Source organism: Papaver somniferum, chromosome 9, assembly GCF_003573695.1.
Source record: "Papaver somniferum cultivar HN1 chromosome 9, ASM357369v1, whole genome shotgun sequence".
Taxonomy (NCBI): domain Eukaryota; kingdom Viridiplantae; phylum Streptophyta; class Magnoliopsida; order Ranunculales; family Papaveraceae; genus Papaver; species Papaver somniferum.
In genome coordinates this window covers 191,937,853-192,009,941 of record NC_039366.1, presented here as the reverse complement: position 1 = coordinate 192,009,941, position 72,089 = coordinate 191,937,853, and the positions used below count along the sequence as shown (strand labels likewise).

At 36.2% G+C, this 72,089-nt stretch overlaps 2 protein-coding genes, 1 long non-coding RNA gene and 1 pseudogene across 25 annotated transcripts; 1 reads left to right on the top strand and 3 right to left on the bottom strand.

Moving 5' to 3' along the window:
* Positions 1–19,239: 19,239 nt before the first annotated feature.
* LOC113310297 (cinnamoyl-CoA reductase 1-like) lies at positions 19,240–22,539 on the bottom strand. The gene is made up of 4 exons (XM_026558917.1): positions 22,156–22,539; positions 21,875–22,060; positions 21,342–21,694; positions 19,240–19,857 (listed from the first exon to the last, which is right to left on the bottom strand). The coding sequence occupies exons 1-4, from the start codon at positions 22,441–22,443 to the stop codon at positions 19,671–19,673; spliced, it is 1,014 nt and encodes a 337-aa protein (XP_026414702.1). The 5' UTR covers positions 22,444–22,539; the 3' UTR covers positions 19,240–19,670.
* A 4,774-nt stretch (positions 22,540–27,313) lies between these two features.
* On the top strand, positions 27,314–34,650 carry LOC113310567. 20 transcript variants are annotated; one of them, XR_003341221.1, is made up of 15 exons: positions 27,315–27,960; positions 28,082–28,149; positions 28,703–28,764; positions 28,929–29,052; positions 29,886–29,959; positions 30,055–30,234; positions 30,379–30,463; positions 30,885–30,994; positions 31,387–31,432; positions 31,952–32,012; positions 32,108–32,159; positions 32,481–32,663; positions 33,160–33,234; positions 33,779–33,914; positions 34,028–34,650. It is a non-coding gene; the product is annotated as an uncharacterized LOC113310567 (long non-coding RNA). The 20 variants fall into 20 exon arrangements; XR_003341223.1 differs by lacking the exon at positions 31,387–31,432 and having other exon boundaries at positions 27,317–27,960; XR_003341233.1 differs by lacking the exon at positions 32,108–32,159 and having other exon boundaries at positions 27,317–27,960; positions 32,481–32,583.
* Positions 34,651–38,101: 3,451 nt separating this feature from the next.
* On the bottom strand, positions 38,102–46,513 carry LOC113310174 (titin-like). Of its 4 annotated transcripts, none has more exons than XM_026558753.1 (15): positions 46,385–46,513; positions 46,029–46,248; positions 45,210–45,413; positions 44,895–45,076; positions 44,045–44,168; positions 43,516–43,713; positions 43,268–43,318; positions 41,592–43,127; positions 41,389–41,496; positions 40,397–40,482; positions 40,032–40,083; positions 39,860–39,940; positions 39,751–39,785; positions 39,063–39,137; positions 38,102–38,972 (listed from the first exon to the last, which is right to left on the bottom strand). In XM_026558753.1, exons 2-15 carry the CDS (start codon positions 46,134–46,136, stop codon positions 38,570–38,572), a joined length of 3,243 nt encoding a protein of 1,080 aa, XP_026414538.1. In that variant the 5' UTR covers positions 46,137–46,248; positions 46,385–46,513; the 3' UTR covers positions 38,102–38,569. The 4 variants fall into 4 exon arrangements, with proteins under 4 accessions (XP_026414538.1, XP_026414539.1, XP_026414536.1 ...); XM_026558754.1 differs by having other exon boundaries at positions 38,102–38,969; XM_026558751.1 differs by having other exon boundaries at positions 38,102–38,978; positions 46,385–46,512.
* Positions 46,514–47,720: 1,207 nt separating this feature from the next.
* Positions 47,721–64,335, bottom strand: LOC113310173 (annotated as a pseudogene).
* Positions 64,336–72,089: the final 7,754 nt, after the last annotated feature.

Genomic DNA, 72,089 nt, shown 5'->3' with positions numbered 1-72,089 from the left:
GACTGACGAGGGGGGAAATTCTTCTAGGTCATTTATGATTTTTTAGTTTGCCCAAAATAACCTTGCGATTTATTTTTAAGAGCAGTGCATCCGGCTTGGTATCCCCCGGTTCCAAGGTAAAGAACTTGAGTTCCTCTTGCAGTAAAGGACTTAAGGTCCATTGCCTTTGGAATTATTAATTTTTAAATGCTAAGATATTAGTATGGTAGAAAAGGTCAAACCAAGAAGCCAATTATATAGGGATCCATACATTTGGTTTTGAACAAGGTCTGAAAAACAGGTAGCAGCTCGGGTCACGATCACTAGGTGTGACTGTTTTAACGCGTTTTGACGGGTGTGAGCATCTTTCGGACAAAAACACGTTATTTAGAAGAAAAAAACACGTTTTTTATACGTTATTGTAAAATTGGATTTTACGTTTTTCTAAAATTGGATTTTAACGTAAGTATATCAAGGATGAATTATTCTGGTACTTATGCTAAACTGTTTTTTAGATGGAAAAAACGTAAAATCCAATTTAAAAAAAAAACAATTATAATGTGCGTGAAAACGGAAAAACGGTCCTAAAAACTGTCGTTATTTCCTATTTATCGGCATATATAGGCACATGGTTCGAAGACCGGTCACGGTAAGTGGGTGTGACCGTTTTAATGGGTGTGTTTTTGGGGAAAAACGGTGTTTTTCAAAACTTGGTTTTGAAGGCTCCTATCCGAGTTTCCCATTTTGTATGCTGAAATCAGAAATCGTTGGTACGACAGTTATTTCACACGATCGAGGAACTTATGGATTCAACTGTTCTAATCGTAGAGGGACTTATTTTACAACAAAAATACAAAAATACCTTTTGGCAACTAACATAATTGTAATCTAATCCTAATTAAAATTAAAAACTAATCAAAACCTTTTACGCCAATACTTAAGCCATTGGAAGGACTTAGGCCTATTGCGGTTGGAACCGTTTGACGTCGTTTGGTCTACAAGGTAGCTTCTTTTTCTGTCGGTAAGGCCATGTCTTCTTATTTAGGCGATCACCAATTTGGTGTTGAGGGGAAAGCATTCTTCATGCGCTAAATGGTTTGCTGGAATTGAAAGGTCACTCAGATAAGATATCAATGTTACTTATTGACTTCTCGAATGCATTCAACATGGTGAGGAGATCCCATATCATGGGTACTAATAATATAGAAAATCAAGATAAAAATAGATACACAAGTGCGTCTATGACTAAGCAACCATTGTTACTTGCGAACTAAAGCAAGAGTGCAAGCTAAATTTAGGTAAGATTCCATGGTTAAACCCTTTTGATTTTTTCCATACCACTAGACATTTCTTGACGATTTTCCTTTGAAGAGGGAAACCTTGACCCCATTACAGAATTAAACTCCATAGGATTACCTACTGAAATCTTACCAGGACTAGTAAGAGATTTTAAAGAACATTTATTTTTGTTGTTTAACGTCTCATTGTGGGTAGGGAGACTTCACTTTAGACTTTCTGCGCACCCTGGTGTTGGATCCTTGAACCGACTCGGACACTGGCTAATAAAATACGTCTTATGGATATGGAAACAGATCTCTTAGGAACAAAACCATATTGGGGTTTTGCTTACCCGATAAAGTTAAATTTTAGTTGGGGTTAGCCAGCGCAGCAATTAAATTCAAATTTTGTCGTTGCGTAGAGTACAACAGAGACTGTCTTTCCTGCACACCATCAAATGGAGGTGGTTCGGAATTAATGGGAGGGGACGTACAAGTCAGAGGTGAGATGACTGCTAACAACCCTTGATTTATCCTAGAGATACACAAAGCTTCGTCACTATCTACACCGATATTGATTGAAGATGATTACAACTAAAAAACCAGGTTCTGGTGCATCCCCGAAGAGTGTTCTACATGCTTCTCAGCAACTGAATCATATCCATAATCCATTCATCTTTAACAGTCATCTCTAGAAACCAATCACTTGCAGAAATAAGACTTTTCACCTTTAGTCTAATTACTGAGATCACCTCTCCTGATATAGTCTCATGGATAACAGTTAAGAGTCCACTACAAGAAACCCCACCGTTGTTAAATAACATTAAATCCCAACAATTTGTGGTATACCAGATATGGTAATATAACTATTAAAGATTTCTTGAGAAGAAACTAACCTTGTTTCATAGGACCAAGGGGTGAATTTGATATCTACTCCATCTATCGAAATAGAACCAGTAGTAAGTGGCCCAATTTTCTCTTCCATGGAAAAAGCAAACATCATTTCCTAATTATAAGATAACGTCCAAATTATAAATGCTTATTTAATGTTCAAATGATGTTGCATCCACTCCCCAATTTCAAACCAGACAATATTTAAAGCTTCAACTTTGAACTCTAAAGCCAGCTTCCAGTTTCCCAAGTAGTTAGATTTAGGATCACTACTTGCTGACCCTCCACCGTGAGATTGTTCATCCAACAATTAGTTGAGATAAGGTATTTGATGATGTAAATTTGTTTAGGCAGAAGGTTAGAATAAGATACCTCATCTCTGTCGTTAAACTTTCAATGAGTTTCAATATTTTTACATTACTCATGCCGACAATGTTTGTTTCTCTCTATGGGAAAAAAACAATGATGAAGATAACCATTTGACTTAGGAACAAAAAGACCTAAAAACTCCTCCCTGATTCTTGTCCTAGAGAAAGTGAACCATTCATATTTTAGCGAGAAAGTCCGCTCCTTTTTCCTAAATAAATTTCATGGAGCTTTAAGATCATCGACAATCCTCCTTCTTTGGTGAATGAACAGATCCAACGTATTCCTTTGTATGTTTCCCTAATGGTGATGATTTTACCATTCTCCCGAATTTCAAAACCTTTAGCCAGAGTGGGGCATCTCATAGAGTTCTGACCCTCTTAAATAATAGTTTTGTGGCCTCTCCCATTAGTTTTATTGATTACGTTTTCCAATATCTCTTAACTAGGGGTTCTTCTCACATCATATTACGATGCCATGATTGATTATAAATTCATGAAAACAATGTGGATTCGAAGAAAAGAGATTGAAAGATAGTTTCAGTAAGGAGGGAGAATTACATAAAACAATACTACTTATACTATATATCGAGTACACTTAGCTTATACTTATCTTATTTATCTTTTTTGTCAAGAAGAAGCCCATTTTGTACTAACGATCATTCCTTTTTTTCACTTTATTTTTCTAAAGAAAATCGGTGCAAAGATTTGAACTAGTGACCTTAAAATGAGAATTGGTCACTGGCCAAACGAAATTTTACCCGTTTGTTTATGTAAAAATCATCAAATATCCAGTGAATATGAAAGCGTTAGTATGCTGCTTTTAATTCCCCATGGGTTAAATTTGGTTTTCCTAAGTCCTAACTCTCTCATCTCATTAATGACAAAATAATTAAGGGTCAATCTAGGATGACTAGTATGGGATCATGCCAAATATGATTAATGATACCATTTTGATGATCCATTCATCAGGATTCGTTGTCTTACTGTATACTCTTTATGAAAATGATATCACTATAGAGATATATTTCCTGAATATATCCCGAAAATAACAACATAATGAGACCCATTTTACAGTATCTTATAAATTCTTGTGGAGAAACAGCAACCCTAGTTATTTACAGTATCTGATAAATTTTTGTGGCTGAATACAGGTAAGGGGAGAAACAGCAACTGTAGCTAGGAGTCTAGTACATACGCATTGGTCTCTCTCCTCCGATTATGTTGCTCTACAACTCGGTTCTCTCTGATACCTCTCAAGAACCCTCTGATCCTCTCTATCTAGATCCCAATTGATTTTAACTAAAAATCACTATACCTAATCCCCTGGTTATCTTTCTGATCCATTGTTTGTCTCAATTCTATCTTCTCCTGATTTTCTTATATTAGAATCAAAGCTTTTCATCATCATTCATACATAGTTAACCACTACAACATTAAACGATTCGAAATTAAAACAACAATATATAACTAAGATTCACAGATCTTTCTTTTACACTTGACTGTTGAGTCCATATTTCTATTGAGTCTTCACATCTGTAATTTGTTCTTCCCCTTTCCTCTTTCACCTTTCTTTCCCCTCTTCGTTGTCCCATGGAGAATTACGGCCGGCTCAGTCCTATTGGGAGTCCTAGAGGAAACAACATCAACACGACTTGGGGCAACCTTCTCAGCGGTAGAAATCCGAATCTTACTAAGAGAAACTTTTCTAGATGCAGGAGGCGGAGGAAGAGAAGAGGGATTCACTTCTGGGAGAATACTCTAAAAGTATCCATTCTCAACACGATCAAGAACACCAAGATCTCTACCTGGAACTCCAATGGAAGAACTGACAAAGGGGGTGCGATTAGGAATGATTGGCGAAAAGTAGAGGAAAGAAGTCCCACCAACCCAGAAATCCGAATAAACATGCAGAGCATCAACAACAAAATAAACCTGATATCCAGCGGAAACAGTACCAACCAATTTGATCCACTCGCAGAAAAAACGCCTATGAGTAGCAGAAACGCCGGTATAGTAAGTATTATTCTCACCACTCTCCTTGTCACCTTCTGTTGGGGTTCAGATCAATCTACATGCTAATACTGCGGAAACAAAATAGCTAACAAGAAACACTTGATCACTCAGACTGCTCCATGAATCTCACTACGATCTAGGATAAGAAGAAGAGAAAGAGAACCACACAGATGCAAGCCATAAACCAAAAGCAACAAGAAGTAAAGTACTCACAGATTTAACGTGGTTCAACAATATACACAATGTATGTAATATTGTCTACATCAATCAAACGGCTACGATCCCTTTCTTTATTATAGAACCACCAATTTAGAATTACACGAGAATTGAATAATTAATTAATCGACTCACCACAATGTGAACACAATAACTCTCACAAACGTCCTATAAATCCAAACTAATGTCTTCACCCATACGAGATAATGTTTACCACATTATCAATCATAACAAGATGATCTTCTCTGCATACCCTGATATAGATTACCGTGGACGCCTTCAGCACAACACCAATAATCTAATCCAGTACCACCAAGATGATCTTCTCCTCAACAAGATGTCTTAACAAAATTTCCACACGAATACTCCATAACGACATATCTTCCAACGTCGATAAGTATTCCATAAGCACCATAATGATGTACTCCTTCCACCATTAGTGGACTCTCACATAACCACCTCAATAGGTGGGATGAATCCCTCACATCTCTACGAGAATTATCTTGAGAACTCCATGACTAAAATAATTGTCTAGACCTCCTTATATAGGAGTCACAAACTTATCCTACAAGAATAGGGTTTCCTTAACTTAGATATTTAGGTCCTAGAATTTAGAATCAAGTAAATAACTAAATTCACTAACCTCTTGACCGACTAATTAACCTAATTAATCACCGCTTAAGTTTGGTTTATCCCAAAACCAAACTTACCGACCTTATAGCACGAGTTTATATTAAACTCAAACTCTTTAGTGGACCTACCAACAATTCTCCACCTCGGATCATGCATTTATGTATGAGACGATCAACTTGTTTTCCTTCCATCTTCTGAACATCGATTGCACCATCACTGGTTTCCTACATATCCTCAATAGGAATCCAACTGAAAGTAGTTCATCCAAATTATTCCGTAGAACCTCCACAAGAAGAGAGCAAACCAAACTTGATCGTCACCAACTTAAGGATTAACAATTCAACCTATCGATGATTGTACAAATCTCCACCACGGCGTAAAATCTTGACCATCTCACTAACCATCATGTGATCACCTGTTATGTAACATATTGAGAAAATACACCTTATTCTTTTATGTTCACAACTCCACATTGATTGGCATCATTCCAGGTGTATTGTATATAGACCAACTTAATCAGACCATACACGATCACTGTCCATATGATTTTATCGAACTTAGTTACAGTCATTATGTGCCATTGAACCTTTGCCACCTTCGAACTTGTTCAATTCTACAAACACAGCTCTGTCCTGGCCTTCCTTGATCCACCTAAGATAATATTCCGACATTCTGAGCCACTAAATTCAAGTTGTGCACCACATATGTAAGGGTTGACATCCATAACTACTCGAAAACCAAATGAAACTACCACAGTAGCCTCCAAGCGTCCTCTTAAGCACCCTTAGCAGAACTATAATCTTCATCTTCGTCTCTAGACTCCAGCTAACCCAGTTGTTTGTTTTTTTCTTCAAATAACTGATTACACACTTGCTATTTTCCTCGAGCATGTCCTCCAAAGCGAGTTAACGAGAAACTTTGCGTTAGTTTGTAATAAACCAAACTCCTTGTTAGCTTCCAAGAAACTAACCATCTTGTATGTACCAAAGCATATCGAGCATGACTCTAACTGCGCACCAAATACAACCAATCTACGGATCATTGCCACTGCGTGCCAATCTCGAGGTCATCTCTATGAATCTTGCTTTATCGAACCTATCTCCTATTGTATCATGATTCTACGAAAATATTTTCCCAAATGAGTTTTAATCATTCACTAAAGCTCATCGTATCTTGAACCATTGCATACATACCAAAACACATGTCCAGCTTCACAGAGACTTTGACAGCGGACACACTAAACTTCTCACTATTTCAGCAACCTCAACGGACTTTGACAATAATGTCTTTTTTTACGATCTTTAACATAATTGTCAAGATAGTCTTTTATCAATTTTGTAAGCAAGCATGTAGTTTCGACTTCATGACAGCCAAACCACAACACAATCGGACTCGGATAAAATTATGACCATCATCGAAGAATTCACTGTTACCCTTATAACAGTGCATACTGTCATACATTATCTCTTGTGCATATCCCTTTTACAATCTTGCTCCAAAAACGTACACCAACAAATCTGATAATCCGTCCTCACACAAAGACCCAATCACACGCCAGCCACAATATGAAACCTTTGGTAACTTCCTCAAGATCCAAGCAATTCAAGATGTTGTTGTGTTTCTTCTCATGTTATTTAGAGAAAATAACTTGACGGAAAATATATCGTTGTTGAATCAAATTTCTATATAGAAATCTCTACCTTCATCTCTACAGGCTCTGTCACTATTGAAATCAATTTCAATAACTATGGCAGATGAGCAAACCCCCAGATATTATCAATGTTATAATATAGCTCTTTCCAACAGAAAGTCTCACACTGATCTTCAAGAAATCAAATAGCCAATGGATAATAAAGGTTGATGGAAAAACACGCCGAAATTGTAGCCTTCTCAAATTCATGCACCGTGTTTTTCTCCTAAATAGTATGCGCTAGGTCGTGACCACACCATCATACACATTGTAGTATTGTATCTTCATTCTTTAAATTTTTGAAGTGTCCAAGCGATACCTTTTAATTCCTCATAATGGGTCTTCACAAAAGTAGAAACGTGTCCGCAACACAATAGACCGACTTGTTTTTCCAAACGGTCTTGCACTTCAACCAGCTCTGGTCGACTTAAAATGGTGTACAATCAAAAAACTCTTCGACTGAACATCATCGTAAAGAATCAAAATATCACAAACTATATAGCTTCTCCATTGGAAACAACACGAGAGAAACTCCAGAAAACATTGTTCTACCCGACACAATGTCATACTTAACACAGACAAACAAACCCTACAAACTGTGTCGACAAACTGGTTCTTATTCAATAATAAGAATCCATAGCTCCACCATAACCAATATCACATCTCATCCAACGGTCAATGTCTTGCAACTATTTGTAATCACGTGCTTCAAATTCTAAGACTGAAAATCAAACTCTTCACTTCTGGAACATATAAAATTCCTGGTAAACGGTAAATACTTCAAAAACAAACCTACTAAGAGGTTTCCCCAAATCCTTATTGCAACAAACAACTAAGGCAGAACCAGTATGAATTCATCTTCATAATTCTTCAACTACGGGTTAAATATAACTCAGCAACATGATCCAACGAATGACGATTGATAACCAAATTATTGTTTCCCTTGATTAGAAACAATAATGAAACTTTGACATGCTTATATACCATCTCTACTTCCACAAAAACACAAACTAATATTTGTATCCTAACTACAATATTCTTGCCTTCTTTTGTCTTGCCAAGCAAACATGATTAATTGAAAACAATCTACGCAGGTCTTTCAAACAGTTCACAAGAATATTGTACGAAATATGTAGAATAAATAAACTTACTTGAAGCCATGCATAGGGTTTATGCTCCAATAAGTATCAATGCCAAATCTTCAATTTAGAGCACCATAAACATCATGACAATAATTATTGACCATATCGAATGCAGATCACCTGATATAATCCCATTCCTTTAGAAGTACGCTTTACTTTGTTTTGTTCCCAAAACTGATGAAATCAAATCCTTCGTCTTCAAAATTTTCTGCCAATCCATAAAACCTAAAACTTCTCTCTTCAAACCTTCTATCCAGCTTAAAGCTCTGATACCAATTGTTGGGGTTCAGAGCAATCTACATGCTAATACTGCGGAAACAAAATAGCTAACAAGAAACACTTGATCACTTGGACTGCTCCATGAACCTCACCACGATCTATGATAAGATCAAAGAGAACCACACAGATGCAAGCCATAAACAAAAAACAACAATAAGTAAAGTACTCACAGATTTAACGTGGTTCAACAATATACACAATGTGTGTAATATTGCCTACATCCACCAAACGGCTACGACCTATTTCTTTATTATAGAACCACTAATCGAGAATTACACAAGAATTGAATAATCAATTAATCGACTCACCACAATATGAACACAAGAACTCTCACAAACGTCCTCTAAATCCAAAGTAATGTCTTCAACCATACGAGATAATGTCTACCACATTATCAATCATAACGAGACGATCTTCTCTGCACACCTTGACATATATTACCATGGACGCCTTCAACACAACACCAATAATCTAATCCAGCAGCACCAAGATGATCTTCTCCTCAACAAGATATCTTACCAACATTTCCACACGAATACTCCATAACGACATATCTTCCAACATCGATAAGTATTCCATAAGAACCATAATGATGTACTCCTTCCACCATTAGTGGACTCTCACATAACCACCTCAATAGGTGGGATGAATCCCTCACATCTCTATGAGAATTATCTTGAGAACTCTATGACTAAACTAATTGTCTATACCTCCTTATATAAGAGTCACAAACTTATCCTACAATAATAGGGTTTCCTTAACTTAGATATTAAGGTCCTAGAATTTAGGATCAAGTAGATAACTAAATTCACCAACCTCTTGACCGACTAATTAACCTAATTAATCAATGCTTAAGTTTGTTTTATCCCAAAACCAAACTTACCGACCTTATAACACGAGTTTATATTAAACTCAAACTGTTTAGTGGACCTAACAACACCTTCATCATCACCAATTTCAATAGGGGCCAGAGGAGATGGGGGAGGAAGTACATGAACACTGTTAGTACTTTCCTCATCATAACCATTACTAGGATTGGGAACATGAGACATGGTTGCAATAGTATTGAATACTTCCTAATTATCTGATGAAGATACATGTGAATACATTTATAGAGAAATGTTAAACCAATCAAACTTCGATTGTATCATTGTCTTTAATGAATGGAAGTACATTCGATTCACTTTCACATCAGGGATTCATTATCTTTCCAACTTCATGATGAATGGCATTAACATTCACAAGAAGTACACGCTAATGCATAACCAGACCACATTTGTGATGAACATGCTAACTCGGAACATGAATCGGTCAAGAAATAGGATTTTAATCCTGACTGGTTTTGAAATCGGTAACTTGATATTATTAGCAACGACAACATTTCAACGGCTTTCTGATAATGGAAGCCCAACGGTAAAAATCCAAAGGCACATGAATAGGAAAAGATACACAATGCAATCACGTGCAAAGTATTATCAGACCAGGCACTATAACTCAATTACCATGATAATTGAAACAAGAAGGGGCAAAAACGTATGCTACATTGACCTGTTTCCCTTAATGGGACAAAATACTATCCATTCTATCTGGTTCCCAACTTGTATATGTTGCAAAAACATGAGCCCGCCATAGTAATTAAAGCTAGCTTATGTTAACTTTATCATCTCAGTCACTCTAGCAAAAGGTACTAGGAGGAGAATGCAAAATACAATGAAAATGACTCGTTGTAAGAATGAGACCAGTACTCACGGGAAACTACAAAACAAAACTTGTACGTATCCAAAAGGTACTTTTCTGCATTACTTGAAATACAATGATCCAGAGGCGGATACTATCAATTCATAGACTCCTGGAAATAAACTCATTTTGGCTTACAATCACCCCCAAATACATAATGAAATTGTGAATAATACTTGGTATAACAAGCAAAACTCTAGACAGGGGGGGTCAACAAACTGACCATGTCTGGCAGATCACATCAAGAGACATACACAACAACATAATCATGTCTCATCTGAGAGTCCCAACCAACATTGCATACTGGTAAAGCTACCAACATGGCGGCATTACCCAGCAGATGAAATACCTCATCAAGCAACACAACCTTAAAAGGGATATGTGCAAAAGCAAAAAAACAAACCACATTCTGAAATTTCAGTCTACCCACAGAAAAAACAAGCTACAACAACCTCATATTGCATTTTTTGCATGGTTTGAAAAGGAGATGGGGACACGTCATATTCCCCCTGATAATTATTTGCTAAGTATACAATTATCAATCAAACTGACCTATAAGAGTGACAGCACAAGTTTTGAGCAATCACATGCTAATACAACAAAACTATATATAGCTTCCTTTATACCTTATACTATCCAACCAGACCTACCCAAACACAATCAAACTAACCACAAAACCACAAACCAGAATACTCCCCCAGATTACCTACATTTCAATAACAAAACCATTTATATCTTAATGGTGGAAGGAGGAGAAGAGCTGAAAATATCTGAGCTAGATAACCAAATGGAGAAAGGTGCAATAATTGAAGATATGGATGAACCATGTGTTGAGATTTATCCCAGTTCACTTAAGAAACCATAAAAAAAGGATTGGAGGCTAGCTTTATTGGGGAGACTTGCCAACCCCAAAAAACCACTCATAATGGATCCCACAAAACGCATCAAAAGAACCTGGGATCTCTCAAATGGTTTCAACTGGGCAAAGTATCATAAGGGTTTCAACTTCTACATTATCAAAGTTAACTCTGAAGATGACAAGCAACATCTTCTCAACAGAGGTCCCTGGATAGCTCTAAACAGTTTCTTAGTTCTAAAGGCCATACCAAGTAATGGTCCAAATGAAATAAATCTGGGATATTTTAACCATGTCTTGATGAGAATCCACCTGAAGAGAGTACCCACAAGGCTAATTTCTTGGGAATATCTCTATGAAATCTCTAGACCTGTTGGTGTCCTGCAAGACTCAAAAAAACCATATGGAAGAGATGAAGAGGAGAAGAATGTTGATGTCATGGTCCTCATAAATATTAAGGAAAAGATGTCAACAGGTATGTGGGATAAAGTGGGAAACTCAAAAACCAGAATTGAATACTCTTATGATATCACACCAAGGCTGTGCAGAAAATGTAGAATTCCAGATCACATTCTCCTGTCATGTGAGGAGAAAGAAGCCAGAGATAAAGCACTACAAGACCTCAAGGGAAAGGAGAAAATAAACAACACCGAAAAAGAACTGGAATATGGAGATACAAACTCATCTTCATCTGACTTCCATCATGTCTCAATCCAAGTCACTAGAAATGAGATCCCAAGAGCTCTGAAAATAGTGGTATTTAATGGAACACACCTTAATGTTACTAAAGAAAACACAACAATACACAACACGAACAAGGAAGACTGATAGTCTGAAAGATCTGAAATAGGAGGAATGGTACATCTACAAGCTGCTGATATGTCTGATCCCTTCCTAAATCTACCAAACAAAAGACACTATAAAGAAAGTGAAAGAGAAATCATGTTTGAAATGGGAAGCTCCACTGCTAATCCTAATTCCAAAAGCAAAGCTGGAAGAATGGTCATAAAGCCAAAATCAATCAAGAAAGCAGCTAGGAATGTCACCATCTCACCAAAGAGCATCCCTCCATCAATACCACCTGGATTTGAGAAAATAGCACATCAACACTTGGGAAGCAAGCTGAAATCAAATGAAACAACCAATTACCGAAGACCAGTAAACCTGTTCAGAACTTTTGAAGAAAAGGAAGACAGGGTGACAAATCCAAATTGCCTGAAGAAGAAAAGAAGCATTATGGACATTGATACTGCTGCTGAGAGAACAATCTTCACTGAACCAAAGATAGAGAGTCCAAACATCTGGTAAAATAAAATCACATGAGAGGTAACTCTATATCCTATTACTCTGCTCTCCTATTTTTGTAGAAAAATTATGTTTTCTTTTCATACTGCTCTACCTAAAAACTCCAAGTTGAGCAATACAATCCACTACAAAGAAGAAATAGATTATCCAATAATCTCCTACTTCTGGGAATTTGTTATTGTTCTCTCTTGGAACTGTCAAGGATTAGGGAAAAAACTTACCCAAGATTATCTCAAAGATCTTCTTGACTATGAAAACCCTGATGTTCCGTGCCTTATGGAGACCAAACATCAAAACAAGAACATGCATAAAATCCTGAAAAATTTGAATGTCCAAAATTATTGGTTGGTTCCTCCAAGAGGTAGAGTAGGAGTGTGACAGCCCGAATTTTCGGACTTCTAGTGGACACGGATTCGGCCTTGTGGGTCGGGTCCAATCCATCTAGCAAGTCCAAATTTCGAGACCGCCACTCTACTGGGTACAAATTTTTAATTCAAAAATATTTTGATAACTAGAATCCAAACTAAAATGAAGTTTCATTTGATGAAGTTACAAAATTATAAAATAATGACATAATAAAAAGTACATAACTAAAACAAAAGAACACCTCGATTAAATTTAAGAAATAGATTATACGTAATAATTTATTTTACGGCTATTGTCTCTTCACTTTCTGTGAAAAAGGGAGAAAAGGGGGTGAGCAAACCACAACCCAGTAGGAAGTTTCCAAAAATAATAGTGTGCATTGAAAAACAAACAAATGCAATAAATAGAATAATTAAAATCACGCACAAGAATTCGCAACAATACTTAAGCTACTTTAAACCACAAATACTCACATTTTCTTACTCAAAATCTCAACCGTAAATTCAAAACCTTAATATAGTTGTCAAGGTTGTTCCGGATACCACCCAACCGTTCCCTGAACGGCCTCCCGAGAGAATGCCAGCTGTCCTGAAATTTCTGACTGTCCAACAATCCTTTTTTTTTTCTTTCTTTTTTTTTTCTTTCTTTATTTTTTCTTTTTATTCTTTCTCAAAAAAAAATACTTAATCAAAGTAAGATTCAATCACCAATGCATTAACATCACTTTCTCAAACTAAACTCAATTTTATTTACAAATGCGTTTAAATCATACTCGAAATATCAATTCAATAATAACAGTACATTAACGTATTCTCGAATAATCATAAAGTAAATGCAATATATATATACATATATTATTTAAATACAAACCCCAAAATATTTATCTAAAAATCAATATATTGCAAAAATAGGGAAAAACTAAATAAATTGTACCAAAGCAACATAATAATAATATAAAAAAACATCATGATTATTAACATTAAAATCAGAGATCAATCAACATAATTTAGATGATAAAAATAGGTTTTGGTTTTGATATTAGGTAGAAACCCTCTACCTCAAATAGCTTTCCAAAAATCTTGATACAAATACTACACCTTTTTCTAAGAATAATAATCGAATGATTTTATTATGTCTTCTTGTATAATATAAATTAAACCATGATTTTTTTTTTTGATAATCAAATAAGTATTTCATTCCATAAAAGAAACGTTTACATGATGGTTTTCAAGAAAAACAATTACATCAAAAACAACGAAACAATTACAAGTAAGATGCAACATGCAAATAAATCGCGAAGAGAAAGAGCGATCTACAACAACGACAACACCCAATTCTTGTACATAGAGATTGGAGAAGGAATGGTATTCAGAATTATAATTCGACCATTTTGATTTGTTTTTTTCTTTTAATAGAGATGCACCTATGAGAGAGGAGTAATTTGCACAAATATTCTTCATGTGTAGCGAGTAACCCGGAAAATCCAGATCTAATTTTCTGATGAAGAACTCGATCTTGACCGCGTTGAATCGCCGATGTACTTGTATCCAAGTAAAACGAATCACGAAAAAATCTAAAGAAAGAAACACTATGAAAGTGCAAACAAAATCGCCCTAATAGCGAAAATAAAATCGCTCTAATAGCGAAGAAATTTATTATAACCAACTTCTAAATCACAATTAACTACTAAAACAAGAAATCTTTGCTCAAATTTCTTTTGTTGTTTAAGAAGAAAAATGAGAGAGAGAAAGGGAGAAAGAGAAAGATGAAAATGATGGCTAATTTTTTTTTTCGATCTGTGATAAATAAAATTCACTCAAAAGGAAATATAAACAAATAAAACCTATAATGTCAACATTTCTTTTATTTTATTAGACAATATTTCTAATCAAGCCAACCACATGCAAATAAAAATCCATTGATTTTAAATTGTATTCCCTAATTTAAATTTTATTTCCTATAATAAATTGACAACCATGCATGCTATTTATTAATTGAAACTTACTAAAAGAAAATAAAGAATCTTGTTTAATATGTACACTTAAGTGAAATAATTCTTTACATCCTACACAAATAAATTTCTTAAATCATCATTAATAATGTTTCTATTCAAATATACCTTTCATACACCAAAATATAACTTCACATTTAAATATTAAAGAAGATTCCTTTGATTTTGCTGACATTATTTTAGACACTTAAATAAGGAAAATTCATCTAAGTTGCAATATCATATGCATGCAATTAGTACTAATAAATAAATTTTCTAATTTTTTTATAAACTTAAATATAAATCTATATACATCCTTTACTTATCTATTAACTACTACAAGAGATATGCACACCTATATAAGAACCAAATCATTAAATTGGAAAAATAGTTCATAAGTTCCATTTATAATTTTATTATCTATTTAAAAATCATGCCACAATTAGCTAGCTAAAAATAATAAATCGATTTTCTAACTAAAATCTAGTTACATGTAAATACCAATCGTTGCACTGACTATTGTCATATTTAATTACAGTATAGTTAAATAATTAATTAAAATAGAAAATGATTTATATTATCAAGAGGTACTAAGAGCATAACTCTTTATAAATTAAGTTTAAGACTAAAATCCAAATAAATAATATGGATAGGGTTTTAAACGTGAAATCTTATTAAGAAAATTAATTTGGAAGAATAACATGCAAGTAACTGTACATGAACACCATCATAATCTTATTAATGCAGTAATTATTGGTAATATAACTGCTAAAAGCTATCTCATTACTGCATTCTATGGCATCCCCTATTCTAATAAACTTGAGTCATGGAGCCACCTGATTAGCATGGCAAACTACACATGTATTCCATGGCTCATAATAGGAGACTGTAATGTTGTTCTAACTAGTGAAGAGAAAAAAGGATTAAGACCCTTTGATAGAAATGAAGCAAATAATTTCATTGACATTATCTCCAATCTGGGAGTCCAGGATATAGGGTTCACTGGATAACCTTACACCTGGTGCAACCAAAGATTGGATAATAGTAGGGTGGAGGAAAGATTGGACATAGCTTTTTGTAATGATGAATGGATTGACATGTTCCCATAATCCAATCTGTTCCATCTAGTTGCAAGAGGCTCTGACCACTCCCGAATCATCCTAAAAACTAATCCAAAATGGAAAGATTGTGCTTATCCATTTAAATATTTTGGGGGATGGATAGAACATCCATACTGCAAAAGATTATTAATGGAAGCTTGGAATGCTAACCAAACAGGATCTTCCAGCTACTCTATAGCAAAAAATCTAAGAACTGTCAAAAATGTTCTGAAGAAGTGGAACAGGATTTTGTTTGGGAACATCAAGAATAGAATCAATACTATAAAAAAGAACATAGAGGAAAAGTCAATGGACATCAACAGATCCCCACTGGTTATAAAAAACCTTGAGGAATCTCTACAACATTGGAAAGATATAGAGGAGGATTTTTGGAAAACCAAGAGCAGAAACAACAATATCAATCTAGGAGATAAAAACACATCCTATTTCCACAACTGTGCTAGAACCAGATATAGAAGAAATAGAGTTGATACCATAAAAGGGAAAGATGGAATGTGGCTCAATGATAAAGCTTCAATTGCCAATTGTTTCTCTGAACATTTTAAGGAGATTGCTACCACATCCAATCCAACTTTGGATGAAGAAATGATCAATCTCATTCCAAAAGTGGTGAGTGATGAGGAAAACTAAAAACTCCTTGAAATTTCTTTACCTCAGGAAATCAAAAGTGCGTTGTTTGACATGGAAGGAAACAAGGCTCCAGGCCCAAATGGTTTCCTCCAAATTTCTTTCAAGATAACTAGGAAACTGTAGGGCCTGACTTTATAAAAATGGTACAAAAAAATTTCAAGTCAGGATTCGTGCTTAAAGAGATGAATTCAACTCCCTTATACCAAAAACTCAGTTTCCTAGTGCTCCTGTTGACTATAGGCCAATAGCATTATGCAACACTGCCTATAAAATCATTTCCAAGATTATGGATAAGAGAATGAAGCCACTTCTCCACAACATTATCTCCCCTTATCAATCTGCTTTCATACCAGGCAAACAGATAAATGACAATACTATGGTAGCCCATGATATTATTCACAATATGAGAACTATAAGGGATAATCAAGGTTGGATGGATCTAAAAGTAGACATGTCGAAAGCCTTTGACAGAGTGGGATCGAAATTTCTACTGGATGTCCTAAGAAAAATGGGATTCTCACCTAAATGGTGCAATTTAATCCAGCAATGCATATCCACCACCAACCTAGCCATAATGCTGAATGGTGTTCCTTGTGATTTCCTTGAACCTTCTAGAGGCCTTAGACAGGGAGATCCTCTATCTCCCTATCTATTCATTCTATGCATGGAGGTCCTTTCTAGAACCCTCTTAGATGCTGAGCTGAACAAAAAATACATGGCATAAAGATTGTTAAAAAAACACCTTCTGTCAGTCACCTCCTTTTTGCTGATGATTGCATTATCTTCTGCAAAGCTGACGAGGAGGAAGCCACAAACATTCTTAACATCTTTCAAAAGTTCAGCTCTTGCTCTGGGAAAATGATCAATCTTAGAAAGTCTGGATTTTTTCAGCAAAAACACTCCTAAAGAGATTATTCAGGAGATTATAGGAGTCATGCAAATAGCTCATATCCCTTTAACTGGAAAATACCTGGGATCACCCTTGTTCACTAATAAGTCCAAAATAAAAGCTTTCTACCCTGTTGTTGATATTATGAAATCGAGGTTTGTTGGATGGAAAGGGAAAAGCATTAACCTAGCATGGAAAGTTGTCATGATAAAACATGTCACTTCCACAATGGAAAACTATCGGATAAGTACTTTCAAAATGCCAAAAACTATAATAAAGGAAATGAATGGTATCCAGAGAGACTTCTTCTAAGGGGGAAAGAGAAAGGAAAAAGTAAAGGAATTTATCCAAAATCCTGGATAGTATGTAAGGATAAAGAGGAAGGAGGATTATGTCTTGTAAACCTGGAAAAGTTCAATAGTGCTATTATCTCCAACATGAGATGGAGACTTATGAAACAACCTAATACTTTAGGAGCTAAAATAATGCAAGCAAAATACTTCCCTGTGGGAGATATAATGCATATGTCTACCAAACCAAAACCCACAGATTCATGAGTTTGGAAAGGTGTGCTTTCTGGAATAGAAAATATACAAAGAGTAAGCCAATGGAAGGTTGGCAAAGGGAACAATATCCATATTTGGTCTGACAAATGGATATCGAACCATAATTATGGGCTAATTAAACCTCGGAATTTCCTTGAAAACATAGACAGGGTGAGTGATTTAATTGTAAATCAAACACAATGGAATATTGACATCATATCCACCCTGTTCAATAATGAAATTGCTGAAAAAATCAAAAAAAATACCCATCAACAAGTATCAGGAAGATATAGTCTTCTGGCCTCTAACAAAAGATGGGAATTTTACTGAAAAAAGACAGATCTCAACCACAAGAAAGAGGAAAAAACTGGAAAGTATGGAACTTAAACACCACACCCTGTATAAAACTTTTCCTATGGAAGGATGCTCACAACATACTTCCAACTGGAGATAAAATAGGGAAACACCTACATTACATAGATAGTATATGTAAAATCTGTCACTGTCGAAAGGAAACTCTAACACACCTCTTTATGCATTTCCCTCTACCAATGCAGGTTTGGATTAATCTAAACATCCAACCTATTGAAGTGTATGGAAATCATGAAGACTTCCATGTTTGGTTGTCTGACTTACTAACTAAGAGGAAAAAAAACAATACACACAAGGAATAGGCTGAGCTATGTGTAACAGTCCTATGGCATATATGGAAAGAAAGGTGTAATATAAGTTTCAACAAAGCTAGTACACCTGTTACACAAATAGTAAAGTCAATAAATCTGTTCATGAACATAAAAAAGGCTGCTGAGGCAAAGAATAAGAAAATTTTCATGCACATTGACTACACCAAAGAGGATGCTGAATCTCAGATTATAGAATTCAGACCTCAATGCCAGCCTCCAACGATGTTCACCCTAAAAATAAATAGAGGACTGCACTACAATGAAACTCTCCACTATTATGGAATAGGGATAATTCTGCATGACTTCACAGGGACCTGCACAAAAGCTAGAAGCTTTGGGAACCTCTAAGGAAGCACAATAGAGATGGGAGAAAAAGCCGCTCAGGAGACATTCAAAAGGGTTGCGGAGCTCGAAAGCAGGGTGGAGATATAATCAAATTCCTGCATTCTAATAAAGCACACCAGGAAAATACATGCTGAGCAGATTGGAAGAAGATTTCAACCGAAGCAACAGAAGAAGAAATATTTTGAGATAGTCACCTGGAGTACTATAAACTCTAATCAGAATTATCTAGCTTTAAATTTAGCAAAACTATTTTCGGACCGTAATATTCCAAAACACTGGAATCATGAGGAAGTCAACAGTTTATTACAACAACTCAATGGAGTGAACGTAATAACCACTGAAGATGAAACAACCTTTCGTAGGATGTAATTTTGCAGGTCGAGTTTTTGACCGTTTTCTTATAAAAAAAAAGAAGACTCATTTTACATTTACCAATCCTGATGCTGGCACCGCTTATTGACTACCCTTGATTTCCTCTTAGGGATATTTCACGGGATGTATTTTCAGTAAGTGTAGCACCTCTCATACTCTTTATATATTTGTTCTCATAATACTTCAAATATATAATCGATACATTTAAAAAGGATGATTTGGACTATTTTTTCCATAACAATATCTCTCATGTAAATAATAAGCCAGTTAAAATGAAATACGAATTCAGACCCGTTCCTCCGTAACTAGCACAAATGTCACACTATCTAAAAGTTAAAGTTGATCAAGTGTTGATGCGGAGAGTATTGTCTTCAGGATGAGTAGGAAGCGGAAGATGGCCTTTCTCTTGAAGACTTTTCACGGTTTCATATAAGCTCTGTTTCACCGAAATGAATTCAAGCCCTAAATCCTTGAGCTTATTGTTCGAGAATTTGTATGGTTGAACCCTTGGTCTAACTTGATCTGAACACCTAAATACATACAATACATGTTATCAGTATCATACTTCATGTAGGACTAGGAACGAATATAGAAAGGGACAAATGATAGGTAGATAGACAATTTCTTTTTTTGTAGAAACATGTAATATAAATATATGCAAGAGCCGATGCTACATACATGGCTTCGCCTTAGAATGATTTTGGAGAAACATTTTGCAGGGCCGTACCAGCTGCTTAGGAAACATAGGCAATCGCCTAGGCCCCGAATGATAGGCCCCCCAATTTTTAATTTTTTTAGCTATGTATTCAATCATTCGAAAGAAAAGAAAAACTACTGTCAATCCCATAATCATGATCAACAATTGAATATGGGACTAGTTTTAGTGGATTGGAGAAAATAATAGAGCAAGAAAAATTTATACATGGTGTTGTTTTATTTGTTGTTTAATTCGGATTTTAATTTGAATTATGGGATGTATAACATTGCGTCCCATAAATCAAATGTTATTTGCCAGAAGAAACCTAAAGGCCTATCGAAGTGTTGAGTTTCTTGAAATATATGAAGGTTGCTACCCGAATGCAGAAATTATATACAAGATTTTATTAACAATTCCAGCTACAGTTGCTTCTGCAGAAAGAAATTTTTCAAAATTAAAGTTGATCAAGTCTTACTTTCGATGGAAAATGTTACAAGAAAAATTAAATGACCTAGCAATATCATCTATCGAGATCGACATGGTAAATAACATCGATTACGATATGATAATTGATGATGCATCTAGGAGGCCAAGAAGATCAATTTTTCGTAAATTAACTATCCTTGTGTCGTCATTTTTCATTTGAAAATTTTATTACGTACTTATGTTATTGCTTATTTTCTTGAAACATACTTATGTTGTCGACCTTCCTACTTTAAACGATCATGGGGGATTTTTTTATTTTAAGGTCCCTATTTTCGGTTTTCGACTAGAGCCCAGAAAAAAACTTGGTACGGCCCTCGATCTGTTTTGGTGAGATATATGGAGTTTTCCCACTCGATGACTAGAAGAAAGAAAAGAAATTGAAAACTAAGATTCCTCGATCTGTCCAAGAAAGAGAATAAGTGACGCAAAAGAAATCAAAGAAATGATGATGAAAGTAGTTTCACTCAAATCAATCGAGATCAAAGTGGTTGGTTTATGTCATATCCTACCACCAACAACAGTGGGAAGTACATAGTAGGGACAAGATAGTGCCACTCCCACTTCACTGTGCGGCTTATTTCATCTTCATCTCTAGAGGGATAATAATAACAACAAAAGGAAACGTTGACGCTCAAATATTTTTGTTTGGCCTTGGAAACTCATATATAAATAAATAATCCGTGAAATCTCCTAATCATTCGATAAATTTGTTTTCAAACCAGATCTATTTTCTAAAGTGATAATATAATACCTGATAAAGTTTGTTAAAATAAAAAATGGACTCAGTAATTATTAAAATGAAAATAACAGTGTAGAAAGAAATGGACTTACTTGTTTGGGATGGGATATTCAGGGAAGAACTTTAAGAGAATCTCAACAATGTCACCACGGTGAAGTACGCTTTCGGCACACAAATATCTCCCCTCGGCAGATGGAGTTTCGTAAACAAGAATATGAGCTAAGGCCACATCTTTGACATGAACGTAGGCTTGCACAGAGTTTGCGTACGTTTTAGCCGAACCAGTCAAGTATTTGAGTATGTGAACTATGCTTGCATTGACTGTTGGTTGAAGAAGCGGTCCCAACACTAGCACCGGATTTATTACTAATAAATCCACACCTTTCTCTCTTGACACTTCCCATGCTGCTTTTTCTGCCACTGCTTTTCCATAACAATACCAATTCTGCAAAAACGGAATCATTTGTCATCAAAACCTTTAATCTGTTATGTCTAAAATTTTCCTGTGGTGACGAGTTTCAAACTCAAGTTACTGGTATCATCGCCAAAAAAGCTTTACCACTGCACTGCAGACATGTTAGGAGGGGTGAGAAGGAAGATGCAAAAGTTGCAACGACCCGCTAACCTTGGTATTCTTGCAGAAATCAAGATCACTCCAGCATTTCTCATCTACAACAACATCTGGACCTCTATTTGGATCCATATAGACAGCTCCAATGGAAGACGTGAATACAACGCGACGAACACCTGATTCAGCTGCAGCGTTGATCACATTAGTTGTTCCATTTACTGCAGGCTCCACCATTTGTTCCTTATATAAATAAATCAGTTATTAATTAAGTAGGAAAACAAGACTGAAAGGAAAATAGAGCCCCTGCTAGCTATTTTAACGACAAAGAAACTTACTGGATCATCCGTAACAGGAGAAGCAGTATGAAAAACACCTTCACATCCATTAATGGCATCAAGAAGACTACCATAATCAAGAAGATCAGCTTTACACAATATCAACCTATCTTTTGCACCTTCAAGATCTCTTAAATGTGAGTTCTTGGGATCATCTGGGTTCCTAACAGTTCCTCTGACAGTGTAACCTTTCTCTAACAAAGTTTTAACCATCCAAGATGCAATGAAACCTCCGGCACCTGTAACACATACAGGGCCAGAAACTGGGGAGGGTGCATCAATTAGCATATTGTCTGACTGTTTTTTCTCCTGGTTAAATCTTGAATTTTGATTCTTGTACAATAAGGAGGAAACAGAGAATTACCGGTGAATAGAGAATCGGGAATATTATTGGAATTTATAGAGACTTATCACTTCACCTAACACTGGTAAAACAAAAGCTATGGTAATATGTGATAATTCTTTTCTTTTACTGTAATTATAATTATTTTATGGTATTTTATTAAAAGAAAAACAATCAATTAAGAAACGAATGGTGTGTGTGTTTTTCCTTCTGAATTATTGGCCACGAGTCTAGGACCGACCGGTCATAGTCGGTCACTACTGTGAACCAGAAACTTTTTTTTTATTTTTTGACCTGTAAAGAAGAATAGTCCGATGAAAAACTAGTTCTTGAAAGACAATATTAATTATCGGAAGAAAATAAGAAGATTAAAACAAAAATCACAGTATGAATGGAAGAATTTTCCAATTCACCCATCACTGTAGTTGAAACTTCCTTCCACATCATATTAAGAGGTGACAAAATGTTTGATAGTTACCTGATCATGTCCTATCATTTTGGTTACTGATAGCTTGACACAACTGAATTTGAATATGGCAAATACAGAGACTTGAGACTTGGCATTTCTTTCTTTGTAATATACTGATAGTGGACTTGGCATTGCATAGAGACTTGGCATCTGAATATTGAGGAAACTTCAAATGCCAAGTTAAAACAAAAACTAATGACTCTAGAAATGAAATGAGATTCTCTTAGTGAAATCCTAGCCAGCATAATGGGTACAAAATCAGGGCGGTCAAGAACGTAAAAATATAACTGTAAGTCTGTATGCTATTAACAGAACCAAAGAGGTAAAGATCATTACGATTCTCATTTTGTTTTTTGTACTAACTTTGAATCGTACAAGAACAAGTTGTGTGCCGTCTAAAGAGAGTATATTATGTTTAAAACTCAGTTATCATGTCAATTCCATTGCATATTAGTTCAACAGTTTCACCTGGAACTGATGCTGCACATATGGCTCATTATTTCAACTCTTCCGACCCAAACAACTTCAAGGCCCTGCTCTGCATTCCACATCAAACGCTACTTTGAATTTTTTTTTTATCGTAATGGATGTTTCGCTTCGCTTTAGCTACATTATGGCTAAGGCCAAGTACTTGTTGGAGAAATCGAGTTTTTTTAATTTGTCTTAGTTTTTTTAATTTCTGGACATTTTAAAACAAAATTTGAAGTTCATTAAATGATTTTAAAATTAAAATTAAAACATGATTTTAATTTCTTAAACGGTTTGATGTTTAACGGGGAAGTTACCAGAAATAATTTATGTCAAATCCATTTTCACTACCTATAAAAGAAAAAGGATTTCTTCATTTCAAAATGTAAAAGAGCAGGCTACTATCCCTAGATATTTTCCCCTTTTGTCGCTTTGTTGTGGGCTTGTGTGCTTATTTATCCTTCTAATCCTTGTTGAGTTCGTATGTTGGCAAGTGCTATAGTGCTTATAGTACTTGTAACGGGCAGTTTTATCATGGATACGACTTCACCAAAGGGTATTGGCATCACTTATTTTTGAGGCGTAACGGTGAACTATTGTGTTAACGACAACTTACATAACCATAGTGGACATAAGTATGTTGTGGCAACACATATGTGCATAAGTCCCATGCTAGAAATCGGCTAGTAGCCAAGTCCGCGAACTGCCGAAACTCTCAAACCCGAGAATTTCTGCTGAGTTATCAAATTATGTTGCGTGAGCCAAGTCCGCGAACCAGCGAAGCTCTCGAACCCGAGAATTTCTGCTGGAGTTTGAAAACTCTTTCCAGTACTTCAAGTCTGCAAACCTAGTCTGCGAACTTGTATGGGTTATATATCTAAAGATGATTTCAGAACTTAAATCATAAAGACTAAGGAATTCTCTTACAAACCGTGGCTATAAAGTTCATGAACCGATTCATGTGAATCGAATCATCTTTGCTTCAATTGTGTCTTGTGTAGTACATGAGATTTCCTTGCAATTGAACAACTCTTTAACTAGTTCATGTGAGTCATTTGGACTAGTTATGGTGAAGAAGAAAATGGTTGGTATGAAATTCTCAAATGGCTAACCTTTTGGTTGACTATTATTGAACCAACTATGCACACGTTTGGGTACGGTTATCAAACCTAGAAGCGTGCATTTCATTTGTGTATGACAAGCTAAGATTTCGATATAACGGTTGAGATGTATTAGGTTGAATCTAAATCTGGTTTTCATCTAAGTGTGGATAGCGTTTGATTTGTGAGCAAGGCGAAACCCTGATTTGAAAGACTATATAAGGGTACATGTAACAACTCTACAAACTAATCCCCACACGTCCGTGTGATACTAGTTTGTAAGCTAGAGTCGATTCTCCTTTAACCTTTGGTTTTCTTCTTCTAAAACCAGGTTAACGACTTAAAGACTTCATTGGGATTATGAAGCCAGACCGATACTACTTTTATCGTAGTTGTGTGATCTGATCTTGCATCTTCTATCGTGCGAGTACAATCATATTGATTGGCTTGAGATCGTGAGAGTTCTCCGATAGGCAAGATATTAAAGTAATCACAAACATCTTCGTCTCATCGTTTGTGATTCCACGACATCTTGTTTCGCTACCATACGATTAATATTGTTGTGAGGTGATTGATTAATCTAGGCTGTTCTTCGGGAATATAAGACCAGATTATCAATTGGTTTCTGTTCACCTTGATTATATATCAAAAACGAAACAAAAACTTTAGGGTTTTTCTGTGGGAGAAAGATTTATCCTTTGGTAGACTTGTCTGTATGAGACAGATTTGTTTATTGTTAAAGCCTGCGATTTTGGGTCGTAGCAACTCTTAATTGCGGGTGACATCAGCTAAGGGAATCAAATGCGTAGTATCCTGCTGGGATCAGAGGCGTAGGGGTGCAACTGTACCTTGGATCAGTGGGAGACTTATTGGGTTCAACTACGGTCCAGTCCGAAGTTAACTTGGAGTAGGCTAGTGTCTTTAGCGGCTTAATACAGTGTGTATTCAATCTTGATTAGGTCCCGGAGTTTTTATGCATTTGTGCTTTCCTCATTAACAAAATTCTGGTGTCTGTGTTATTTCCTTTCCGCATTATATTTTGTTTAATATAATATAAATAATACAGGTTGTGCGTTTTGATCCTTGGACATTGGTCTTTGTTACCGTCCAAGTTATTCCTTGTGTTTGATTCAGACTCGCTGATTTCTATTAGCTCGAGTAAATCAAAACAAGAGAGAGATATTAACTCATTGAGATACTTTTACCTAGATTGAGTATGATTGTCTAGTTGATTCTCTAGAAAGTGTTCCGGAGTTAGTCTATATAGATTGTTAAGCGAAATATTGGGTGGTGTTGTTAGACCCCCCCCCCCTTTTCCAATTGGTATCAGAGCAGGCAAACACATTTAAGACCTTACAAGTCTGTGTTTGTGGCAATCTGAGTTCGTGGACAGAATCTCATATACGCATACTAAGATGTCTTCTAAATCTGTCAACTTTGCCAAACGTCTTGGAGATACCTCAAAGGATCACTCCTTAGCAGATTCTTCTGAATCCCGAGGTAAGCTTGTTGTCTCATCTTGTTCTGACAACTCTCTCTCTAACGAGACGTTAGGCATTATGGCAAAAGCTGAAATGGAGCTCACCAGAATTGCAAAAAATTCTACTGAGTTTGTTGATCTTCAGAATCATGAACAGCTCATCGATGAATTTGAAAAGTCTATTGATCGTGAACATATACTCTATAACATCATAGAGTCATTCTCCAAGAATATTGAGAAACTTCTTCAAGAAAATAATATACAACGTAAAAAGATTGATGATCTTGAAAAGTTGATCAAAGAAAGCTCAATTAGAGAAAAATGTTTGATCAAGACGCATTCTTCTGATCCTGACAGACTTCGTGTTGAGAAAAATAAACTTGAAGCATCACTTGCTCTAGACCATGGACATTGCAAATCCCTTGAAAAGAAAATCTCTATCATAAAGAAAAGTTCTTGGCATGTTGCTAGATAAAATTTGGTCATCCAATTTTTCTTTCATGGCATCAAATTTCCACAAAAACGCTGGTTCACAACCATACTTTGCAGTACCACCAAGGCACATGCATTCGAGAGAGATAACTTTAATCTTCCATCAAATTGGCTACGATGAAAATACCCTCAATCTATCGCATAAACGAGTTCTTCATCTTCTTGTCACTGCAAAGACCAACACCATCTTTGAGTTCAGGGATTTTCGCAAAATTCCCATTACAATACTCACTACTGATAACACTACGAATATATACGTTCCTAATGCATAATCTTCACATACTTGTGAGACACATGGGATTAAACTTCTGATATTCACCAAAGAAGTCAACATACTCTTGAGTTTTGTCATGCAATCACTTGAAAACCCGGTTTCTAATGATCCTCGCATGTTCGTCTAACACTTCGGGCAAGAATTTTGACACTTTTGTCATAAACTTTCTTGGCATGTTGCTACTTCAAGATTGAAAGTTCATTCCAATTGATCTTTCCACACAAGACCAACTTCTTCTAGTCTCCATACTAGAGAAACCCAAATGCTTCACCACTGAATCGACAAACAAATGACACCAACTTGAGTAAAAGAGAGAAAAGTCAAGAATTGTGTCCCCAACACGGCTCTGATACATGTTGTCACAAGCACATTTAATCCCTAAAATTTTCATGAGACATGACCGGCAATTCTCTGTGGTTCAGTGAATCAACTTCACCCACAAGTACTCATTGCATATTTGCATCAAAGTATGCATCTGCCTTCACTAATAAGGCAATACGCAACAGAAGTCTTTTGTTCTTTCTCTGTAACTTTTCATACCACATAAGCATAAGAGGTTTGCCATGTATCAATTCCAATTGAACAACTCACACAAATCTGCAACATCATAGTTATAAAAAGGTATGGCCTTTGTCTGTGTGATATCTAGGCTATCAGACGGACGTCATTCAACAGGGACCCTATGGTCGGGAAGTTCCCGATGAGTTTTTCAAATGGATGGCTAGGAAACTTCATCTAATATCAAGTTTGTCGAGCTAGAGCCGCGCTGTCCTCAATATACCTATTTTTTCTAACGCTAACATTAATGCATTTACCTTTTTTGACCTAAAATAACAAGGGTGTGTCTCCTTCCTTTCTCCCTCTTTGATTTCTTTCGATTTCATTCTTTCAGGATCTGTTTTTCATTACATCATCAACCAGGAGATGAATTCATGGTTTGTGGTTGTTCATACAAAATACAGTTTCCAAACGTTTGTACTGATAAATCAAACGTTCTTTTTTTCTTATTTATTGTCGTTGTTCCCACTTCCAAAGCCTTTAATAGAGAGAGCAAAAGGAGGTAGAGACAGAATTGCAAGACGACATCGTACTCTTCTCCATCTCCTCAGAATCTATTCATAAATGGGTTTGATTTCTTCGAACATAGCAGGGGTTTTGATTTCCATCTTTTGATTTAAGGTTTAATTTTTTTTGTATATAATGGATGGTTCACTTATGTCTACGCAATGTGAATAAGTTAAAGTATCGATAGTTTTTATTTTCTTGTTGCCCAATTTAAATTCTTATTATTATATTATAGGGTGTTGAAGGAAGAGAAGCATATTGGGTTTGGTGGTCGATCTCACCAGGCAATTTCTACTCAATAAGGTATGAATCCCCTAATTAGCTCCATTCATCTATTTTTTTTTCTGCCTCTCTATGGAACTGTTAACCGTACCATAACAACTCTGAATTGGATTACCTAAAATCCAGTTTGATAAGTATAATCAATTTTGATAAATATTCCCAATTTATATTGCTTCAAACAAATTTATGCCATTCTATGTTAAGATAGGAGGATGTATTTTCTTCGGCTCATGCGAAAAGTATGTGCGTTTCAGTTCCAAATAAATTGGTATGTTGATGGTTGGTTTTTAACTATGCAATGTGAAACTCATGCAGCATATTGGCATGCCAACATATATAGGTTACAGTACGATGCTAGCTCCAGTCTAATTATATTGTAGAATAACGCTTTCGTTGAGGATGCACATTTTGCAGCTATCGGTGACATGGCTAGCATGCTGACTTATAGGCAAATTAGGTGTGAACATATGCTGTCTGGAAGTATTGATTCCTGCCTGATTAAATTACATGTGGTGTGTTGCCAAAGTTCCTAATTCGAACTACAACTTTTGACTCACGATTCTTACTGGAACAGGGATCGAGATGAGGCAGTAGAAGCAATGACGATGGGTGTCAGACCACTAACTTCCGTTGAAGGTAATTTTCCTGCTGCCTCATACTTCTCATACACTTTGTACATTTGTAAGAGAGGTTACCATGACACCGTCGAGCGAAATTCTTCACCTCTGAAACACAGAATATGCGTGAAAGCTTGATCTTACTTAAATATTATACTAACTTTAACCACCACTCATAACCAGATACCTCCAAATGTACATCTATGACACTCTAGCAGCTGCACTACCAGCATCTGGAGAATGAAAACCTTGGTATCATAATTATAAAGTGCGTTGGAGCGGCACTGGTATTCAACAATCATGTAAGGTATGTATTTGATCACGAAATTTCCAGTTTCAAGAACTTTTTAATTTAGCCAGAATGTAGCTTTTGCTTTAAATTTGTAGCATTCAGTTTTTCATTAATAAGGTTAAAGATCTTTTTTAGAAATGTTGATTGTCCTTAATTTCTATTACACTATAGTGGGTTTTAAGTTTTGATTACAATGGGTTGTTTATAATGAATGTATTCTTGGTTATCTGCTTTGTTATCCTCTGTCATACATGGGTAATATTCTGCTTTCAGTATAGGAAAATTTGTTTCACATTGTGTCCATGGGTAATATTTTGCTTTCAGTATAGGTTTATGGATGAGAATGGAGCTTCTGGAGCTCTTCTGTATTCAGTTTGTTGAAAACAGAACATTAGAAATCGGACTAATATTACTCAGTCAGGGAGCGAATGTTTTATGGATATGAAGTGACAATATGATTGTTTAAGATCTAGGATTATATACTTTTGGTTGCACCGTTGATATGATTTGAGATTTGGCTGGCCGTATAACCACCGTGACTGAGAGATCATGTTCTGTTATTTTGAATGCCTAATTTCATAGATTCAATGAGATTGTTAAATTGTTTCCTTTTGGATTCTTTGTATTCTCGGTCAAACCCGGGAAATGACTTTAATGGAATAAAATTTAAATGGTCTGAGGTTTATGGAGGGATAAATTTTTTCTATTGGAGTAATTCTGATGCTATATGAGGGATGAAAAAACCTAAACGAGTTGGTTGATATTGATACCATTTTCAGTTTTATTTGTGTAATTGATATATATTGTTTATTTTTTTGACTTTTATTTCTGATGCCATGTTACAAAAGAAGCTACACTCCAAGCAAGTTAGAGAGAAATCCGGATAAAAACCCTCAAAAGCAAGTTAGAGAGAATCTAGAAGGTAAGTGCATGTTCGCCGCACTCCGTTGTTAATATTAGGTGTATTTTTTTTTCTTTCCAGATGAACTGCTCAGTCTTCACATGCCTGATTCGCAGATATACATGCTCAGGCTTCCGCTTCATAATATATCAATGAGATAGTCAATCAAGTGCTACCCCTGCAAAAAAATGGTAGTGAAGCCCCTCAAAATCACTTTCAAACTGATCTTCAAGACCTAAGGCGAACAACTTTCCTCTCATCACATCAACAGAAAGTGATTTTTCACTGTCGAGGAGGTACAACAACCGTAAATGGGTGCAAAATACTGGGAGGTTTATTCTTGAAAAAATTCCCATTCAACTCACCTGGGTATTTATTCATTTGCATGGTAAATACTTTGGTATTAGTTAAATTGTTCTACATCACTTTTCTTTATGTAGGAGTTGTAGGAAGCAGCTACCTACAATAGCTGTGAGCGCGGATAGATTTATTGGTTTGTTGATCTTTGCATCTCAATATATCCAGGTAACAACATGTAACAGAAATATAGATTCATTTTCTGCCATTAACAAAGCTCTGTTATCCTAAAAACAGGAAACATAACGTTTTTCAAAACGCTTAATGCTTAATGTTCAGATTAAGCTCATTTTTTCATGTTCATCAGTTGAGAAATAAAACTCAATTCTTTCTTCCAAATCCTGTTTAAATATTTGAAGGATAGTTTGTTAGAACATAAATGTTTTAATTTTCAGAGTTCTTATCGTTTGCATAGCAATAAGTAACATCTTAGTCGTGATTTCTAGACCTAGATATCCTAGATATTGCAATTCCTATGGAAATGTTTATTCAAATCCTTAGTACAAGATTCTGAAAGTAAAAAATCTTAATCACAACTGCCAAATTTACTTAACTTAGCTATTTATTTACACGGGTTCATCTTATATAGCTCCCAAGTTGGCCAAGTCCCCCGCTACGGAGGAAGCAGAAGACAACAAGGTTGTCTTTAGACTCTTTACATATTTGGAGGTGTTTGCTTTGGATATTTAGCTTGATGAGGTAACTCTGACTTTTCAATATGTAGAACTTTGTGATGTACGTCTCTTGGTCTTTTCTGCTTGATTTTTCAGTTGTGTGTATATCATTCAGTTATGCAATATAAAGTGTTGCAGTGTTATGATACATGGCTGAAATAGATGTGATGGATTTCATTGCTAGATGCCATAGGCAGTAGATTTTCAGAATTTCTTAAGATTGTAACTCAACAAAATCATGATGGAAAAAAATCGCACAACAAGTTATTAAAGACTATTGTATAATCTGCTGCTCTTATGATTGTTAAGTACAATTGCACGTGTTACTCTTGCAAAAGTCAGATATAATCTTCATATTACACATTCTTTACAATCTATTAAGTGCCTTGATGCATAATTGAACTTCAATCATTACAGGCTGTCCAGTGCTTTCTGAGTATTCCAAGGTGAAATGATCTCTTCAGTAAGTCGAGCATCTTAGGAGCGCTGCATTAACTGTTACTTTATCCTAAGGAATGGTCCATAATTATATATGTATAACGGAAAATGGAGTGAGCAGACACAGGTCATTAGTGTCTTCATTACAAAATGAGCCTTATATTGCTTAACCATTAGGTATAATAATCCTCTTCAGTAAGTTGAGCATCTTAGGAGCGCTGCATTAAAGCGTACAACACCTAGCTAATGTTATTAAAGTAATGTTCTCCGATTGTTACCCTGTAACAAGAATAGAAAATGGGGTGGTGAAATTATACTTGATACTTTTATATGATTTTAGCCAGCACCTGATATGGATACCTTAGGTTAGCCGTAAGTTTTTTTGTACATTTTAAGCAATTTCTGATAACTATAAATGTTCAACATGAGCTATATCAATCTTTTTAACATGTTTACATTGAAGAGGATGGCGGCATAATTTTTGCATATGAAAGGGATGTTATGAGGAACCTTTTGTGACATGTTGTTTATTTGTGTTGGTTAGACTTTATTCGTAAGGTTGCTGCTTGCTTTTACACCAAATCCTTGCAGGACAAGCGCAATGAGTATGTCAGAAATCATTTTTTTTTTAAAACATTTTTTTTGGTTTCTTTCAGTAACCAGGAATTTTTATATTTGCCCTAATGTAATGAATATGTAGGATTAGGGCCAGTGACAAATTCCTAAAAGAGAGAAGGAAGATAATTGATAGGGTTGGTTTCCGACATGTTCCCCTTGATGAATACAAGCAGAACATGCAATCAATAGTCTCCTCTCTATCTATAATTATTTCGTTGTTCTACAATTTTGGTTGATTATTCAGAATATGTACATAATTGATGGTTCTTTCTCACATGGTAGGATTAATAAAACTCTGGCAGACAAGAAAAAAATATACTTTGGATGGATTACACATTAATTGCTACAATATGATGAGTTGATGTTTTTTTACCCATTTTCCATGTTGTGCAGCAGTATGATGCAGTGGCAGACTTATTTCTCAGGTTATAATCACAATCTATTGTTTTTGTCAGATAAGCAAAATGGGAAATTTTTCGTGACAAGGGGGTAATGGGACCATGGATGCCGAGGAAGCGTGATATTGGGGATTCTATTACTTTGACTAATATCCATCAGGTGCTTCACTTTCTTATATTTTGTGTTGTTATTGCACAAAATTTGGGAATCTGTGATTATTTAGGCGGGAGATGAGAACTGTGAGTATTCGTCATCGCTTTTGTTTCTGAGAAGTTTCTAGCCATCTATTTCCATTTAATATTACTTTCTTATATGCAAGTTCCTCTGCATTCCAAGGTAAATTTTGTAAGTAAGAAACCACTAGAATTTCAAAACTTTCAATGTATTAATCCATGTATAGCTTACATGGTGTCTGAAAGTATCACATCTGAAAGTATCACATAACTTCCACATCAACCTGATATGTCAATGAAAATTAATATCCTTTTATTACACAAATCTTGAAGCTTTCCTTTAATCGTGTCTCACATCAATAGCATCCAATTTCATTTACTGAAAAACGAGTTATTCAAACATCTTGCAGTTGGCTTTGCTTCTTTAAAAACAATCTGTTGGTACCATAGATAGTTAAGTTTTATAATAGCTCGGCACTTCAAATTGGGTCTTTAATACCTTGATGTCTTGCCACGACTAGCACATCACCTTAATGACTGTATATTATTCTTCTCTCAACAGCCAAGAAGTATTTGTCCCTTTTGCTCCTCTTCTACATTTCAAAATTGAAGATGAGGTGATATGACACAAATGCAGGTAACTATCCATAAAATCATTTCCTTTTTAATGATGTAATTTCTAATAACCATACATTGCAAGGTGTTCTCTTTTGTAACTTCTCTGCGGTGATTTAATCAAGTTATCTGCGGTATTAGAAACAATAAATGCACATAGTGTTTACGTAATTTATATCTGACTAGATAGTAATGCTCAGTTTGCGCTTTTCTGTGGGTATTTAGGACTTGCTGCTTATGTTTTCAAAATAAATGTCCAACGTTCTAGGCATATATCTGAAATGGTTGGGGTGAATGAAGGAATAATAGTGGCGAATCTTCTTTAGAAATGTATCCCCTTTCAGAAGGTCTTAAGTTGGCATAATGATCATTATGATGTTCATACCCCTTACTGTAGGTTGCACTATTTAGAGGAGTTAAACAATCTGGATGCTCCTTTTCAGAAGAAAAAAATCATTTGGTGGATTGAAATAATACTCACATTATAACATCTATATTTTAATTCGAATCTATAAATTATTATAAAAGCTTAATTTTGGATTTTAAGATTTTATCCATCTTTGTAGGATCTATCAAAGGTGCATTTTAATAATGAGAAACTGGTGTTGCGATAATATGTTGAAGTCTGTTGTCCAGTCTGAAGAGTTCCTTGAGGACTCTAAAAGTTGTCTAAAAAAGTGCATGCTGCATTTCTCAGCTTAGGTTGGTTTCGACTCTTTTCGCGGTTGGTCAAATTTCGTTTTACATTTATTTTTTTTGAATGGATGTTTGAGAAAAAATTTGGGTCCTAATTTTCTTCCTTTTTGGTATGTCAGCTTGATAATAGCTATGATGCCGCATCTCCCTTTTGACTACATAAATCGCCTGAAGAACACAATGGAGATACGTGAAGAGGCTGAGAAATGCATATGAAGCAGGGTTATAGACTTCGATATAGACTTCGATATAGACTTTAAGATTATGGTGTTAGGGTTATATGTGCATATGAAGCATCGTGTTAGGTACACTCTCTTCTGGCTATCCCTTCATGAGCAAACAAGTGAAATTATATTATCCGTCTTAGCTCAAATGGCAGAACACATGGTGTTTACCATGTAGTTGTGGGTTCGACTCCCACAGATGGAAAAGAACAACTATGAAGAAACCTCGCAATACTATTGATGACGATATCAAAGCAAACCATGACGACTTAAACTTCGTCAATTCAAATATGGCGGAGCAGTTGAGTACCCTAAAAATGAGACAGACACGAGTCTACAGACTGTACACGACATGCATAATTCTATCTTATGTGTAAGCAATGGTTATTCTGGCAAGGCTAGCCACTTTCCACTAGGGGAACCTGTTTTGATGGAATGTAATTAAATCCAAATCATCTTCTTTTATTTATTTCTTATGAAGCTTCTAAACAACTACGAGGATTAGTTATCATTTCCAACAGACTCAGAGTCACCAATTTTCTTACAAAAAAAAGGTTTAGGTAATGGTCGATGATTTTTGAAGGATAATCTCAATTTTTATAAAACATTAAACGTTATGTCCAAAAAGCTTATGAAAGGTAAGAGTGTAAATGAAAGACTGCACTTTTTACAAGACTCCTGTAGGTACTTAATCAAGAGCCAATATATTCAGATGACGAAGATGAAAGAATGGACTTCTTGCAGGATCTAGAAAAACCAGAAACCAAGCGATATCGAGAGCTGATTAAAACTTAAAATTTTTAACCCATATGAATTTTAGATTGGAATTTTTTAAACATTAATTCAAAACGAAAAAATTGTTCGGAAGATTATTAAGAAAAGAAACAAAAACATGAGCTGAAAAAGTCTAAAAATTATAAAAATTGAAAAAAGATTGGAATGTGTAACGTTTTTTCAATTTTTGATGTTGTACGATTTTTCAATTTTCCATATCCCATTTGCTATATGGTGGTGTATATGGAAAGGGCGAAATGCAAGAACCTTTGATAACAAAAAGAAAACTTTGGCAAGCCTCATTAGAGATATCAAATTACAAACGTTCTTTTGGGCCGAACCGAACACAAGAATGTTAGGGCTTACGGAAAATATTGTGATTTCTTTATGGGATTCTTTTTACCGGCCTCTGTAGTTTTTGTGTTTTTTTCTTGGGTAGCGAATCCCCTTTCGGTTCACCTTTTTTGTTCGGTTGTACTCATTGGGTTAAGATATCCCCATTAAGCGCCTTTTTTTAATGAAATTTCTATTTGATCGATCAAAAAAAAACGTGAAAAGATCTAGCATCTTATGATCACATGACAGTAAGATGATTAAGGGATATTTAAAGAATGAAGAGCTCATTATAGATGAGACAAATAACCGCACTTCAATAATCAAGAAAATTAACAAAGAAATGATTGATTTTTTTAGAAGATTTGAGTACATGAAATTAATCCATGGATATCTAAAAAAATGGCCATGGAACTCAAACACTATCTATATTTGATATACAAAATCAGCTCACATAGATATTGGCCAGCTCACATAGATATTGGCTTGAGAAAGAAGAAACCATGCAAGAATAGTGTAATTCCCAACGAGAAAAGCTTGAAATTCATGGACGAGTCAAGGCATGTTCAGTCACATCTGACAGTAGTTTTTAATGAAACTATATTAATCTTTTATTTTGCCAATTTATATTCTTGGTTAGGCATGTTATAACCTCAGTTATATTTTTCACTTTATTGTATGGTTCCTTGGATTTTTAGATGTATCCATTCTAATGGCGTTAACAATTGTTTTGGCCAACTTCATTAGCTTTTGCATTATTTTACCTAATTGTTATGTTTTGTAATTTGATTTTTTAATCACATCATGTTGTTTTCCAGTTCAAGAATAGTTTTTTGGATTATTTTTTTTAATGATTCCACTTATTACTTTTAATATTTTCTTCAGAAAAGTTTATTAAAGCAAATGCTAGAATTGTCCATTTTTTCGTTTGAAGTAAATAATTTAACTTTCGTTAAACGATTACATGTATATTCAACCATGCTTGCATGTGCTATTTTTCTAATTTGTTAGATAAAGACGTCCAACATCATCCACATAAATACATTATACTTTAACTGTCATTTTCTTGCACGGTTGATGCTCAGGTCTAAATACCAATTGATAAAATTTAATTACCCACAAATAAATGAGTAAAAAAGGCACCAAAGAATTAATGTTTAAGAAAACCATCATTAGTGATATCTGGGTAAAAATAACTGGATTATATCAATGAGAATTAGTGATATTTGGATAAAAGAAACCAGAATATATCAATGAGAATACCTAAATGGCAGAAGCATTTTAGTGATATTTCAAAGCATTTTCATGGTACATATTGAGCTAAAATTTCGGTGTTTAATAAGACTGCATGAAGTATGACACTAACCAAAGGTTGAGCCGGGGCCGTAAAGCCCCGGTGATACCTAGTAAGAACATAAATATATAACACAATAAACCCATTTTATTGCATTAAGGAAGATTACGTATAACAACCCATCTCATAGATCAAAACATGTCACTCACCCTCTTGGTGAATGTCTAACTCTCTCTACAAAATCAGTGGTTCTTATCCCAAAGGAACAACACCAACATTATTGATTCCTAGACTATTTATACTACAAGGATCATGCAAAAACTTCTGTGCAACCACTTGCACAATCCTTGGACAGCCAAGTGTCCAAGTAGTTTCCATAACCGCCAACTTCAACTACCACCTTTTTGTGTTGTCACACTAATTGGCGCAACACCTGTTCTTGTTGGTTATGAAAACTCTAATATGGTTATAAACACACGTTATAGCCTTTCTACCTTGTACCGCGTCATTGGCATGCTTGTGAATCCCGTAGCCAACTCATAACCGTCACTCGAGCCGTATTGCGCAAATTGTTGCGCTTTACTGAATTCGGCCTTGATCCAATGCTCAACCATCTTAACCCTGCATACTTCTTGCTCTAAGCCAATGCACGGTCAATCATTATGCTTCCAACATCAAGGCCAACACCTTAAGCTCATTCTGGTTATTCATGCGTCATATGCTTCACTTAACCAATTTGCTTAGACAATAACAATGCCACTCTTGCTTTGCTAGCTTGTTTGCACTGTTCAAGCTTTGGTCGGCCTTGAACTAATGTCATAGACCAACTCTTGGCCTATTCTACCTTCTTGCATCACCCTTGAGTTTGGGCCAACTCAATTCCATGAATATGTCTTAATGCCAACATCGCATGTTGCATCTTGTCACTTCGGTCATGTCTTGAGCTTCATTGTGTCGGCCAATAAGCTTCATTACTAAGTCAAATGTCTTTACAGTGTAGCGCCACCCTTTGTGCTTCACTAGCCCTGCAGGGTTTTTCCATTCTTTGCACTTGACAGTCACGCAATCATTGTCGGACACTGACTTGGCCTACAACACTGTAACGCACAATCATTGTGCATCACTTGCCTGGCCTGTCATACTAGGCCTAAACAACACTTCATTCATAGAACAAGTCAACACTATGCCATACTGAACCGGCGTCCTAATGAGCTATGGGTGTCTAGGAGTTCCTTAAACAATGAATTATTAAATCTTCCTCCATAAGAGTTTTTTTAACAGAGTTTGGATCCAATAACATATGGTAACCAATAAAAAATACACAGGAGAATAGGTACAAGTTGTATAAAACATGGAGTGAAAAACAAACAAAATCAAAACTGACCGGAGGTATATACACGACAAACAAGAGTATGCCCTGCTTAATGATTTGAAACGTTATACACAGCCAATAAACAGAACACAATGAAAACGCAGGTTTTGGGCCAAAGTTTGCCAACAGCTTGCAGGAGGATACGTTACCATTTAACACCCAATGAAGCAAGGAGCCTCACACATTTGGAACACAATTGCAACAATAAGAAAGCACTTCGTCTACAAATCAAAAATATGATTTAATAATTTAACACTGTTGAGGTGGGAAAAAAGAAAAAAAGGTCATCTTAAAAGCTAAAAAAGTTTACTAGCATTTTTTATCTATCTACTACTGTTGCCAAAGAGCAAGACTATTTTTCCATTTTAGGAAACAGAACACCATCAGAGAAGCCTCCAAACTACTCACTGCATAGCAACCAACCCCTCCAGACCAGAGTCTAATGATCATGACCAAGGGAATGATAGGGACCCTGATAACATGACCTACCGGGAACAGACAGCCTTGGCATCACCAGCATCCGAAACTACTGCAACAGATGGATGGATGGATACACGCCTAAGACTGGATATAGGAAGATCGGATGTGGTGAGGAGGGAGGGTCTAAGACAAACATTATGGTCAAACAAAGGAATCTCTAATCTGCCCGACCTACATCACCCATCTACTTTCTGGGACGCTTTCGGCCACTCTTTGATCCACTCTTCTGGGCATTGTTTTTCCCCCCGCTTTTGTTCTCACTCTCCTCTGCCTTTCCTTTCTTTCCTGGTGAGGAAACTTCTTGGGCTTTAGATGAAGAATCGGATTTTCTTTTTTTGGCAGCAGAAGTTCCATTGGGACCAACCTTGCTATTGCTATCACCCTTTCCCTTGTTTAATGGTGTTGCATCATCATACTTGGATGAGCCCTTGACCTTGTCGCCTTGTGTTTTGGGAGTTTCTTTCAGCTTACTTTTAGCTTTAGGAGTTGTATCCTTGGATTTATCATCCTTCTCTTCCTTGGCTTCAGTAGATCTCTCATCCTTGGACTTGCTTCTCTTACTGCTACTTCCCTTGGATTTGTTACTACTGTCCCTAACACATAAAAGCAAAAAGAACAAGAGAGCTCTAAGCATCAGTTGTCACCAATCAGCATAAGATGAGGTCACAATGACATACCTTTTAGTTGAAGTGTTTGTCTTTGTTTTCGAGGTTGAGGAATCCAATTCCTTTTTCCCTTTTTTCTTTTGATGCCTGGTAAAGTACCAAATCACAAATTAACAACAGATCTTAAAGCAGACAAAAACGACCTTAGTGCATCACGAGAAAGCCTCCAAATCAAAGTATGGGTATGCATGCGGTCTAAAATTATCTTTGCTTCTTCGGTGTTTGCTAATTCTGCTATTTCTTGCTTATTGGTGGCTTTAAAGTACATATAGGCTACTACATGAGACCTACAGATGAAGTGGCATCCAGGACATACAGAGTAACATGCCACTCTCCCATACAAACATTAAACTAGTGAAGGTCGATCCTGCATCCTACTTCTCTAACAAAAATCTCACACAAGCCTCTTGTGCCCACCCAAGAACAAAAAGGCAAGGGAAAGAGGAAGCTAGAAATCTTCTGAAGTAGTTTTCGTGCATATTTTATCTAAAATGACGCTATAAAAGATCAAAATTGCATTTCAAACCAACTAGCGAATGTGTCATAACAGCCTTTCATGAAAAGATATTTCCATAATCAAAATGATGAATCATGAACATAATGAAGAATCTAGCTTCATATATAAAACCTTAAGACAGTCAACAATTAACTAAGGATTTTCATAAGATAAAAGTTCGATTTCAGATAGTGGCAAACTCACGTTTCAGAAGAATCAGGACTCAAAGCGCTGTATTCCTGTTAGAAATATAGAAATGGGTTAGAAAAACTATAAGATCAACATATAATCATACTATCCGGTGAATACCTACTTCTGGTTCAAACTCTTCAATAGCTTCCCATGTCTCCTTCTTAAGGTCCAACTTCTCTATCTCACCGTCTGTGTATGTAACCTGCATTTATTAAATAATGATGCATGAAGTTCGAACCAAAATTCGACTATAAACACAAAGCAGAATAGCTGCAGATCTACAGAACAATCACCCTGTGCTTTTTTGAAATACGATTGTAAGAGTCAACAGTGCCTTGATAAAACCTGCAGAACATCAAAGAAAAATATTAATGGTAAGCAATGATTCAAAGTTGTGATCACTTGAAAGGAAAATTAATATCTAGTACACAAAGAAAAACCACAAAGCTGTAATAGTTTATCACACTCAAAGATCAGCAAACCAACACCCTAGAAAAAGATCACATGGTTGAGAGCCAGCGGCCATCTGTCAGCAGCATGAACACTACAGATAGCAATCAGAACTAAAGAATGCCCAAAAGGCTTCTGGACTCAAGAATCATCATGCAAATAACTATTAGAACTGGTTCTGAAATTCAGAACCATGATTTTTTCTTACTTCTTGTCATCGGGCCACCAAACCTTGACTTTTTGCCCAATCAGTTCCTTGCCAGCATCAACAACAGACTTTGGTGTTTTCTCGGTCTGACATAACAAGAGGAACAAATCAATAACTGTGGACAGAATATGTAAACCATAATATGAAACACATCCTAGCTTTATTAGAAAATAGCTGGGTGCTTCAAAACCAAAAATAAATGATTTGACTAACTAAAAATTAGATTTATCATCAATACATTGGGTAAAAAGTAAAAAAAAAAAAAAAAAAAAAAGCATGCAACTCCTACAGAAACTTCCAAGAAAGACGAATCGAGGAGTCAAAATCACATCAAGGATATATATTAAAAGGTGACCAGGAAAAAAAACATAATTCGGACGTCAGGAGCAGTGAAAGAGCTTCGCTTATGATGACATTATATGGAAAAATGGAAGAATGAACAACCTTAATCAAATAATGAGTACTACTAAACGTGATCTGATACCATACATGTAAACCAACCAGCACCCACTACAAAAGTGAGTCCACCGGAAAAGTTGATCCATTTATTCATCAAGTGTAAAGCTACAAAAAGAAGAAACTATCTACAGGAAAAGTGAAAAATTATGCACCGGTAGTCACCGCAATATCAGATTTCACAGATGCGAAACCAGATAGAGAAGCTCCACAATATAAAAAGAGGGGGAAAAGAAAAGCATGCACCCAATGCTACCCAGCAAAAAACGCATGAAAACACAGCGAGGTTGAGAGTAGCATTAAATAAAGTAACTGGAACTCAAAAAAAAGACACTAGCTTGTACATAGTAACAAGGACCGCGATGGAAGGATCAAAGTAATAAATGTAATGTGTATGCCACATGATCCATTCTAAACTTAATGTTATACAACCTAAGAACACCAAAATGCAAGAAGGATAACAGATCAGCAGCAGGTAAGTGTAACACAAGAAAGATATTAGCAAGAGCCAAGAAAGTAAGAATCGGTAGACCAACCACGTCACTTCCTGGAGCACGTTTTCTCTTTGATTTTGTACTAGGAGTTACCACCAGATGGCTCTGCTCTTTATCTGATGATTCTGTGGACTTTGGCGAAGAAACCTTCTTTCCATAAAATGATTGTAAGACAAAAGACCATCAGAAATCTACTCAAGTGTCTGCAAATTTAAAAACAAAGTAGAGTCAAAAAGTTCTCATACCTTATCACTTGGTTCTTCGGTCACCTCTTTCGAGTTAACTTTTCCCCTTCCTTTTTTTGTTCTGATGTCCTTATCATGAGAGATTTCATCCTCCTTGGAAGCATCCACTTCAATACATGGTTCTTCAGTAACATCCTTCTTGGTACTACTTGGTTCTCCAGTCACCTCTTTGGAATTAACTTTTCCCCTTCCTCTTTTTGTTCTGATGCTCTTGTCATGAGGGATTTCATCCTCCTTGGAAGCATCGACCTCAATACATGATTCACCAGTAACTTCCTTCTCAGTTTTACTTTTTCCCCTTCCATTTTTTGTTCTAACTTCCTCCTTGATATCGGACAGCTCATCCTCCTTGGAAGACTTATCATCTACTGTCTTGCTGGATAGTCCGACTGGCTTTGCTTCAGAATCACTTTCAAGTCCAGATTTTGTAGCTAAGATATCACCCATAAGACGTGAACTTCTTACTTCACTGGCTCTTGCCTTTCTACGCGATCTGGTATTCTTTTTTTCTCCTGAACTTTTTTTGACCTTAGAATCACTCTGTGAGATCACTTCTGCAGATGGAGGTGCTTCATCTTCTGAAACTGCTTGTTCTTCTTTGGAACCTTTCTCACCCTTATTCTCCTTATCGGAAACTACATCTGCGGATGAAGATGTTTGACCCTCATTCTGGTCCTGTGAGAAACCTCCCTTGTGCGCTGAAGATGAATCAAGTTCGCTATCTCGAGTATTGGTATTCTTCTTTTGTTGCCTAGCACCTTTCTTGGAATGAGTTTCTTCAAGAAGACTCTGACTATGGGATGGTGAAGCAGCATCTACAGTTTCATTTTGCGACACAGTTGGTGACTTCAGTTTTTCATTTTCTGAAGGCCCGGCTGTCTCACCTAAAGAGCACTCTTTCAGAGGTGAACTATTAGCTTCCGCACTGTGACTCTTCTTCTTGTCTTCATGTTCTCCATCTTGTTTGTCACTTAATGTCCGGGAATGGTCAGACACTTCTGCTGAATGTGTAGAAGTATCAAGCTTCTGGTCTTCTGGCTCCATAACAACAGGGTCTAGATTAGTTTCTGAATCAGCTGTCTTTGATGTGTTCACATTAAGTTCATCTTCAGTGGGTCGAATGGTAGCACTAGAAATCACTTCCTTTTGCAAGCCATCTGAACTTATCAGAGTGTCACTTTTCCCAGAAGTACCATTGCTCGTTACCGGCTTTTCTGATTTTCTAGCGATGGATTCCAAAGCTCCTGAAGTCACAACTGGCTTCTTCTCTTCAGCCACTTCTGGCTTCTGCACATCAGCCACTTCTTCATTTTCCTCGGCCACCTCCGGCTTCTCTTCCTCGGCCACCTCCGGCTTCTCTTCCTCGGCCACCTCCGGCTTCTCTTCCTCGGCCACCTCCGGCTTCTCTTCCTCGGCCACCTCCGGCTTCTCTTCCTCAGCCACCTCCGGTTTCTCTTCCTCAGCCGCCTCTGGTTTCTGCTCCTCAGCAACCTCAGGCTTCTGCTCATCCGCCTCAGGCTTGTGCTCATCTACTACCTGATATATCAAATTTAAAAATCTAATGAACCAATGTTGGAGAAGACAGATATCAAAGTAGATCGGAAAAGAAGTTCGATAAATAAGATAGAAGAGGCAGGGAGGGATGAAAGACAAACAGAGTTTTGCAATGAATGTACCTGTGTTGCCTCATGAGAGTCGACCCTTAATTTTGTTTTCTCCTGATCATCCTGGAACATGACAATGATCATAGAACTTGTTAGCATCATTAATTCAAGTCCAGACACCAGTATAGGCCTCAACAATAGTCAACAACTCATTAATTTTATCCAAAACTAATGGAAAGTTTTCCATCTGTATAAAGACAAGAATGGAAATCACCAGCATCAATTAGTTTTAGATTACTAATCAATAGCCAGAGCCTCACCAAATGTTCTTCAAAAGCACACACATCATCATTCTTGATATTCCCACAGGACTCCTGGCATATGGCAGCAACAACTTTACTGTAATCATGCACAGAAGTGCTCAAGGATAATACCGCCTGCATCAAGTAAGGCTTGACTTTGGCAGCACATTTTTCAAGAACTTCCTCCGCCAATCTTTTTGCAATAGGTAAAACATCCTGAGTAATGATAAACAGTGTACAAGTAAAGACGTGAGTTGTAAAAAATGTCAAAATAGAAGAAAGAAAAAACAAAGTGCAAAACAAAGTTATAGAATGAATAGAAGTTCCAACATCCCCAAGGTCGCAGATAATATGAAGAAAAAAACGTTACTGAACAAATCTTTGCATGCATGTACATACGCTATAAATATGCGGAAGGACAAGTAATAACATCTTATAACATATAATAAGACCCATGTTACCAACTATTATCAGTTCAAACTTCAAACTTTGAGATAACCCTGCAGCCAGTAAAAGATAATTTTGATTAAACCGAAGAATGATGTACCTGATTCTCCTTTTTAACGCTAATTAAGAGTGGACAAAGAAGCTCTGTTGATATTTCTTCACTTTCCTCTAAAACTAGAACCATAATTGTCTCCATCGAGGAAAATATAGCGTGCTGGTTATCCCTGGAAATCAATGTAATATCATTAGAAAAAAATGTACACTGAGGTATGCAAACCATGCCAAGGAGCTTTTTCGTTTCAATGTAGTGGGCTGTACACAACTAAGTTGCCAAAGACCAAAGCCCACTAGAACATGTACATAATGCCAGAGAACATGTACTAACCATACCTTTGCAACAGTACACTCATCGTTGAAGCACGTAAACAAATAAACATGGATGTTCATAATTTTCTGCTCCAAGTCCAAAACCATATTTCAAACTACAAAGAAATGTTGTTTCCTAAAGGAAGATACCACCACATGATCAAACATCTACATACAGGCTAGACTTAGCTTCCGTTTTAGATGCCAGCAGGCTCAAGTAAGGACACATGCACCATTCAAAACACTACTAGCACGGGCTTCCTGCAATCTATACCATGTCTCCCTGTTGTGTGCACACAACGACTACTTATCACTAGTTAAAATGTAAAATTATGAAAACCGGGAAAAGCAAAATGAAGTACTCAATATTCCCAGACAATTTAGCATTGACAATACAATAGATTTAGACCATGTTTCTGCATAGGTAGCAAAATATCTAGCAGTGACCAGCCTAGAGAAGGTGCATGCTCAACAACACAAATCAGCAACATATCCAACACAACCAATGATGGCTATCCAACTAGGATCAAGAAAATGACATTGGATGGAAGTCCAAATAGAAAAGAGTTTAGAGACTTCATTACCTAATGGCTTTCAGAAAATGCTGAAACATCTCAATTATCAACCCATCACATTCCAAGTCCAGCATGACTACACAGGATCGAACCTTTGCTACAGTTTCCAGTATCGAAGCTCTCTTATGATATGAGCGGCTAGAGGTATCATAGAGTTTCTCAAATGAACCAACAATCAGTTGAAAAATCTCCTGTGTGTAGAGCAGAAAGACAGAATCAGAAACAGAAACAGGAAAACTGAGGCATAATGGTTTGTCTTCGTTAAAAGCCTTGAAACAGGAAAGTATAATAATTAGCTGAAGAACATAAGCTTGCTTTGTTAACCTTCATCTGATCATCTTCATAAGGAGCGTCTGGTGCTGTGATACGTGTAATCTCACTTATGCAAGATGCCACTGATACTTTCACGTCCACATCAGGGTGCCGCAACAATTCATTCGCAACCAATGCCTTGATTGAGGGAGTCAGAGCACTATGCATCGATTCAGATGGTGATTGCTCCACTTTGGACAAATGAATTTCAACTTTCTAAAAATAGAAAAGAAGACAGGGGAACAAAGAAGAGAAATGCATAAGCCATTGTAACAACCAGCAACAACCAAAACTGTACCCCGAAAACCATAAATCTATGCAGATCGGTCGAGCATCGCAATCAACAGTGAACTTCACAGGGAACAATAAAAACATAAGGATTCCTCGAGAGCAAATGGGGGATTAAAACTTCCAATTACCTTTAATTTATCTAGTTAGCAGTGTTCACATCTTTGATTGACAAATAATTTCTATCAATTAAAAACCTAAGCATCCTATTCCTATCACTATAGCTACGAATCGGACATAGTAGGGTTACAAATCACATCCAGCTTAGATGTTATAAACCCTATTAGTTGAAAACAAAGAGAAACATTATGAGAGATAACATATATAAAACCGATCTACTCTTAAAGTAATCAAATCTCATCTGTTTCTGAAGGTACAATTGATTATTTCTAGAGATGAAATAACATAATTCTTCACAAGGATAAGCACAACACTAGTAAGGAGACCATTAAACAAAAACTCAAAAGCCTTCTGAAATCAACAAAACAAAACAAAACATAAAAATCTGCACAAGCAGTAAGGGTATAACCCAGGAATACTTACATCCAAAATATGTAAAAGTTGATCAACAGATGAAGGTGGTTTGAGAAGTTTTTTCCCATATTCAATTAGCTGACTCTCTAGTAGTTTGTCAGCAGCAGCAGCAGCCATTTTCTCTATCTCTTTAGAGATCCTCAATAATCACTTTCTTCTTGCAAAATTCCACTTAAACTTCACACCATAACAAACCCTAACCCCCAAACAGGAACAAGAGAAATAAACCCTAGAAAACAAAACAAACAACAAAAACAAATATATCAACAAAACAAACTCCAAATCTAGGGTTACTTAAACAAGCAACATAAGCAAAACCTTAAAATAAACAGAAACCAAAATATTTTTTTGATTTTGAAAATTACCTTAGTGTCAAACTGAATTTTTAAGGTTTTTCGCGCTTCTCCTCTATTTTTTTTCTCTTTCTCTCGAGCTCTCTCGCTTTTTGACAAATACTACTCTAAACTCAATTTTGAAGAGAATATAAATAATATAACAATCCCACGGTCGGATTTTCATGGTTTATGGATTTCAGTTGAATACCAATTTTGGAGTCCGAGTGAAATTTACATACGTGACCTCTGTTTATTTGGATTCTTATCTATAAAACTTAATATTTCAACTTTTTATTTGGTTTTCTTTTAAGTGAATTTTTGCTGTAATCCTTTCATTTTTGGTTTGCCATTTTTGAAAAACATTCAGCTTGAATTCTGATTTCATTCTTAATGCCACGGATATTGGTTACAATACAAATCTAAATATTCATCCAAAGAAATAGCTTAACTAGAAATATACCTGAATTAATTAGGATCATGATTTTGATAGAAACGATATGTGTATGTGCTTATTTATCAAGAGATGACACTGATACGAGTAACGGCTATAAAAACCGTCCAACGGCTTTTGGCGCGTATGATTTGTGATACTAGCGCGAATAATAATCGATAACTAGCATTTATTAATATCATTACGCGAAGAAAATCTTAAATTAAGTGACGTAATTATAAAATGACTTTCGGAGATTGAATAATGAAAGTATACAGATCAACGGTTTTTACCAGAATTACGATATCGTTAAATTCACCCAAAGGTTTTACCAGAATTACAATATCGTTAAATACACATGAAAATTAAATACTCTAAAACTAGTAATTAGTGTTTTCAACTATAATCTTGTGTTGGTAGTTGATAGTAATTTATTTTTGTTCATCAGCCTAGCAGAAATGTACTAGGGGTATATGAGTAATTTAGTCACTTAGGCGCATTAATGTTTGAAAAGATTTGTTATTGTCGTGGAATTATCCTTTATATTTAAGAACTTTCTATCTTATAATATGATTTGAACGATTGATGATTCTGTTGTAGGTTCGGTAGGTACATGCATGGACGTGTATGCCAGGAAATTTTAATTCCTTCCGGTTTTGTTTGGACCCCTTTCATCCAAATTAGCAGGTGATGATATCACATTGTTATGGTTTGGGGTGAAAGCCGTTAACGTTTCTAAGATTGTGATTAGCAGATAATTTCTAAATTCTGGGTTATGAAATCTGTACTGACTCATAAGGTGGTGATATCAACAAAATGAGTCCGATGATTAAATGAGAAAAATCAATTTTAAAAGAAAAGTTAAAATATACAGTAAACTTTTTGACTGTTATGAACAGGTAGAGAGAATTACAGATTCAGATTGGTAATGAAGAATTTTAGTTCATCAACAAAATTTCTATTTCTATGAGCAGAAAGCTTCAGTATTCTAGATTCAATAAATCTTAATAATGTTTCTTGGTTTTGATCTTACACATTCCCGTAAAACACCGGAAACACGAAGAAACGCAGACCTAAGGGTTCACATTGATCCCTCGTATATCTGCTTGAACCTACACACATGCTTATATCTAATTGTTCCCACTTACAGCAGCAACAACATTAGCCTCCCCAGTATGAAGGTCCCGTTCTTATTTGAAATTCGAATGAGAAGCAAGACATGACCAGCAACAACGCAGTCACATTGTAGAAGCTTTAGCGAAACTCGAAAACCTGGAGAATTCATCTTGTAACAGAATCTGTGGGTTGCCTTCCTCAACCTATGAAAGAATACATGAAAACAGATAGAAAATATGGTCAGTATCGTTGCAATCATTTCACTGAGAGACCCTTGCATTTTCAAGTTCAAAACAAGTGTAGTCAATAACAAGATTCGAAATAAAAGGGACTTAAAGATGTGTTACAGCTCACCAGGTTCCCTTGGTCAAGAATCAGAATCTTATCCATGTTCATAACGGTGGAAATTCGATGAGCAATCGTAATCACTGTTCTGCCTTTGGTTTCACTGGATATAGCATTTTGTAGTAACTTCGCTGTTTGAGTGTCTACATTGGCTGTGCACTCATCCAAACAGAGTACCTGCCAGATTATTGTCAAATAGCATTTGGAGAGATTAAACTAATGACTTGCATAGTTCCATTCTAAGGATTAAGTTAAAGTATTGCCTGAAGATTTCAACAAAGCACGAGCAAGGCATAAAAGCTGACGTTGCCCAACAGAAAATGAAATTCCATCTTCTTTCACGTGAATGTCCAAGCCTCCTGCAGCTTCAACCTCATCCTTGACATGGCATTTCTCAAGAGCTTCCCAAATTTTTGAGTCGCTTGCCAGCCCGTAAGGATCTATGTTGTCCCTGAGATTGAAATCCTTATTTATCCAAAGAAAAAGAGTAAATCTAACACACGTCAATAGGAAATTCAATTTCTTAGGCGTATCAGTATCACCTGAGCAGTCCTTCAAACAAAAATGGGCTCTGAGGAACAACCGCAAAATGTGACCGAAGATCTCTAACAGCAGTGTCAGCAATATCTACACCATCCACTATAACACACCCTCCACATTGAATTAAGGCGAAAAAGGGCATTTATCACACTCGATTTTCCAGCACCCGTTCTTCCAATTACTCCAACCTGATCACATACCACAGGAGAGTTCACTTATTTGGATGTCTAGTCAACACAACGGCAAGGACACGATATGTAAATGCCAATTTTGAAGACAAATCCATGTCAGGCTTGGATGTGTGCTGACCTGTGTCCCTCCTGCAATAGTAAAGGTAATACCCCGGAGAGCAGGTGGCGAAGATGGCAAATACCGCAAGGTAACATTTTGAAATTCAATCTTTCCTAGGAAGGGCCAATCTTTATGCAGAGGTTTGCATCCCTGAAATTCTTCTTCGGGGACATCCTTATACTAGATATAATAGTATCACCGAAAGTAAGTTGAGAAGCAAATGAATACGCAAAACAAAAAATCATTTCGTTTTTTATTAAAGATAAAAATGAGATGAGCGCTGTTATAAGTATATGTCAACATGTCTGGGACCTCGCACAGAAGTTCCATACCTGCAGCACCCGTTCAACAGAAACCATTTCCTTTTCTGTTTCAGTGAAACTGGATAAGAAACTGCTTAACAGAGATACAATTGGAGCCGTATACGAGAGAGCCAAGCCCACCTGAACCAATTTTTAGAATTCATCAACGGCTACCTAATCAGCTAAAAAACTGAAGATGGAATACAGTACATGTAAGACATGAACGGAAAGGAAGCGGGGATATCTTACTAGTCCAGGTGTACCCAAGCCGATAGGAAAATGGCCACGGCTTCCAAGAACAGCCATCAGCGCCACAAAAGAGATTATAAATGCTGCTAGCAACTACAACATAATACTGTAAGAAACACCACAAGAGAAGGTACTATAGACTACAGATATTCGTATTGATAAAACAAACATGAGTCGAATTGGTCGAAAAAGTGGAACAAACATCTAAACTAGCTAAAAAGAAAACGCAACATACTACCACTGATAGCAGTTACCAAAAGCAGAAGAGTTAATGAGGCATACTTGTAAGCGCAGAGAAAGCCATAAACTTGCGATCAACTCTGAGTACGAGGTTTTCTGATACAATGCAATGTGATCCATGAATCTACCTAAGAAATAATCCTGTCAAGTATCATCAAATGCTGTTACTTTCAGGGTGATGAAAAATCATCTCCATCAAGATAGAATAACATACTAGACTAGTCTACTCATCTAGCAAAGAAGGAAACTTATTATGCTGGCATAATTTTGTTAGAAACATTTTACTGTGGCACGATACCGTTAAGAGACTAGTCCCTGAGAACTTCTGTTACATGTGGAAGGTTGTACCGTTGCAGGCTGCAACAGTTTACTTATATTTACCACATTAACACTAAATGAGCAAATGATCACCGAATTTACTTTCCTTAATAGGATCACTAAATTGTTTATTTTATAATCAACCGAAGTACACAGTATCGATAAATTTTAGTGAACTTGTCCCACCATTCATCACATCACATGATAAACAGACTGTTTATGCTCAAAAATGATAGATAACCTTTAAAAATATACCAAAAAGGCAAAAATCTTCACTAGGAAAGGAGGTTTCTGTGATATACCTGATATGAGACATTCATATTTCAATAGGTTACAACTTACCTGACCAAAGCCTACAGAATTAATAGTTCCACAAATCCCTTTTAGTTGAGAGAAAGTTGAGTATCACTAGGTACATTCATGATTAGTTGATAACTTGAAGAAGGATGTATACTTGTTACAATTCTACATTATCATATCAAAATTAACTTCTTCTTTTTTGATCAAATTAACTTGCTGAACAATTCATTTTACCTACCTCCGCTTTGAATGCTCTAATAGTTGATGACCCATCTAGTGTTTCTGTGAAAGATGTATAAATAGGAGAACGAGAAACACTGTCAAGCCTCCGCAGCTCACGGGATGTTGCTCTATAGTAAAACTGACAGAATTGACAACTACGTGTTAGATTGACGATGGAATTTACACAGCATGCTTAGCTTTATCAAAAGAAATGAAATTCTGCAGCCTCAAATACAAGATAAGCAATCACTGCAAAAGGTACACCAAAACCGCAGAACAAAGGAACGCAAGAGACAGTAGAAGAAAAATAATGAAGAAGAAAGAATAAGACAGAATCCCCAGTAGTGAGATTGCGGGGACAAGTTTTGTGCAAGACAAAAATAGACATAAAATATGAAAGAGGGTACCGAGGCAACTTCAGTCCCGATAACCTGATAACATGTCGCAGGGCATTACAGTACACAATATGTGTGGACGAATATCAAGAGAGAGCAAGTCAAGCACACGGCGCTACCAAATACAATTACGACCAGGGCCGGAGCCAGCCCATTGCAAGGGGTTGCACTTGCACCTCCTGCCCAGCTGGCTCCAAAGCCTATTTTAGGCCCAAGTAGAATTTTTTTTGAACCATTTTTTGGGGACCATGATTTTTTTGGGGGGACCATGGTTCTATTTTGGGTAAAGACATTGGAAGTAATTCTAGGTCACCCCATATCTAGTTATTTCTTTAATACCTAATTTACCCTTCTAATTAATTTTAGGTTATGATTAGTGAAATGATTTAGTTAAAAACAATTAGTGAGATTAAATTAAAAGATGGGTTTATTATTAGTTGACTAGAATTATTGTGAGAGTAGAGTTAGAGAAGATAAAGGAGAAAAACATGAAAAATGAAAAAATTTCCAATTCACCCCCTTTGAGTATTCAAGTGATGAATATGATTCTTCATCTCCATCCTCTCCTACTACTATATTTGCTAATCTTCAAAATGTATGTTGAATTGGTAAAAACTTCCCCAAAACTGTCAATTTTTGAACTGGATTTTGAGGAGTTCGTTTACATTATATGAAGAACAAGTAACCGAACTCATCTGAAGGTGTAGTTCGGTTTTCTTGTGAGGATGAACAAGTAACCGTACTCTCCTGAAGGTGTAGTTCGGTTGCCTTGTGAGATGAACAAGTAACCGAACTAGTTTGAAGGTGTAGTTCGGTTGCTTGATCCAAACACGCAGGTTACCGAACTCCATATTAATGGAAGTTCTGACATGCAGCGTTATGTTCTATTACTTAGAAATTTTACAATTTCTTTGCGATCGAACCGTACTCGTAGGTCATAGTTCGGTGCTTACAGTACTCAAAAGAATGGGAATAAAAACAAGGTTCGGTTACATAAAAAAATTCTTTCTAAATAATTTAACCCTACAGTTCGGTTAGATGGAAATTTTACGATTTCTTTGTGATCGAACCGAACTCGTAGGTCATAGTTCGGTGCTTACAATACTCAAAAGAATGGGAATAACAACAAGGTTCGGTTACATAAAAAAAAAATCTTTCTAAGTAATTTAACCCTACAGTTCGGTTACATAGAATTTTTACAATTTCTTTGCGATCGAACCGAACTCAACCTTTAAAAAAAATCAGAAGTTCTAGGCTTGAGTTCGGTTACTTGTAAAATTGTATAGGTAACCGAACTCTAGAGTTCAGTTACATAATCTTAATCACATATAACCGAACTGTTCTTCGTGTTCTTCAATTCAGTGAGTTCGGTTAGGAACCTAAGGCAAATAGAAAACACGATCTAACCGAACCCAACACTGTAACTACCATTCCAAGCCTATTTTGATGATTTCTATTCAATTGAATCGATGAAAAACAAATTAAAATGAATGGGTTTGTCGAGAAATACCCGTGTATGATTTCTATTCAACTGAATCGATGAAAAACAAATTAAAATGAATAATTCCTATTTTGATGAAGACGAGTTTGAAATGAAGAAGAAGAAGAAGAGAGGAAGAGATGGTTGAGTGGGTGTGGCAGTTTTTTTTTTTTAGATTAGGATTAATCACGGTTAGGGTTAGTATTAGGGTTAATGTTATTAGGTTAAGGGCAAATTAGTAAACTTACTAAGTAGGATTATTGTTAGGACATCCCTTATCATTGTAAGATGGGTGGCCTAATAAGACCATGGTCCCCCAAAAAAACCATGGTCCCCAAAAAAATGCTTCTTTTTTTTTTGTATATGTAAGCCCATTTTTGCTGTTTTGCACCCCCTAAAAAAAAACTTGCTCCTCATAGCAAATTTTTGCACCCCCATCCCATAATTCTTGTCTCCGACCCTGATTACAACCTATTGAAGTAGAACCGTAGCTACACAAATATGAGTTATTGCACGAATACCTGTAACTTGCTGTAAATATACCACAGCGGCAGTAGCAGAAGCAAAAAAATGACCTGCAGAATCCACCAACCGCAGAAATCATATATTATAGCTAGAGAGAGGGAAAATAAGAACTCAACAAAGGGAGCTCCACCATCACTTTATTGTAATTATTTTATTTTTATATAAAGGAATGCATGCCATACTATTGGTCAATAATGTGTAGAAGGAAAAAATATGGCTACCTGTACATATGATAATACTGCTGCGATACCCACGAGGCCAAACAAATTAGCTAAGAGGATGTTAAGAAGGAAGGGAAGGGAGTCATCAATCATGTACAGATCTGATGACAGTCTGCACGAAAATAGAAATCAATCCATAAAACAAGATTGTAGTGGAGTTATTAAGGTTTCTCAAACATATATCAACCCCACCTGTTCAACAACCTTCCAGTTGGTGTCCTATCAAAGAAATTTACAGGTGCGCTGATCAATTTGCTTAGAAGGTCATTGTGCACCTGAACTGCAGCTCTTAGACCTCCAAATGCAAAAGAGAACGCCCTTACCAAGGTTAAGAGAGAATTTAAGAGACAGAAGACAGAGAGAACAACCTGTAAAATTGTAAAAACAATCTCATGATTAGACAGAATGAAATTTTTCCTACTCCTGAACTTTTTAACATTACCCATGATCCATCTGTTGAATTCTTGAGAAAGTAAATATCATTCTACTATGTCGATTACCAGATAAAAGGATGTGGAATAATTAGCTTTGTGCCTCCCCGTGACCGAATCAACCCAGTATGATAACCACAAATCATTTCCATTACGTGACGCTTGCATTAAAACAGCTGAGATACAAATTATAATAACCACTGGCCAGCTGGAAAATTCGGCATATGCTCTGCAAGATGCAGACTGATCAGCATATGTTAAAAAATTCAAAGATTAAGAACCTAGTTACATATATTATGACAGGTCAACTGAAAAACTGCCACTAACGTTGAATCTTAACACCATGATAAATGTCTGCATGAGACTCCTTTCTTTAGTGATTAGGAAAACAGGTTCGTCCAACTATAGCTTACAATGATTATAATCACCCTAAGATGTACAAAGAAGGAAGACACAGTACCCTTTTATGATATTTACCCATTTTATCATATTGTGAAATGTAGCACTCACTTATATACGCTGAGTTCAACTTTGCCCTCCTTTCTCAGCTCTGCTTCAATGAATTCTTGTGGTTCATCCTGAGCAGTTGCAGTGTTTCCTTGCAGCAGGACGTCATATTTTCTATCAAGTGAAACTCCGATATTACTATCTTGCCGTGCGAATTGGGATGCTGAAACCACTGATTCTTCAAACGATGAGACTACTACATGCGGAGAGATTGAGTATTCAGCCAAACTTCCTGCCCACTTGACTTCTCCTTTGTCCATAATAACGATCATGTCAGCAGACTGCACTGCCTGTTGCGTTAAAATAAAAAACATATGATTCCTTTGTTTCTCATATTTCCTGAAAGTATTAAGACAAATTTTGACTATCACAAAAAAGCTGGGTCAAGTCAAGCCAACTTGGTAACATGAACATTTCACCTTTGTTTCAAACTCACCATTCAAAGAAACCGAGATAAAACTTAGCTAAAAGTTTAACGAACTAATAAATATGTTTCTCAATGTTAACCAAGGACGGCGATCCATATTTTCAATTTGCTCAATAAATTCCAAGCCAGCAATATTGAAGATCTTTAATTAGATGTTAACAAGCCTACCTTGCAGCAAATCGCAATGTGCCGCAAACCTTAAAAAAGACTTGCATTATCTACCAAACAATGTGACAATTTTTTGCATAAGGGTATTTATGGTACCGTAACATATTAATCGACATCTAAACTGTGGTATATTTGCTTCCACAGGATAGACCCTCATATTTAGAAGAATGGAAAAGACACTCTTTTCCACAGGTACACCATAAATAATAACAACAATCACTCTTTCTGTAATATAGCTAGGTATGAATCACTGGAACTAGTCAATATTGACTTTTAAAACCTCCCCCACCACCACCACCATTAGCTTTTACATAAATAACGTAGAAAAAAAAGAGGTCGGAATGGTCAACCTGAACATTATGAGTACAGAGGACACGTGTCTGACTATTCATTAAAGGGCCCAAAATAGCTCTGTATAAAATCCAGGAAGCAACTTGAGTGTCAACTGCGCTGAGAACATCATCTAGCATAAATATATCTGCACCAGAGTACACAGCCCTATAGATGACTTAATCAATACCTTGAGAAAAAATTGTACAAAAAATAAATCATATGAATGAGTCAATAAGAGGAGCTTTTACCTCGCGAGTGAAAGACGTGCTTTCTGTCCACCTGATAAATTGACTCCCTTCTCCCCTATATAAGCTAGGTCACCTCCAACCATCAAGGAAATATCTACATCAAGAGTGCATGTTTGTAGCACTTCTGTATATCTACAAAAAGTGGAGAGGAAGATATAAATGCGGAGCAAGTAAGTGAGCTTCATATGATGATTTATGCTAAGGAGTTCAGTAACAACAAAATATGTACTTCCTGACTACTATTCACATTAACAACTCTAATGAACAGAATTTTCATCCTATTAAGATGTATTTCAAGTTTGCACGTGTACCTTTTCGCATCATACTCCCTTCCAAACAAAATATTGTCACGCACAGTGCCCGACAATATCCATGGGACCTACAATTGCAATTAGTAACAACCAGCATAAGGGTACTGCAGTAATTACCATATTCCACATATTAGCCAACTTCTTCCGAGTACAAAAAGTCGAACCTGTGAAGCATATGCTATTGAACCAAATGAGTGTATTCTTCCACGAACGAGCCGCGTTTCTCCAAGAATTGAATTTAACAAGGATGATTTCCCAGAACCTACCTGGAGGCATGGGCCCCGGAAAAGCAAGTGCGTAAGTATTCAACAAATCTACAAAATGAATTATATTATAAAAATACAATGATCACATTTCGGTAGTGATTCACATATGCTGGTGTAAAGAAAGTCTTATGATTTGTGAATACCTATTCCCAACAGTGAAATTGCTCTACTATAAACTCTGATAAGTTACTGCGATCTACTAATACTGTGTATCCAAAAAAAGAATTACGACAGTGATTAGAAAATGTTATGTGCTACAGTGTTGATGTGCAATTTGTAATATAGAAAGTAATATGAACCAGTAACATCGGTCTACCTCTCTGATTACTACAACAAGCGATCCCTTAGGAAGGTCCAGAGTTATCGCATTCAGCACAGAGCTACGTTCCTCACCGTTGTTGTTCAACCATGTACATGATGCATCTCGGATGATAACCGCCATATGATCAAAATTAATATCAACCAAGGGGTTGAAGAGAAATTTCGATGACGGGTCAGCTGTGAGTACCCGTTGAGAATTATGCTCGGGACATGAGAGAAATTTAGCCAATCTCCTAGTAGATATGATAGCCTGAAAGGTATAATGGAAGTGTGGGAAATTGAAAAAGAATAGCATGCCAGCTACAATGAGCAATTAAATTTTAACAACTGGACATGGAAAACTCACATCAATCAACCCATTAATGACCCATGGGAACGAATTTAACGGAGAGATCAAGGTATTGAAAAGAGAGAGACATGTGAAAACCTGTAAATAAGGAATTGAATTATTTAAATGAGCGCAGATTATAAAAATAATTATTAGCAAGGAAATCCATCAAAATTACCGTTGCGGCATTGAGTGAATGTCCTGTCAACACAAAGAGTCCAAATGTGAACAGCGAAAAGAGTGTTGGTGTGGTTGCCCAAAAGAATACACACCATGCATCCAAATACTTTCTAGTCTGATAGAGATGGCTAAAAATATTGGAACTTATTCGACCGATTTACACAATGAATGAACTTAAGCGAACAAAGAGTTCCCTATTATCAATGTTAATCCAAACAATCGAAAGAATGATTTCCATACAGATAAATACTTCACTTCCAGGGATCTGGCCACCCTTAAACGATCTGCAAACAAAAGCTCCCATCCATACATCTTCAATGTACGGATATAAGTCAAAAGTTCTCCTGCTTTTCTGATTCTGCCCAAGTTACATGTTTGGAACGAATTATAACATGCATAATAGGTGGTGTGTGCTAGATTTTCTCAGCTACATGATGGGAGAAGTAACAGATGAGCTTTTAACCAGTACGTAGTTTATGAGTGGTAAAAATAGATGCATGACTATCCCATGTCCCATTGGTAGTTTTTCCATTGGTTGGTATAATGCAACTTTCACTGATCAGGATACAACTTTTACTCCCTGCTTCATTATTGAATGGAATGTACTTTCTACATCTAAAAACCTGACACTTCTGAGTCAGCCATGATTTTCTCTCATTACGATAATATAGTTCAACTTGCAACAGTAAAATGTTATCATAAACAACCTACAATTGTTTCATAACAAAGATCATTGCCTACTCCTTCAGTCCCATAATCTATTAACAGAAATTACATAAACTAACTCAGACATAAAAGAAACACATCTTTAAGATAAACTCAGGACATGCTACAACAAAGCGAAAGCGGTTTGACACCTCAAATGTTGCCTACATTGTCTAAAGAGAAGGTTGACCTCCTAGTCATGCTTGATTGTTAAACCAACTAATGCTTCTTAATGAACTGGCACACTTTTATGCCAACAGTTACAAAGATAAAGAGATGCGCTTCATTATGCAAACCAAAAAGAAGATTTAGATCCTAATCCCTTCAGATTGAAGATGGCAAAAAACGCATTTCACAAAGCCCTTCAAATAAGAACACTATCAATGCTCGAAGGAAGAAAACATAGAAAAAGTAAATCTACCTCTCGTCCTTTTGTTTCATCATTTCCTCTGTTGCTCTTGCGATCAAAGTGGAGAGCCATTTATTCACTGTGATTGAAAATTTGTAACTTCAGAAAAAGCGTCCAAGGACCACGACTAAGGCCCCTTTTAGTAACAATAGTCAACAATAACAGCACTTTAACAAATCTAACAACAGTTTAGACTTATCAGATTCCTAGTTATCTTTTCTACAGAACCAGAAGCGTACCAGGTATTAGCAACACCGTTATTGTGATTCCAGAAAGGAAAGCAAATTTGACTTGAGTGTACAGTAGATACAGTGCCACTCCAATTTGTAAAGGAAGACTGCAATGCCAACGAGAGTATTTTATAACGGGTAAGCCATTAAACGAAAAGGCATAACTGTAGACAGGGAGAGCAACAGACTAATACCACTTCAGTGAGAAATTTGCAAATGTCAAACAGAAACCAAATATAAAAAATGGGTATTATGTGCTTTCAAGGTTATAGGATGTCGAATGAGCATAATCTGCACCTCAATGACCAACCAGGGAACAAACTTTTAGATTAACATGAGCTACAAAACACCATGAAGCAGTAAGGTTCCTTCCTTCCAGAGTACATACAAGCAGCCTAGCTTCCTATGACTATCTTTAGAGCATAAAAAGATGACCATTGTGTACTACTCGCACACGTTACAACTCCCGACAAAACCCTGAAGTGTAAGTGTAAAAATTACAATATCTACCAATTTCCAATTCTTTTAATCTACTAGCCCACCAACAACCAAACGAACTTTTGGTAAATTCTGGTAATCGATCTTCCCGTAACCTTCTGGCTACATCCCTGTACTCCTTTTTATCAATATTTTTCTCGATCTATCCAACAAAAAAAAGAAAAATATTCACGAGCTTTGTCCAAAAACTAACAAGGAAATTGGGAGGCATGTGACAGTCCTATGCCATCAGCAAATAATAATTTCTGTATAAATAAATCAAGGGAACATTGTGGAATGCTTTAAACCGGAACCCTAGATATGTCAGATCCAATGAAAAAGCTACAAGGAAGGACAAAAAGGTTATAAACACACTAAAAAAACCACTACGCTATTGTTCCACCAGGTCTTAAAGCATACACCTAAACTACAGAGAAGCAAAAGAAAGAGGACCAGAGTAGGAAGAACAAAAACACCGTCCCATGTATCCAACATGCATATGAAAAATAGCTGTTAGAATTTCAGTGCTTAGAGTGGAGCTTAACTTTCAGCTCGCAAGATAATATTGAAAAATGATCGTACCTCCACATATCATGGAAGCTGTTAAACAGGTTCACGGTTCGATCAGCATCCACAGACATGAATGTCTGAATTTCACCTTCAGAAAATTTTGAGCGTTCTGCAAGGCTAATGCTGAGGCACTGGAAAAAGAGTAGCCAAAAAACTGTTGGTAACCAGTTCAGTTAATATTAAGATTAACTATGTGCTCACAAAATTCAGAAAAATAAACCTACTTTGGACATTTAAATAAAAAATACTTACAACAGAAGCAATCATTGACTTACCTTGTGATACATAATTGTCATAATACTGGACCTTAGCTTTAGTTTTAGTTTCGCTAGGAGAAAAGTATATTGTGTGTCCATGAACGACCTGTGGGTTAAGGAGAATATATGTAAGTCAAAGTATTAAAACACTTGACTATATAAAAGAATTGGCTTCATATGTTTCAGTTGGCAAGTCTCCAGATCAACTAACCAAAACATTCAATTGAAACAAATAATCTGGTCAGTTAAAGAAGTAAGCAAAGAGATATACATATGTTTCAGTTTTCCTGGAAACTAAAGCGATATACTGAAGATATTCAGTTCTCAAATTAAATTAAGGAATGGAGTGTAATTGTCCTTAACTCTAGCTTCCCTGTCCATTTCAATGGTCTACTCATTTTCTTCTACATCCTTCGTCTCTTCTTTCTGTTTACAAGTTTTACCTTTAAGGATTTTCATTCACCAAACACGAGGTGCAGTTTCATCGGACTGCTACTCGACATCAACCCAGCTTCTTTTAAGATCGCAGGATCTCAGAGAAGAGACATGTGTTCTTACCACTCTAATATTACAAATATTTAACCATCGAGCTCTAGTCAGATTCCAAGCTATTCCCTGCTTTGCTACATCATTTCAGATCGTTTTTACCAGAAGAAAGTTACAATTTCAAATTCTTTTTAGAATTGATTTGCAATTTTAAAATACCCATGTTACGTAAGGCAAACTACTGCAGAATTGATGCTCTAACACATGGCATACCAGAGTTTATAAAATTCGTTACTTGAATTTGCTAAATATAAACTCCAAACTGATAAAGGTCTGAATGTGACTTGTAAAGAAGGAATTAAGTATTATTAAGAGAATATGATAAGTAGTTCATTTTAAGCAACTGCTGTTTCTGTTGCAAGTTTTCAAACAGGCAGCAAACTAAAAGAAAATATTAGTAATTCAAGAAGGTTGTTTTTTATTCTGGGGACGTCTTAAAGATAAAAGTTGGGGTTTGACGGCATCAAAATATTATTGTAAATGCTAAAGAAGAAAAGTACTTAATGATGGATGTAAGGCCCAAGGAAATGGCAAGAACATAGCCATCCAAATGCCCAGAACCTGAATTAAAGACATCAACACCAAACTATTGTCAGTCATAGCTCACGTCACAGAAGTAAAGAAACTGAAAATAGTCAGGTAGTTGAGAATTATACATTGAACCCTACCAAATGATACAATATATTTTGTATATTTCACCGCATTTTCAGAAAAAAGACCGAGGACCAAAGGATTCTAGACCTTCTAGCTGCGTTGAAAATGTGAAAAGACTGACAGCACAAATAACTTGGAAAAATAACAAGATCCTGATGCACAAGATGGTTTAGTATTGGAAACTATGCGAGTAAAAGTTTACTCCTAGCATATACTCGCTGAGTCAGTCCAAGCAGTACGATAAAAGGCTGAAACTTAAGGCAATAAAGACTAAATAAAATGAGGAAACTGGGAAATTTCCTACTACCGAAAGAACAGATTAATTAGGGGTCGCAAGGAAAATGGTCCTCAGGAAGTAGTTAGTACTCCAGCATAGACATCAACAAGCATTTTGGGATGCAGCCAATTTCCTGATTTCTCAAAGAAGTCAGGTGGAGATACACAGTTAGAAGAGCATCCTTGGCTAATTCATATCTCCAGCCTTCTTACAGGAATGGATACAAAAGTCATAATCTAATTAACAGCCTTACAAAATTTTAATGAAGTTATAGAGAATCAGATGCGATGACTATTTTTCTCATTCAAGATTTTCTGACCTCAAGAGAGATTTTGTAAGTGCCAAAACTTTATACAAAAAAGGTAAGAAAATCACAGTGTAGACATGACATGACCACATGGACAAAATTACAGAATATTACAAAAGTATTTGATTAACAGAATCAGTTTCCCCCTTTAGAGCATTAAAGGATTTTTATACATGCATAAAATAGCTTCACTAACTATTGAAAAAAAAAATAGAACTAATGGAAAGGAAGTCAAGTATTACAACACCTTGTTGAAGAAACCAAATAAGTCTATTCAGAAGTAGTGGTCCCACAAAACCAAGACAGTCATTCACTACCTGCATATAATTGCAAAACCCAGTAAAACATTTGAAAAAGATACAGCGTCACAACGCTAGTTTAAAGAGCACACAGACATCATGCATATTTTCCATATGCAAGCTAAAACCAATGATGTATCCAACAAGGATGCCCTATGCGTGACTTTCTTCAACTCAAACAGCTCTGTAGTAATACTTTAGACGAACATAGTGACACTACCCAACCAAAAGTTCATTCAAAACAAAAATTGATCAAATTGTATGATCTTGTTAAGTCAGGGAGCTCTAGGGTTTTCATTTTGCCAGCCTATAACAATCGATTACACTGATAAAAATTGGAAAAATTGTTTTTACAAGTAGGGACTCATTACAAGGAAAACTGAACTACAGTATCCATCAAGATAATATGTGATGAACATGAAACATACTTAATTTGTAAAGACAAGACACTAAAACTGTAACCATGGAAGAAGATGACTGTGGAAGTATTACCTTTAATAAACCAAGATACATATATTGCCAGCCATATGCATAACAAATTGCTCTAAACAATGAAGGATGTGTTTTATGGTCCCTCTGTTCAGCTACCCAACTTTCTAGCAGAGCATTATAGCAGGACGATGTGTTCAGTTCAATCGGTGGTTGGATTAAGTCATCATAACCAAGCTGCTTCATCACTCCAATATCCATTACTGAGTTGATAGATTTGAAAGTAAGATGACACCAAAAGCTGCGAAAAATTCCAGTCTGTGAAACAAAGGCACACATTCAGTGTTGATACACATGAAAAGAATCTAAAAGATTCTTAGTTATGATGACTGGGGCTTTTGGATATATACTGAATTCACATTCAATCTTATTCCCACCCACCCCAGCTCTAAGATCTCCAACCAACCGTCATACAAAAAGTACACAAGTCGAAAAGACTCTTTTTCAATAACCACCCTTACTGCAACCAGCAAGTTCATCTGATCAGGAACTAACGCCACATTTTTTTTATGCAGGTTTGGTGTTATGAAGAGAGGGTTTATTTCTCTTTCTTAAGTGTTCAATACGAAAATGTTGCAATTACTTCAAACTATTTGAAAGGATTGGACCTGCAAGCAAGAGAAAGACTTACAAAATCTCCAACACTGCATTCTTCCAACTCTATCTTGCTAGAAATAAGTGGATCTTCCAATAATTCAAGTTTCCTAGAAACATGAATTCAAGTAAAAAACATGAATTCAAGATGGTAAACCTAAACACATAAAAATTTGATGGAAAGAAGAAAGTACTACCTGCTTCCGTTGGAATTTTTCATTACTCTGACAGTGTTGAGGAACACACCAAAGAAGATAACCACTAGTGTAGAAAAACTCTCTTTAAGCCATCTAATTACCTGTCACATAGAATTTCTGGTATCAGATTATCCATTCTATGGTAGACTACCTGATTTTAGGATCAAGCAAATCAACATTTGAAATAACTCATCGAAGATCTTAAAAAGGCCTTATAGATTCTCAATTTTTGCCTCAAAGATAACCATTATGCTGGTTTCTAGATTCTTTTTAACATGAGAACCAGCAACTTATCAAATCACATACCGCTAAATTCTAGTCTTTCATGCACATATATTCTCAATCAGCATTCTGCATCGGATATTAATCTAAAATTTAAAAACTGTAAGCGGATCAAGTAGCCTAAAACAGTACCTCGGGCAATGAGAAAACCATTACTAAATGAGGAAACTCAAATAGATATTTTGCTATCCACCAAAAGCACAGCACCCGGTTGCAGAAAATAGAGCACCAGTAGTCATACTTCCAGTGTAGCATAATGACTGCCTACAACGCACAAATGAAACAAGGAATGGTTAAGTTCCAGGAAAAAACAGTAAATATATCCCCTCATGCAAGGATTTTGAATATGAGCAAGACATTACTACCAACAAAATCTCACCCAGACTGAGAATTGGGAACATCTGAACGTCCACTGGTGATAGAGAGTAATTTGCTCTTGAAAAGCTTTCTTCAACAGTAAAACAATATCATACATCGATAGGCATGCTCCAACAGCGGGTAAGACACTAAAAAGGATGACCTCTAAACGGCTCATTCCAGCATCCTACAAGAAAGAAAAAAATATCATAAAGTAAAAATTTCTCAATTAGCATACATCTTCGACTTGGAAAACACAAATGTCTTGAACTCTATTATATAAATCCAAATTGCAAACCAAAACCTATAATTTCCAAAGTACACCTATGAAAACAATTTTAGTGAAATGGTTAACCAATGCGAAAATAAACTCTGAAAAATATCATTCATACCCTACTATATCCAACTGAAGCATTCCTCCAGATAATTCCAAGTACAACAATTATAATTACAGACACCAAATTTGGTCCAAAACCTAGCACTGTGAGTAATGTTACGAAACACAATCACACAGCTCAAAACAGCAAATAGAAATAGAAAAACATACAAATAGAAATTTTAAAAAAAGGATATATATCATCCAAACACTCTAAATTTCCATTACGATCATCATCAACCTGCAACAAAATCGTCATGAAAAGAAAAGAAAAAGAAATCAGTGGAAAATCAGTGATCAATGAAGCAGATAACATCAATTTCTACAACAAAAATACTGAATATCATCTTACATTTGGATTTTTAGGGCAAATAAAATTCACAATTTCCATTGGTTTTTCTTTTTCAGCAGAAAGAAAAAACTGTGACGAAAAAAAGGACCACAGCAGAGAGAAAAGAGCGGGTTCTTCCAAGCACTGTATGTTTATAGGAGTATAATTTTGTTGTATATTGAAAGCAGCGCTTGAACATATTTTCTACTAGAAGAGGGTCCCACATGGGTAGTTTTTGAAACCGTCAGATGATAATTGATGAGAGAATATCTTCAACTAGTCTTTGTCACTCTCAGGAGAAGAGAGAATCGCATGTTTGTCATTCTCTCTGCTCGTGGCCACTAGTGGAGGTGCAGGAGGACTGAGGGTGAAATACATTTTGTAGTGGGATCTCCACTACACGCCGGACAAAGGTGGTGGATGGGTTATCTGAGTGGCTTAGCACTTTAAGTTGGGTTGATTATTACATGTACAATTGGATTTTCTTGACAATCAAAATCAAAACAATGATACTGATTAAAAATAATTATAATGGATAGCTAGCTCAGCCAATCATCTTAATTTTTAAAAATTTGTTGTATTTCAGGATGGCACAATATTGTAGAATTTGACATGGAAGGTGGAGTTAGTTTGTCCCTCTTACGACATAACATGTTCAACTAATGTAATAGTCACCAAGGTGGACGGCCATTATCACCAAGATGGACGTCCCTCGATAATAATTATTGCTCGAAAGAGATTACAACCCCGATAACCAAACTTACTTCCTTCAACGTTATACACGCTTTACACCAGATCAAAAGACACATCAAAGTACTTATAAACATACCATAGAGAGTACGCATTGCCACTGGCCTAGCCACAATAATAACAAAAAACTATGTATCGTCTGAATTCACAACAAAAAAACTGCTAAAGAATTCATAACTCAAATATCAGAAATATCAGTTAAAAATGAACTTATTAATCATCTTCAAGCTTACCACTAAGCATAAGATCTCCGATCTTTCTGATACATCTGATGACTCTCGAAATCATCCTCATGATGTTGTTTTTACAGTGGTAAGAAAAAGTTCGTTCAAAGACTTGTGAAGATTTTGATTTCAGAAATTAGTTTTTAATGCTAATAATAAAAAAAAAACTAAATTGAAAGTGATATAAGGGTTTAGAAATAACCAAGACTTTTGGATTCCACTACTACTCGTGATTGAATTATGAAGATTCTAAAACTCAAGTCAACTTTTAAGTCCTTTTTTTTATCTTAACTCACTAAAATCAGACAGATTTTCAAATATTGCTTGGAAACCTTAAGCATAGATAAACAACAGATTTAATAAAACATAACTTATCAAATTGAATGACAAATAATTAGGAAAATCATGCAAACAATTTAAAACTCTGCAGAAGCACGCAGTGATTAAGTGAATTATATAATAAAACTAGAGAAAATAAAATAGTTACCCACCAATTACGCGTAAATAGATTCATCCATTAGCTTGACAACGAGGGAATTAGCTCATCTTGGTGGAAACACGATCAAAATATGAATTCATTGCTCAAAAGGCGTTTACAAAGGTGAAAAAAATCAAAAAGAATAAAACGACAGTCACATAAAGCTTTTTGCAACTAAATAAACAGTGATACATCTCTTTTATGGGTGAATATAAGACTGCTTCTACGACTGACTTTATCAGCCCAATGTTCTTTGTGTTTTTCCTCCCTTGCAGCGGCAGAAATAATTATATGCACTTCTTTCCTTCACCTTGGTGGCCTCCCAATCGACCCTCGATCACTTGATACCCCTTATGTGACCCCAGCCTATTTATACACCTCAGGGATGTAAAATCTTCCAGAATATATCTTCTTTTCCTCCCTGCAAGTCAAGGTTTTTTCTCTCCTGCAAATCTTCTAAACGCGACAACTCGGTTCTTTTTAATCTCAAACTTTTGTTATTTGATAACCGCGAATCTAACCGGGAATATATTCACGTCCTTTTTTTACGTAATTACCAAACACCATAAATATTCTTTCATGCGTCATCGAGAATGATAAGGGAACTTCCCCTTTTTATCTATTTAACGCGTCTTCCAGCTCCTTCCAACTTGGTAGGTCTCTAAAAATTACTTACAATGACTGCAAGTACACAGTGCCTTATTGTGCATAGTGAAAATACCGGTTGATCCTCAGGGACAAGGTGGGTGTAGAGATGATTCCATGGTCTTACTGCAAATGCGGGGGTCTAACCACCTCACCCAATATTTCGATTAGCAATCTGTATGGACTAACTCCAATATACTTTCTAGAGAATCAACTAGACAGTCAGACTCAATCTAGAGAAAAGAATATCGAGGGGTTAATATCTCTCTCACTTGATTTGATCTTTAAGGCGGAAGCTGCGGGTTCGAGCCCCGTCAGTCCCGACCTAAGATCCAATTTCATCGATCAATGAATTTATCCTCCTCCACTGACGCGCTAAAGTTTAGGAGTGACGGGGAGGATGTAGCCAAGTGGTTCAAGGAAGTGGATTGTGAATCCATGATCCGCGGGTTCAATCCCCGTCATTCGTCCATCAAGTCTTTAGCAAATACAAGGATGATAAACTTGGATGGTACCAAAGACCAATATACAAGGATCAATCAAATTCCAATCAACAACCAAAGGTTGAATTTCACAATTGATCAATACAACGCACAACCTATGATATTTCAATTATATAACAAAATATAATGCGAAATAAAAATAACACAGACACCAAAAGTTTTGCTAACGAGGAAACCGCAAATGCAGAAAAACCTCGGGACCTAGTCCAGATTGAACACCACACTGTATTAAGCCGCTACAGACACTAGCCTACTACAAACTAACTTCGATATGGACTATAGTTGAACCCTAATCAATCTCACACTGATTCAAGGTACAGTTGCGCTCTTTACGTCTATGATCTCAGCAGGATACTACGCCCTTGATTCCCTTAGCTGATCTCACCCACAACCAAGAGTTGCTACGACCCAAAGTTGAAGACTTTAATCAACAAATATGTGTCACACAGAAAAGTCTACAAAGATAGATAAATCTGTCTCCCACAGATAAACCTAAAATTTTTGTTCTGTCTTTTCATAAAAATCAAGGTGAACAAGAATCAATTGATAAACCGGACTTATATTCCCGAAAAAAAAGCCTGGTATCATCAATCACCTAAAAATAATCTAAATCCTATAGTAGCGAAACTAGATATTGTGGAATCACAAACGATGAGACGAAGATGTTTGTTGAAAAGGCGAGGGTACCCAAATATACGTCAAGCTAAAACTTTTCCTACCTATAAGTCCTTTCTCCGAAAGTGATTGTCTATGGACTGAGTTGAGACAATACAACTAATCGGTTCACACTTCGTGTGATTGTCTATGGATACGAGATCGAGACAATACAACGATGAAGTATGTTTACTTGATACAAAGGTTCGGACTTAATCAAACACAATATGATTGCTTATCAAGTAAATATGAATTAACGTTTGTGTAGCTTACTTTAATTATAATAAAAAAAATTGTAATGCGGAAAATAAAAGTAAATGAGACAGCAAGATTTTGTTAACGAAGAAACCGCAAATGCTGAAAAGCCACGGGACCTAGTCCAGAATTGAATACTCTCAATATTAAGCCGTTACACAAAATTACACTAACTGCGTATAGTTGAGACCAAGTAACTAAACCTATAGTTCACCTAGTTTCGTCTGTATTCCCACGCCTCTGACTTATGAATAAGTCACGTACTTTGAACAATCCCTTTGGTTCGTATTCCAAACATTAAAGGAACAAGAAATCTGTTTGGTATCAACTCTATTCAACCAAGTGATATGAGTCGGACAAAGGTTATTCCGTTTATCTCAACATAAACTCCTTCGTCGGGTCTAGATCTATCTTATGTTCAATCACTCTAAGGTAATCGATTAAGATTAAGCCAACAACACCTTTAATCCGAAGAACCGTGTTGATGCCGATCTACTCAATTAATCAATCAAATCTACTACAAGGATAAACCGATTATTAATTGGATCCTCTTTTACCCAAACAAGTATTGTGCACACCAAAGATTATAAAACCCAAGTCAGATTTTCAATTTTTTCTTTGTCTTCAAATCTTCTTAAATCTTCAATAAAAACCTGCACACAATCACTTGAATCTCTTGTGATCAATCACGCACAGAATGGAGTATGTTAACAATGGATTATCACAAGATCGTCTTTAGAACTAACAACAGTCTAAAGATACATGTCGAAACTATGAACTAGTTTGAGTGAATCTTATATCAGAAGAGAAGATTCTCAAGATTAAACAAACTAGGTGCAATCATATTTCAACCACCTTAGTCAATCAAATCAATCAAAAACAAAGATAACCCGCAATTATATAGTTTCCCACCAACGGGTCGCGCTAGAGATTCTCAATCCCAAAGAAGACTTTAAACTGAGCGGCCATAAGAGATTTCACCTAATTAGATTGCTCTCATCTCCGGTAGGCGGCTACACCGGTAACAAAAACAAAAGAGGAAGTATGTTGTTACGAAGGATTAGTTTGCTAGAAAGGCGAACTTCGTGTATTTATAGACAAGGAAGTTTAGACACCAAGGAATTTACAAAACCGAAAATATTCTCAAGATATTCATAAAAGCACAGATTCGGTTTTCATAATTCTTGGAAATGCTCTGTCCAAAAATAACGATCGTAATTCTGTAATTTCCCTACAAAATGAAATTAACAACCTTAATTAAAAGATTCTTAACTTACTTATGTTTCGATCCTCGGATTCTCTTCCCTTAGCCGTTCAGGAATATCTTTGAAAATTTATAGAAATAAACATTCCCAGCACGTGTTCAAAGTTTGTCGACATCTTTACTTTGTAAGTTCTCTTTCACACTTACAACCTTGAAACCGATTTTCCACACTTCTAAACAAGTTTAGAATTGGTTCATCTAACCTTCAAGAACTATGTGATTGATCAAACCAACATTCAATCACAATCATGGGTTTACGGTTCTACCAAAACAAGTTTCGGTTCTACCTCCATGTGAGTACTACGCATAGTCACACTAGCTTCCCAAAGATTCGTTGACTAGGTACTAGGATCGGTTCCCCACATATATATGGTATCTAACTTATATGTGTTGCACATGTCCATAGGATCGGTTCCCCTTTCTGCTATAAACCATGTTGCACCCCATACAAGGATCGGTTCCCCTTGGTGTACTGCCCCCCTTACCCTCAAGGTCAGACATAATCCGATCATACCGCAGGTGATTACTTAAGATTGGTTTTACTAATAAAAGTTAAACCAATACATAAGTCAGGACTTTGTGAATAGTTCTACCAATAGCACAAAAAGTTGTGAGCGGTTATACTCTATCACACATATTGGTTAAGATATGCAGTGAATAAAAACACCAATAACTCCTGGCAATTTCCTTTTCGGTTCACAAACAAGTTTATGAACTTTCTTCCTTAGAACACATGTAAATATTGTTCCCTATGATGAAATCCTCACCTCATACACATACGTAATCACAATAGCATTCAAATGATTATGGAGATGTCTTATCTATAAAGTTTAATGGTCGTATTGTATTCCTTAATACTATGTCTATCTAGAGTTCATATATGCTTTGCAGTTATGTTTTCAATATGCACGACTTGAAAGATACGTTAGGGAATGAAACAGTTCAAGTCAAATATCACTAACCTCAAGTGGAAGGATGATTGTTGTCGTTGTAGACCCTTTCATAGAACCTGAACCTGAACCGCAATTAGCGATAGTTATCAGGAAACTAGGTAAGGGAATGCTAGTCTTGTCCATTTTTTTGGTTCACTGTAGTTTCCTTTTGTCAGCTCTTTTTGGTTTTGAAGACCCACAGTTATTCCGGTTACTGTTATACGGTTCGAGTTGACTAAACCTTTCCTAAGTCTGGCTGAAGACTTTAAACTTAGCACTTCTTGGGAGGTAGCCCATTCTTATGCAACACGGTAATATCCTTCCTTATTTCTTTTCCCTCCAGTGGTAACAGTTTCTCCTTGTTCATGTTTTTAATTTTATCTTTACAACATTGAGGACAACGTTAGATTTAAGTTTGGGGGTATGGGATAAACTTTTTAGTTGCATTAAAATCCAGAGCCTAGAAATCTATACTTATTGAGATAGGCACTAACCAATCTAAGTGGATGGAAACATCTTGGTTGTAGGAGTTGAGGAACCAATCTGATTAGATGGAAACATCTACAAGAGTCTATTCATAAAAGCACAGAGCTCAGGTGTTAGAAAAAAAACATGGTAGTTTCGCCATATCCTCGTGATGGAAACATCAAAAGAATCCTGATCACTTCTTTTTGTTTTATTTTTACCATTGCTAGGGTGAAATAGAGTGACTGAGATACATTAAAAAAAAAAAGAGACCAGACCACCATACCAACCAGAATAAATACAATAAAGTCGACCACTGGTACCCTTGTATATGCCAGCTGAGTTGACCTAGAGTTAGGATTATCGACCACTGGTTCCCTTGTATATGCCAGTGTGTTGATATTAGTTCAGACCAATATCTCAGTCCATTAGGATAGGTTCACCTTAGTCAAACATCATCCACGTACATCCACCTTCTTAATCTATCCATGTGATTGGTTGACTCCGGTTTATGATGTCTAGAAACTATCTGAGTAGAGCTCTGTCACTTTATATGAATTTTAGTATGCTTGAGTGCAAACTCATGTACAACAATTGGAATTTCGCATCAGGGTACTTCTTCATGTAGTCAATAAGTATGTCAACCAAGGAGATTTTTTAGTTCCTTCCAAGATTCTGTGTAGATAGCTAGGGTCTGGAGTAAAGGTTTTGTGGGTACACCTCTGGTAAACCCTCCGGAGACAACACTCCGCCACTAGGGCCACCTAGTGGTTTAACGGCTTTCTGCACGTGCTAAGTGTAGTCATTTTATTTTCTAGATTAGATTTGCTCGGGACTAGCAAATAATGAGTTTGGGGGTATTTGATAGACACATTTATGTGTCTATTTTCATCTCTTTTGTGTATTTTGTTAGTACCCATTTGCTCTTATTACGGTGTTTTTATGTTTGTTTAGGTGTTTTTGGAGAAAATACCCTTCTGTGGAAAGAGTTGCTCAAAAAGTGATGATTTACACCCTGGAGAAAAGTACTAAAGGAACCCCAGAAATGCACCGGAAACGTCCCAGAAATGTCCCGGAGGAACCAGAAAAATTACTATTTCCACCCAAGAATTACTATTTCAGCCCAAATTGCTAAAGGGACACCCGTACAGGATTAGGGGGAGGACATTTTGTTCTCAAAAATTCAAATTTTGAGAAATGGCGGGAAACCAAGAACAGGTTCTGGCAGATTTTTGTTTCGATTTTTGAACGATCTACAAAGAAATTCAATGGCTGAAACTTGGTGGGATTGTTCCTGGGACATGTATAAATCTATTGGTTGCGCTCTGGTCGATCGAATTTGGCTAGGATTAGCTAGGGAAGTCACGGGCAGAAAACAGAGCTGCACGTGCAGGAAAGGGATAATCGTGAGTTCTGGGAGGATCAATGTGTGTTCTGATGATGTGTGAGGGTTAGAGCAACATCTTGGGTGATGACTAGATGATTTGGAACGTGTTGGGGGATATCTAACGCGTGAAGAATCTAATTCAGGAAACTTTTGCTCAAGAAAATAAAAAAAAAATATTCCGAGTTATGAAGATTTATACGAGTTAATGAGAGGGATTAAAGGCTTCTGGAGGGTATAAAAGGACCCCTTGGGTTGAGTAGAAGGGGGTCGAGAGTTGGGAGAAGAGAGGAGAGCCACAGAAGCAGAAATCAAGAGTTGATCAAACTC

Excerpts from the sequence above, each read along its gene's own strand:
- LOC113310297 (XM_026558917.1), bottom strand. The coding sequence starts at position 22,443 with ATGCTAATTGATGCACCCTCCCCAGTTTCTGGCCCTGTATGTGTTACA. Across the intron at positions 22,061-22,155 it reads CTCCTGTTACGGATGATCCA|GAACAAATGGTGGAGCCTGC; the intron begins GTAAGTTTCTTT and ends TATTTATATAAG. Across the intron at positions 19,858-21,341 it reads GAATATCCCATCCCAAACAA|GTGTTCAGATCAAGTTAGAC; the intron begins GTAAGTCCATTT and ends GTATGTATTTAG.
- LOC113310174 (XM_026558751.1), bottom strand. The coding sequence starts at position 46,136 with ATGGCTGCTGCTGCTGCTGACAAACTACTAGAGAGTCAGCTAATTGAA. Across the intron at positions 44,169-44,894 it reads CATTTTCTGAAAGCCATTAG|GGATAACCAGCACGCTATAT; the intron begins GTAATGAAGTCT and ends ATTGATTTCCAG. Across the intron at positions 40,084-40,396 it reads TGGTGGCCCGATGACAAGAA|GTTTTATCAAGGCACTGTTG; the intron begins GTAAGAAAAAAT and ends GATGTTCTGCAG.